The sequence below is a fragment of the Plecotus auritus genome (genome assembly GCF_963455305.1).
Source record: "Plecotus auritus genome assembly, chromosome: 2".
Classification (NCBI taxonomy): domain Eukaryota; kingdom Metazoa; phylum Chordata; class Mammalia; order Chiroptera; family Vespertilionidae; genus Plecotus; species Plecotus auritus.
The window spans coordinates 228,369,743-228,438,902 of NC_137771.1; the positions used below are offsets into that span (position 1 = coordinate 228,369,743).

The 69,160-nt window shown below is 62.7% G+C and overlaps 2 protein-coding genes across 2 annotated transcripts; both read right to left on the reverse strand.

The window, feature by feature from the left end:
• Positions 1-12,027: 12,027 nt before the first annotated feature.
• Positions 12,028-14,002, reverse strand: OLIG1 (oligodendrocyte transcription factor 1). The gene has a single exon (XM_080655068.1). It carries the CDS (start codon positions 13,894-13,896, stop codon positions 13,096-13,098), a length of 801 nt encoding a protein of 266 aa, XP_080511194.1. The 5' UTR covers positions 13,897-14,002; the 3' UTR covers positions 12,028-13,095.
• Positions 14,003-39,002: 25,000 nt separating this feature from the next.
• On the reverse strand, positions 39,003-42,018 carry OLIG2 (oligodendrocyte transcription factor 2). The gene is given in 3 exon segments (XM_080655973.1): positions 39,003-40,300; positions 40,302-41,164; positions 41,890-42,018. Coding segments are annotated over 2 exon segments (927 nt in total). The 5' UTR covers positions 41,099-41,164; positions 41,890-42,018; the 3' UTR covers positions 39,003-40,170.
• Positions 42,019-69,160: the final 27,142 nt, after the last annotated feature.

Below are 69,160 nucleotides of genomic sequence, written 5' to 3' on the forward strand. Positions count from 1 at the left end.
ACCAGGAGGTCAGGGTTCGATTCCGGGTCAGGGCACAGGCCCGGGTTGTGGGCTCCATCCCCAGTGTGGGGCGTGCGGGAGGCAGCCGACCCATGATTCTCTCTCATCGTTGATGTTTCTGCCTCTCTCTCTCTCCCTCTCCCTTCCTCTCTGAAATCAATAATTAAAAAAAAATAATAAAAATTATAGCATCTATGTGAGTACCTCTGAGCTCCTTCTTATGAACTAAATGCAACCGGGGGCTCAATACAGCGAGTGTTCAACCAAAACGTGCAGAATGGAAAACGGTTTAAGTGGCCAAAGAAACTCGGTCCCATTGTGCCGGGCGGCCGGGCCAGCTATATGGAAATGCGCGGCGGGCGCTCCTGCGGCCACTTTGAAGTTGCGTCTGAGTTTAATTCTGCTTTTGTGCGGAAATCAGGCCATTACGTCTAATCTCCCTTAATCGTAAGAAACGCCCTTTGTTGTATTCTATAGGGAACATATTCTGCCCGGACGTATACAGTGCGGCATTCACACTTTACCATTAATCCCCCACGGCTGGTAATTGCTTCAGCGCCGAGCCCCTGTCCGATTCACAAGGCGCTGATTGCAACCATTCTTCCCTATACATTAATGTGCTGTTTGGGGCTTGCTTCTTTGGCTCAGTGATCCCCATCACGCTGTCCACATTTTCTGGGCATGTGGGCGTATTGTGAGGCGCTAAATTAAATTCCGTGTTGAACCCCCTAAGCCCCAGAGTCGATCGGCCTCTGCAGTGTAGCCGATGGACAGCGTAGCCGATGGACTCACACTCCTGCAGTAGAACAGCAACAGCGGCTGAGCATTCTGCTTCCAGGCGAAGTGCGGGGCCTTCTCCCCGCTATCTTGCTATCTACACGTTCCTGAGTCACTCGCGTTATCGCCACGGTGTTGGTTCATTGACCCTCCGTTTGTCTGTCTCCTTATTTCTCTGGGAAAGATTGTCAGGCCCCAGGGAAGTACCGCTAATTGCTTCAAGCTTTGACATGATTTTCACCTTCTTCATTTTTTTCTCCCCAAAATGTTGTTGTAGACCAGGGGTCCTCAAACTTTTTATTTATTTATTTTTTATTTTTTTTTATTAAGGTATTATATGTGTACATATCTTACCATTGCCCCCCCCACCCAGGTCCTCAAACTTTTTAAACAGGGGGCCAGTTCACTGTCCCTCAGACTGTGGGAGGGCCGGACTATAGTTTTAAAAAAAACACTATGAACAAATTCCTATGCGCACTGCGGGCCCGGGACGCGTCGGCTGCTAAGCAGGACAGGCAGCGGCACCTGGCGGGCCGGATCCATGTCCTCGGCGGGCCGCATGTGGCCCGTGGGCCGTCGTTTGAGGACGCCTGTTAGACCATGCCTTGGGCCTCTCTCCTCTTCCCGCCTGTTCCGTGAATTGCGGGGCATAGCTCTCCCCTCCTCCCACCCCCCCGCCCCGGGGCCAAATCCGAGCAGAGCCGACAGCCCCCCTGCCTGTCCATTTCGCACCCAAGGGAACAGACACGGCTCATTTGAACGCGAGGCCGCCCTCCTGCCCTTCGACGGCGACAGTCGCTAGCTTTTCACGGTGCCGACTGAGGAGACTGCCATCATCACGGGGACTTTGTGGTCCCCAACGTCCGACGGGCGGCTTGCGTTGAGCTCACGCTAACCTCAGGCAGGGCCCGGAGTGCGCACAGGGGCTGCTGCAGGCGGAACCCTCCAGCGCCGGCACGCTGCCCGGCGTCCCGCCATCGCCCCCTCGCCCTCCTGGCAAACCCAGGGGCTGGTTCCCATTGGTTTCTGATTGTGAGAGCAACCATGTAAGAGTAACCTTGTTTTAGATATTGTGTAACTCTTATGTATATGATGACATTTTAAAGAATAACCTTAATTTACATATCATGTAACTATTATGCATATAATTACACTTTAAAGAGTAACCTTATTTTACATATCATGTAACTATTATGTATATAATTATATTTTAAAGAGTAACCTTATTTTAGACTAGAGGCCAGGTGCATGAAATTCGTGCACGGGTCTGTGTGTGGGGGTGTGTGTCCCTCAGTCCAGCCTGCACCCTCTCCAATCTGGGACATCCCTCTCACAATTCAGGACTGCTGGCTCCCAACCGCTTGCCTGCCTGCCTGCCTGATTGCACCTAACCGCTTCTGCCTGCCAGCCTGATCACCCCCTAACCACTCCCCTGCCAGTCTGATTGATGCCTAACTGCTCCCCTGCTGGCCTGATTGTCCCTAACTGCCCTCCCCTGCTGGCCTGGTCACCACTAACTGCCCTCTTCTGCTGGCCTGGTCTCCCCTAACTGCCCTCCCCTGCTGGCCTGGTCACCCCTACCTGCCCTCCCCTGCACGCTTGGTTGACCCCAACTGCCCTCCCCTACAGGCCTGAGTCCCCCCCCCCCCCCAACTGCCCTCCCCTGCCAGCCTGGTCCCTCCCAACTGCCCTTCCCTGCTGGCCACTTGTGGTGGCCATCTTGTGTCCACATGGGGGCGGCTATCTTGTGTGTTGGAGTGATGCTCAATTTGCATAATACCTCTTTATTATATAGGATATCATGTAACTATTATGTATGTAATTATATAAGCTGGTCTTTTTTCTAGATACACTTTTCCTCTGTAACTTATGGGTGAATAGGCTCATTATATACAAAAATACAGACATGTGACTTTGGGGAGGGCATTTCCAGAGGAGTTTATTATGCTACATGTTAACTAAGTGAGGCACCGAGAAACGCATGCTAGAGAGCTAATAAGAAGTTCTCTTCTTGGTTAAATAACTTTCCATGTGGAATAATTTCAGATTTACAGGAAAGCTGCACCTGTCCCCCCACCCGGTCCCCCTGCTGTTAGCATCTTACACAACCACAGTGCATTGTCACAACCGAGAAACACATGGAATTCTAAAACCCACAGTTAGGAGTTCCGTACCGACTCGTAACCTGCTTCATCTACCGTGTGACTAAGCAGTTTCCTGCGCCATTAAACATTTTGGTGGAATATCATTTGAATGTCATCATTTTAAAAATATATATTTTTATTGATTTCAGAGAGGAAGGGAGAGGGAGAGAGAGACAGAAACATCAATGGTGAGAGAGAATCATTGACCGGCTGCCTCCTGCACGCCCCACACTGGGGCCTGTGTTCTGACCAGGAATCCAACCGTGACCTCCTGGTTCCTAGGTCGACGCTCAGCCGCTGAGCCACGCAGCCGGGTCCTACTTGCTCCTGGGGCCCAATCTCCTCCTGAGGCCCGAGGAGCAGAAAGCACGTCGAATCGATGGTCTTTTCCTTTGACAAGTTTAATGAATGACAACGCTTTCTTTTCTGACTGGGCCCTGTGCACCGGTTTGAGGTGGCCATTTAACTAAAGAGTTTGAACCAAAGCAGCCTTCCTATTTAAAACATGAATATTAATGAGGCCTGCCTCCTCCTCCCTCTTTCCTTCAGTCTTTCCTTCCTTCCTTTCCACTGTAACACGTGTCCCGTCCAGGAACGTTCCGGATGGCGGGCTGGAATGCGCTGTGGGCACCACCCTGCGTTTAGGTGACCGAAGCCCCATGTTGAGGGACTGTCTCTGAGCAGGTTCCCCTGGCAGGTCCCCCCAGCAGGTCCCCCCAGCAGGTCCCCCAGGAGCAGGTCCCCCCAGCAGGTCCCCCCAGCAGGTCCCCCCAGCAGGTCCCCCCAGGAGCAGGTCCCCCAGGAGCAGGGCCCCCAGGAGCAGGTCCCCCAGGAGCAGGTCCCCCAGGAGCAGGTCCCCCCAGGAGCAGGTCCCCCCAGCAGGTCCCCCCAGCAGGTCCCCCCAGCAGGTCCCCCCAGGAGCAGGTCCCCCCAGCAGGCCCCCCAGCAGGTCCCCAGGAGCAGGTCCCCCAGGAGCAGGTCCCCCCAGCAGGTCCCCCCAGGAGCAGGTCCCCCAGGAGCAGGTCCCCCCAGGAACAGGTCCCCCAGGAGCAGGTCCCCCAGGAACAGGTCCCCCAGCAGGTCCCCCAGGAGCAGGTCCCCCAGGAGCAGGTCCCCCAGGAACAGGTCCCCCCAGGAACAGGTCCCCCCAGGAGCAGGTCCCCCAGGAGCAGGTCCCCCAGCAGGTCCCCCCAGGAGCAGGTCCCCCAGGAGCAGGTCCCCCAGGAACAGGTCCCCCAGCAGGTCCCCCAGGAGCAGGTCCCCCAGGAGCAGGTCCCCCAGGAACAGGTCCCCCCAGGAACAGGTCCCCCAGGAGCAGGTCCCCCCAGGAGCAGGTCCCCCCCAGCAAGCCCCCCAGCAGGTCCCCCAGGAGCAGGTCCCCCCAGGAGCAGGTCCCCCAGGAGCAGGTCCCCCCAGCAGGTCCCCCAGGAACAGGTCCCCCAGGAGCAGGTCCCCCCAGGAGCAGGTCCCCCAGGAGCAGGTCCCCCCAGCAGGTCCCCCAGGAACAGGTCCCCCCAGGAGCAGGTCCCCCCAGCAGGTCCCCCAGGAACAGGTCCCCCCAGCAGGTCCCCCAGGAGCAGGTCCCCCAGGAGCAGGTCCCCCAGGAGCAGGTCCCCCCAGCAGGTCCCCCAGGAACAGGTCCCCCCAGGAGCAGGTCCCCCCAGGAGCAGGTCCCCCAGGAGCAGGTCCCCCAGGAGCAGATCCCCCCAGGAGCAGGTCCCCCAGGAGCAGGTCCCCCAGGAGCAGGTCCCCCAGGAGCAGATCCCCCCAGGAGCAGGTCCCCCAGGAGCAGGTCCCCAGGAGCAGGTCCCCAGGAACAGGTCCCCCAGGAACAGGTCCCCAGGAGCAGGTCCCCCCAGGAGCAGGTCCCCCAGGAGCAGGTCCCCCAGGAGCAGGTCCCCCCAGCAGGTCCCCCAGGAGCAGGTCCCCCCAGCAGGTCCCCCAGGAGCAGGTCCCCCAGGAGCAGGTCCCCCAGGAGCAGGTCCCCCCAGCAGGTCCCCCAGGAGCAGGTCCCCCAGGAGCAGGTCCCCCAGGAGCAGGTCCCCCCAGCAGGTCCCCCAGGAGCAGGTCCCCCCAGCAGGTCCCCCAGGAGCAGGTCCCCCCAGGAGCAGATCCCCCAGGAGCAGGTCCCCCAGGAGCAGGTCCCCCAGCAGGTCCCCCAGGAACAGGTCCCCCCAGGAGCAGGTCCCCCCAGGAGCAGGTCCCCCAGGAGCAGGTCCCCCAGGAGCAGATCCCCCCAGGAGCAGGTCCCCCAGGAGCAGGTCCCCCAGGAGCAGGTCCCCCAGGAGCAGGTCCCCCCAGCAGGTCCCCAGGAGCAGGTCCCCCAGGAACAGGTCCCCCCAGGAGCAGGTCCCCCCAGGAGCAGGTCCCCCAGGAGCAGATCCCCCAGGAGCAGGTCCCCCCAGGAACAGGTCCCCAGGAGCAGGTCCCCCAGGAGCAGGTCCCCCAGGAGCAGGTCCCCCCAGGAGCAGGTCCCCCAGGAGCAGGTCCCCCAGGAGCAGGTCCCCCCAGGAGCAGGTCCCCCCAGCAGGTCCCCAGGAGCAGGTCCCCCAGGAACAGGTCCCCCCAGGAGCAGGTCCCCCCAGGAGCAGGTCCCCCAGGAGCAGATCCCCCAGGAGCAGGTCCCCCCAGGAACAGGTCCCCAGGAGCAGGTCCCCCAGGAACAGGTCCCCCAGGAGCAGGTCCCCCCAGGAGCAGGTCCCCCAGGAGCAGGTCCCCCAGGAGCAGGTCCCCCCAGGAACAGGTCCCCAGGAGCAGGTCCCCCAGGAGCAGGTCCCCCCAGGAGCAGGTCCCCCCAGCAGGTCCCCAGGAGCAGGTCCCCCAGGAGCAGGTTCCCCCAGGAACAGGTCCCCCAGGAACAGGTCCCCCAGGAGCAGGTCCCCCAGGAGCAGGTCCCCCCAGCAGGTCCCCCAGGAGCAGGTCCCCCAGGAGCAGGTCCCCCAGGAGCAGGTCCCCCCAGGAGCAGGTCCCCCCAGCAGGTCCCCCCAGCAGGTCCCCCCAGCAGGTCCCCAGGAGCAGGTTCCCCAGGAGCAGGTCCCCCAGCAGGTCCCCCAGGAGCAGGTCCCCCAGGAGCAGGTCCCCCCAGGAGCAGGTCCCCCCAGCAGGTCCCCCAGGAGCAGGTCCCCCAGGAGCAGGTCCCCCCAGGAGCAGGTCCCCCCAGCAGGTCCCCCCAGCAGGTCCCCCCAGCAGGTCCCCAGGAGCAGGTTCCCCAGGAGCAGGTCCCCCCAGGAACAGGTCCCCAGGAGCAGGTCCCCCAGGAGCAGGTCCCCCAGGAACAGGTCCCCCCAGGAATAGGTCCCCCAGGAGCAGGTCCCCCAGGAGCAGGTCCCCCAGGAACAGGTCCCCCCAGGAACAGGTCCCCCAGGAGCAGGTTCCCCCAGGAACAGGTCCCCCCAGGAACAGGTCCCCCCAGGAACAGGTCCCCCAGGAGCAGGTCCCCCAGGAGCAGGTTCCCCCAGGAACAGGTCCCCAGGAGCAGGTCCCCCCAGGAGCAGGTCCCCCCAGCAGGTCCCCCAGGAGCAGGTCCCCCAGGAGCAGGTCCCCCCAGGAGCAGGTCCCCCCAGCAGGTCCCCCCAGCAGGTCCCCCCAGCAGGTCCCCAGGAGCAGGTTCCCCAGGAGCAGGTCCCCCAGCAGGTCCCCCAGGAGCAGGTCCCCCCAGCAGGTCCCCAGGAGCAGGGCCCCCAGGGGTGTCTGTGGGGTGCCTTGGTGAGGAGCCACAGAGCCCCGCCTCCCCGGCCCACGGGCAGCGATGACTTAGCGGTGACCTCATTCGCCGCCTGTTGTTTACGCCTCACACCACCAGCCGCGGCTGTTGGAGCCGCCCTGAGCCCCCGGGAGAATGACACCCATCAGCCTGGCCTCGGGGTCTCTGAGGAGTCATTGTCCCTCAGTGGTCGGGGAGGGCTACCCCGGTGCCTCGCCACGGAGAGGCGCTCTGGCTGCGGGTCAGCGGGGTCGGGCTGGGCTCTGAGGCTCCGGGGAGCAGCCCTGGCCAGGCCCAGGGCGGGCAGCGCACGGGGCTTGGACCGGCAGGTCGCTCAGCCACGCGGCTCCCCCTCGGCACAGCCGGCGCCGCGGGCCCTGCCCGGAACCGTGGGGAGAGGCGATGGCTGACGCTGGCCTGGCCCTCTCACACGACCCCCCCCCCCCCCGGGCCCCACCCGTGCCCGTGCCCTGCCCACGCTGCTCTGTGGCGCCGGGAACCTGTGCGTCCACAGGCCACAGCACCCCGACGCTGCGCACCCACCAGCCCGTCAGGGTCCAAGGAGGGTCCCGGTGCAGCTGTCAGAGGACGAGACTGAGGTCCCGGGAGGCCCACCAGCCCGTCAGGGTCCAAGGAGGGTCCCGGTGTAGCTGTCAGAGGACGAGACTGAGGTCCCGGGAGGCCCAGCAGCCTGTCCAGGGTCGGGCAGCCAGGGAGCGAGTCACCGAGCGGGAGGCACAGCGGCAGGCCATGCCCAGCTGAGGCGCCAGGGAAGAGAAGGAGGGGAGGGGGCACTGCTGGGGTCCGAGGAGAGGAGAGCATGAGGGAGGGGGAGGACGAAGTGATTCTCTCGCTTCTCTGTCCTCCGTGGGTGGGCACAGGTCCCCTGCGAGCTACCACTCCGCCTCCTCCCACTGCGGGGGCTGCTCAGGTCAGGAGCTCACAGCTCTCCCCTGCTCGCTGGGCGTCTGTGACCTCAACACACAGGCCAGCCTCCACGCCTCGCCCTCGCCCTCGCCCTCGCCCTCACCCCCACCCCAACCCTCACCCCAACCCAACCCAACCCTCACCCCAAACCTAACCCAACCCTCACCCCAACCCCACCCTCACCCCAAACCCAACCTTCACCATCGCCCTCGCCCTTACCCTAACCCTAACCATATCCCTATGCCTAACCCTAATCCTAACCCTAACCCTATCCTTATCCCTAACCATAACCCTATCCCTATCCCTAACCATAACCCTATCCCTATTCCTAACCATAACCCTATCCCTATCCCTAACCCTATCCCTAACCATAACCCTCGCCCTCGCCCTCGCCCTTGCCCTCGTCCTCGCCCTCGCCCTCACCCCAACCCACACCCTTGCCCTCGTCCTAACCCTCACCCAAAACCCAACCCTCACCCACACCCTAACCCTAACCCTAACCCCAACCCTCGCCCTAACCCTCGCCCTAACCCTCGCCCTCGCCCTCACCCTCACCCTCGCCCTCGCCCTCGCCCTCGCCCTCGCCCGCACTGCCTGCCATGCGCTTGTGCTGTGCGGCAGGAAGGACAGGGACACCTGTCTGGGAGGTGCGGCCGAGAGGTCTGCCTCTGCCCCGGCCGCAGCCCTGACCCCCAGCACGTCCTTCCTCACCTCAGCCTCCGGGTCCCCCGCTGGGGAGAGCCGTGCACAGCGAGTGGACGGACGGTCTCAGGCCGCCACAGCCGCCTGGGGGTGCGGGCTTCGGCACCCTCTGAGGAGTCACCCACGGTCCTCGGAAGCTTCTGGGACACAAAGCCCTTTGCTCCCAGCGCTGGGGCCTGCGTGGAGACCCGCTGCCCCGTCTGTCCGCTGCCTGTCCCCTCGCCTCCTGAAACCCTCGTGGCACCCCTGTACCCGTCAGAGCATCTCCGGGAGGCTCAGCCTCGCCTCCTCGCCCCGGCTGCCACCTGTCAGCACCTGGGCCGCCCGGGGGTGGGGGGCCTGCGGGGCCGGATCAGGTGGCTGAAGTGCAGCCGGGCCACGTGGCAGGGGCTGCCTGTGTTGCCTGTTCTAGACGCCACACACAGGGGCAGCGGGAGGGCCGGGCAGAGGCCGGACAGGCCCGGGCTGAAGGTGTGCCCGCCTCCCGCCAGGGTTCCTGCTTCCAGGAGACGCCGGGCCCACCAGGACGGCGAGGAAGCAGCGGTCGCCTCCTCCAAGCAGGGCCCGGTCCCTGGCATGTCTGCCTCCGACACCCTGGGCGGCCTGAGCCTGTCCCCTGAGCGTCCGGGGCCTCAGGTGCCCCATTCAGCAGGAGGAGGGGGCCAGGTCCCGCCAGGTCTCCTGCCACTGGCATTCCGTGGGCTCAGATACCATCTGGCACGGGTGACCCTTGTCCCGGGCAGCGCCCACCTGCGTGCTGTGTCCTCGTGGTCATTGAGGAAGCAGAAACGCGCCCCCTTCGCTTGCCAGGCAGGGGGGTCCAGGACTCACCCGAGCAGCCAGCCGGGTCCAGGGCCGGTCCTGCTGGTCCTGTGCAGGCACCTCAACACTGGGGTGGGGGGCGGGGGGGGGGTACAGGGGCACTTTGCCTGCGGAGCAGCTGACCCCCGGTGAGCAGAGAGAATCCGCCTCATTGCTGGCCAGGCGTTGCAGCTTCTGCGCTGGCTCTGTTTCAAGGACAGAGTGGGTTTTGCTCGGGAAGGCCGCGGCAGCGTCACGCAGGTACCGGGCCAGTGCGTGGGTCTCCGGGAGGCTCAGATTTGGTAAGAGAAGCCGCACCGGCTTGCAAACAGCGTTCCCTGCATCTGACCTGACGTCTGCTCCGTACAAGCAGCTCTGTGTTTTAGGAAAACGTGACATTCCCCGACCCGTGGCCCGCTGAGCCTGCTCCAGCGAAGGCGGCGATCTTCTTTCTGAAGACCTACTGCGCGCAGAGGGAGGGGCACTGAGCCAGCAGCCGGCGCCTGGTCGCTGCCGTGCTGGGAAAAAGCATCGCGTTAACGGCTCTTCCTCCCGCCACCCGGTTCCCGGCCAGTTCACGAGCATCACTGAGTGTGGAAGGGAAGCCCCTCTTCCCTGGCTTCCTGCGGCCCCGGAGGCCGAGCTACAGGCTGACCTTTGAGTGCCGGCCCGCAGTGGGCCCAGCCGCCCTGCCTGCCTGGGGAGGGGAGCCGGCAGGACCTGGCGGCCCAGGGAGGCCCGGGCGTTAATGATCCGACCTTGGAGAAGGGAAATACGGTCTGCGCTCGCTCGGCGTGGAGCTGACTCCCTGCTGGGACACTTGCCTTCCACGTTGCGTGTCGCACAGGTTACAGTCTCGCCGCGGGTGTCGTCAGCTCCCTCGGAGAGACTGCAATAGGCCATCGCGGGCCAGGTGCGTCCCCGAGGCGCGCAGCTGTGTTTACCGACTGCTCACCCGGCCTCCCGCGGCAGACCCACGCGCCCCTCAGGGCCTGTGCTCCCTCGGCCCCGCTGCCTGGGCCGCCGGGGCAGGGACCTCGGGCGGCAGCAGCCACGTGTCTCTTCTCATCTCGACTCTCACCTCACGCCCTCGCTGCCTTCCCAGCCCTTCAACAGACCCCGCCGCTTAGACGCCATCCTCCTGCGAAAGCCTGCTCGCAGGTTCCCAGAGGCAGCCGCCTGCTCTAAGCGCTGTGCCCGCAGAACACACTGCGCTCAGCCAGAGCGTGAGAGGCCTGATGCTGCATTTTTGACACCACGTATGCATATGTATGTACACACACACACACACACACACACACGTAACTTAACTGTTTGATCCTGCAGGACTCCAGAATGCCCATGGCTGCTGTCTTTCGGGATGTAAATTCTCAGATATATTGTTTGTTTGTTTTTTTAGAGAGAGAGAGAGAGAGAGAGGAAGGAAGAGGGAGAGACAGAAACATTGAAGAGAGAGGAAGTCATCGATCGGCTGCCTCCTGCATGCCCCACACAGGGGATCAAGCCTGCAACCCGGGCCTGTGCCCTGACCGGGAATCGAACCCTGACCTCCTGGTTCCTAGGTCGATGCTCAACCCCTGAGCCACACCAGCCGGGCAGGATGTCAATTCCTCTAAGGAGCAGGTCTGCATCTTGCGTGGCGTGATGGCCAATGCGGGTAACTTGACTATCCTGATGACATTCAAAACGGCCCTGCTCATCCGTCCGTCACTCAGAACCTCCTGCAGTTCTGGAAATGACAGAACGATGTCCACAGCTAAGGGGGAAGCACACCGGGTTACCTTTCCCGGGAGGCCCGGCCCTGCCCTGCCCCCTTCATCAGCAGAGGGAGGAGGGGCCCCTCCCTTTTGCCTGCCCTTCCTGCCTCCATGGAGATGGCTTAGAGCAGGTGGCTGCCTTTGGAAACCTGCAAGCAGGCTTTCGCAGGAGGATCGCGTTTAAGGGATGGTTTGGGGATGCCGGAGGCCACCAGGGGCTGGGGCTGGGGTCCCAGGGGCTGGGGTTGGGGTCCCGGGGGAATTGTTTCTTTAACCCACTAGGAACACTGATTTCAGGGAGCCCCTGACTTGGCTTTGACTTAGTTGCTGATTTTCTGTTTTCTCTCTGACCCTGGTCGAGATGCCGGTCAGCGAGGATGGGCACGGGACACAGCAGGCCGCCATTGGAACGCACTTGTTAAAGGAGGGGGGGGCCTGGGGGCGGAGTCCAGCGGAACAGAGTCCCTCTGCCATGTGTCTGAGCCTGAAGCCACTTTCTTCTCTCCTGTCTTCTCCCGTCCCCGTCCCCCCCCCCCCCCAGGAAAAGGCCACTTAGCCGGGGTGGGGGGGCAGTCCCGCTCCCAGCCCCCCTCCCAGCCCCCCTCCCACGGGTTCCTGGAGCGAGTGCTCATTCCTGAATGCACCCAGGCCTCCGGGGCACCAACCGGGTAACAGGAAGCCCCTCATTGTCGGGTTTCCTTTCACTTCCTACAGATTAAAGGGGCGCTGCTCTCCCTCGACCACCGGCCTTGGGACAGGAGGGTTTCCTTGGTGACCACAGAGCGTTCACCCTGCAGGCCAGCGAGTGCCGTGCCAAATCCTCCTGCCCCACCAGCCAGACGCGGGCTTTCTCCACCTGCCGGGACAAGATGGTGTCCAAGGCCGGGATTTCCCGAGACAAGTCCCCCCTGACTTAAGGGACAGTGGGGCGGGGGGGGGGGGGGGGGGGGCGGCGGTCACAGCTGGTGCTAATGTTTCAGTTTCCACCAGGAAAAGAGAAAGGGTGCATTTCTGAGAAAGAGGGGAGATTGGTCATCACGTTTTATTTAACCCATTTTGTTCAGAAGAGGAAGTTGTAGTAAAAAAAAAGAGCCATGGGCCAAGGTGGCTCAGAGCCTCCCGGAGGAATGCCCCTCCCCCCTCCCTCCCTCCCCCTCACCTGCCCCTGTCTCCGCCCTGACTCCCCCGGTTCTGCGCCCACCAGGGCACCGGGCATTTTACTAACAGACAAACCAGACAACCACGGAGGCCTTCCCAGGGTTTATTGTGCGGCCTCCTCACCGCCAGGACCGTAGAGAACAGACAGCCAGGGAGACGCAGCTGCTCCGCTGGGCCACTCTCCCTAACGGGAGCTCAAAGCCCGCCGGACAGCGCCCGTCACCCTGTGGCTCCAAAGGCAAAGCGACCGGAAGGCCCGGAGGCGAAGGGCCGTCCCCTGTGGCCACCGCGGGCGAGCAGAGCTGAGCCGAGCCCAGCATCGGGGCGCAGGCCCCTCGGCCCCGCTTGGTGGGAGAGGAGCCGCGGAGCGCGGTGCTGGGGTCCAGGGAGCTGCGCGGAAGGAGGCGGCTTCGGTTGAAGATGCTCCACGCCGGCTGCCCTGCCTTTGGGGCAGGGCGACCACACGGGTGCCCGTTCCCACGGTCCTAGAAGGCCTCGGGGCTGAGAGCGAATCAGCCGCAGCATCGCAGCGCGGCACCTGGCTGTGTGACCTCAAAAACGGACCCGGACCGCCGATCGCAAGCGGACCCTCTTCCCAAACCCGCACCCCCGCGACCCTGGAGTTCCAGCGTCCCCAGGGCTGGGCGGGCTCGTGGTCTGCTGCGCCCCGACACTCTCACCGACTGCCCGGTCTTTCTCCGCCTCCCGAGGCCGCAGCCTCCTCGGACAGGGCCTGGCTGCTGGGAACAGGGTGCCCTGACCTCTGGGGGGAAGGGGGGCAGGTACAGACCCCTCCCCCGCCATTGAGCGCAGGTGGGGCCTCCGTGCGCGGCGGCCCTGGGAGCCGGCCTCCCGCTGCACCGGGAGAGCCCGCCCGAAAAGCCAGCTCGGGGCCAGCGTGAGAGGGAGGGAGCGCGAACTGCTGCCCAAAGCGGCTGGGGATGCACGGAGCCTCCACAGCGCCCACGCTTCGTCCAACAGCCGCTCGGGTCACTGTCATTTCGCGGGGCGGGGATCGCCCGGGAGTCCCCTCCTCTGGGCCAGGAGGTCCTAAAGCGGCTCGTGGATGGGCCCCGCGGTGCAGGGCGCAAGGCGCGGGGGCGCGCGGGAGCCGGGAGGGCGGCGCTCACTTGGAGAACTGCGCCTGCACGGCGGCCAGGCCCAGGCCGGCCGGGACCAGGTGCGGGAACTTGCAGATGGCGCAGGTGCAGAGGCCCGGGCCGCCCGCCCCGCCGCCCGCGCCGCCGCCGGGGAGCGCGAACTGGCCGCACGGAGGCTCCTCGAGCGCCAGCGACAGGTACTTGGCGGGGCGCAGCGCGTCGGGCGGCCCCAGGGCGCCGGGCGCCAGCAGCACGGGCCCGGGTGCGGCGAGCAGGGGCAGGCCGGCCAGCAGCAGGCGCGGCGCGGCGGGCCCGGCGCCCTCTCCCAGCGCGCGGCGCAGCTCCTGCAGCGAGCTGCCCAGCAGGAGGATGTAGTTGCGCGCCAGCAGCAGCGTGGCGATCTTGGAGAGCTTGCGGCCCGGCGCGCCCTGGCAGTGCGCCGCCGAGTAGGGCAGGATGACCTCGCGCAGCGCGTCCATGGCCAGGTTCAGGTCCTGCATGCGCTTCCGCTCACGGCTGTTGATCTTGCGCCTCAGCTGCTGTTGCTGCTCCTCTTTGGGGTCCGCCCGGGAGCCACCGTCCGCGTGCGCGCCCGGCCCCGCTCCCGAGCCCGGAGGGTCGGCGGGCACCTCGGCCTTCTCGCGCGCGGCCTTGGGGAGCAGGGGGGCCGTCGTGGAGGAGGAGGTCGCGGAGGAGGAGGAGGGATGCGGCCGGTAGCCCACCAGTTCGTACAGGGAGGCCCCGAGCGGCACGTCTCCCGGCCGCTGTGGCCGCAGCATGGTCGCGGGGGCCGCGTTCACGCGCGCCTGGGAGACCGCATAGTACATCTGGGGGCGGTCGGGGGCCGCCGAGGGCGCCCTTCAGGAACGCCCCGGGGTGGCCCTTGGGCAGCTGCCCCTCCCCGCGGACCTGCGCGCGGGGAGCCGACGGCGGGGCAGCGCCCGCGCGGACCCCTTTAAACGCGGCTTGGGAGCCTGCACCGCCGGCCACTGGACGCAGCCAATCGCCGCGCGAGGCCGGGCGCAGGCGCGCGCTCATTGGTCACCGGGCGTGGGGGCGTGGCTGGCACCCGGAGGCGGTGTTGTGGGCCGGGTCCCGGCCAGGCCGGAGGGAGGAGGAGGAGGCACCCTTTTGGGGTGAAGTGAGGTTGTTCGTGGGGCTCTGGTCGCACTGGTGAGGCTAAGACTCCTGTGCGCACCTCCTCTCCGCGTGGCCTGGACTTTTTGGGGTCGTTGTATCCATGCTTATTTACTTAAACTGGGGCCAAGTCCACGTAACGTGAAGAACACCGTCTTACCATTGGTAAGTATGTAGCTGGTGGAGTGAGTGCATTCACACTGTTGTGCACCCACCCTCAGACCCTTTTCATCTCGCAAAACCGAAACTGAACTCATTAAGCAGCAATTACCCTCCCTGCCCCCCCCCTCCACCCCCCATCCTTCTGTCTAGGGATTTGACCACCGGGTGCCTCTGTAGGTGGGGTCATAGCGTTGCTGCAGGGGCCGGCTGACTGCACTGGGGCGATGCCCTCAGTGTCCACCCACGCTGGAGCCCTCGCAGAGTTCCTCTCAAGGCTGAGTGACGCCCAGGCACGCTGCGCCCCGTTCTGTCTGTCACACGGGTGCATGGAGGACACGCGGGTTGCTTCTGCCTTTTGGCCACTGTGAACCATGCAGCCGTGAGCGCGGTGTGACATGTTTTTAAATACTACTTGATTGCCCGCCAGGTTTCAAAAAGTAACTGATGTTATTCCCGCCTGGTTTTGAGAACAAAACGTGTGGGCTCAGGGGCCAGCAGCGTCAGCGGGGTGACTGCCCACCCTCCCTCTCGCCGCCCTCCACTCCTGGGTCTTAGAGCCGAGGGGCTTTGGGGTTTGGGTTTCTTTCCTCCCCAAAGGGAGGTGTGTTCATCTCATCAGGGACTGGCTCTTGCTTAAGAAAAAGTCACACACAGATTGGCCTCTCGTCAGGAAAAAACACACACTCACACTCACACATATCCACACACACTCATACATACACATACTCACAAACTCACACACACACACACATACACACTCATACACACACACTCACACACACACTCATACTCACACACACTCACACATATCCACACACACTCATACATACACACACTCACAGACTCACACACACACTCACAGACTCACACACTTACACACACACTCATACTCACATACACACACTCACACACACACACTCATACTCACATACACACACTCACAGACTCACACACTCACACACACACTCATACTCACACACACTCACACATATCCACACACACTCATACATACACACACTCACAGACTCACAGACTCACACACACACACAGACTCACACACACACACTCACACACACACTTACACACACACTCATACTCACATACACACACTCACAGACTCACATGCACACACACTCATACTCACACACACAGACTCACACACACACATACACACATGCACACACACTCTCACACACACTCACACATACACACACCCATACTCACATACACACACTCAAATACACACACATACTCACACACGCACACATACACTCACACACTCACACATGCACACACTCTCACACACACTCACACATGCACACACTCATACTCACATACACACACTCACAGACTCACACACACACACTTACACACACACTCATACACACACACTCATACTCACACACACTCACACATATCCACACACACTCATACATACACACACTCACAGACTCACACACACACTCACAGACTCACACACACACACTTACACACACACTCATACTCACATACACACACACACTCATACTCACACACACAGACTCACACACTCACATACATACACACTCATACTCACTACACACACACTCACACACACACAAATGCACACTCACACTCACACACATACACACACTCCCATACACACACACATACACACTCATACTCACATACACACGCATACATACACACACACACACTCACACACACACCTACACACTCACACACTCACACACCTTTCTCTTCCCCAAATACAATAGCATTACGTGGTGACTATGGAAGCTCTTTATACCAACACTAGGGCACACAGCTACAGTGTGTCACCATGTCATGGCAAAATGGCACGGAGTGGGTGGCCTTTGGTATCTAAACCCCGGGCTCGGCTGTGTAGCCAGATCATCTCCACACACCTGCCAGCAGGGCCACTGCTTCCCCCGACCCCACCCCCCCCCCACCGAGGCCCAGCGTCTGCTCCCCCGAAGCCGGTGAGTCCCGGGGCCTGAGGTCGGGCCGAACCCCAGGAGCTCACAGCTCATCCCTTGGGATGTGCCAGCCCCCCACAGCGCTTTATTCATTTAAAAATATATTGTTACTGATGTCAGAGAGGAAGGGAGGGAGAGAGAGACATCAGTGATGACAGGGAATCATGGATCAGCCGCCTCCTGCACGCCCCACGCTGGGGATGGAGCCCACAACCTGGGCCTGGGCCCTGACGGGGAGTTGAACCCTGACCTCCTGGTTCCTAGGCCGATGCTCAGCCCCTGAGCCATGCAGCCGGGCCCACATGCGTTAATGCAGGAGTTTCCTGTGGGTTTCCTAGGGAGGGGAGGGTGCTGTCAGGGCCTCGGCCCCACCCTCGGGGGCCCGCAGGGCAGGGCGAGAGGAAGCGGCCTTGAGGGAGGAGAAGACCAAGGGAACAGCCTGCAGGCTGCAGGGCGGAGGTGGAACGCCACCCTCGCTATTTCGCCGTTGGTTACAGGTCTGCTTTCCGGCATTTTCTAGACACTCGGTTCTCCTGGGAGCCTGCCATTGGGCATTTTCGACCCCGCACGGGGTGGGGCTGAGCCCCGGGAGACCCCAGGGCTGACCGCGTGCCTCAGACAGGACTCCCTGCCGCTGGACCAGCTCCCTGGAAGCTGATGGGCCCTGGCAGGAGGCAGTGGGGACAGGGAGAGGGTGTTGGGAGGCCAGCCCTCACCCAGAGGGACTGATGGGCGGACGGTCCCAGCCATGTCCGGAGCCCACACCCAGGACCCCAGGCAAGGCTCCTGGCAATGCCCACTCTCACTCTGAGGGCCCCTCTGTCCCTAACTGAGGTGCCAGGTGGGGGCCCCCCAGCTTTCTCCCCTGCCTACACCCCAGGCCCCCACCTGCCCGCAGGAGAGGAGGGGTGAGGATGGAAGCTGAACCCAGACAGAGCGGCCAAAGGCAGCCAGGACCCACCCACACCAGCTGCTGCTCTTCCCCCCATTCCTCCTGCTGGGGTGTCCCTGAGGGTGCCCGTTAGCGCTGACCTCACTCATGTCCCTCTCGGGGAAGGAGAGCACCTCCCGTCCCGGCCAAGGACACAGGCACTGGGACACTCTGGCCGACCGGTGTGTGTGTGTGTGTGTGTGTGTGTGAGAGAGAGAGAGAGAGAGAGAGAGAGAGAGAGAGAGTGTGAGTGTGTGTGTGAATGTGTGTGTGTGAGAGAGTGTGTGTGGTGTGAGTGTGTGTGTGTGAGTGTGTGTGTGAGTGGGTGTGTGTGAGTGTGTGGTGTGTGTGTGTGAGAGAGAGAGAGACAGAGAGTGTGTGTGAGTGTGTGTGTGGGTGTGTGTGGTGTGAGTGTGTGTGTGAGTGAGTGTGTGTGTGAGTGAGTGTGTGTGTGTGTGTGTGAGTGTGTGTGTGTGAGTGTGTGGTGTGTGTGTGTGAGAGAGAGAGACAGAGAGTGTGTGTGAGTGTGTGTGTGGGTGTGTGTGGTGTGAGTGTGTGAGTGAGTGTGTGTGTGAGTGTGTGTGTGTGAGTATGTGTGTGAGTGTGTGTGAGTGTGTGTGTGTGAGTATGTGTGTGAGTGTGTGTGAGTGTGTGTGTGTGTGAGAGTGTGTTCCCGGTGCCCTCAGGGAGCCCAGAAGCTGCTATGGGCGCCGGCCCAGGCCCTGGCGCTTGTGGAAGCGGGTGACTTGGGTGGCCCGGAGCTCTGGCGGCGGCACAGGGTGGTGCTGGCACGGCCTGCGGGTCATCACAGCCCCTGGCAGGGCCCCTGGGCTGAGTCAGGGGAGGCAGGGCCGGCCGCTCACAGCCAGGACGCACTGGGAACAACTCGTGTCCAACGCCTTGTCTTTGCCTGAAGGGGCTCATGTGTGCGTGCTTGTGTGCGTGCACATGTGTGCGAATGTGTGTGCACTCATGCGTGTGTGAATGAATATGTGCACATGTGTGTACGTGTGTGAGTGTGCACGTGTGCGTGTGTGTGAATGTGTGTGTGCTTGTGAATGTGTGCGCGTGTGAATGTGTGAGTGAATCTGTGTACGTGTGTGAGTGTGCATGTGTGCACGCGTGTGTGAATGTGTGTATGCACACGTGTGTGAATGTGTGCGTGTGCGTGAATGTGTGTGTGTGTGCGCGCGTGTGTGGTAGTGTCCCCTTTCACCCGGGGAGGTGTGTCTCAGGCTTCCTTGTTCTCCTGGAGAAGCCTAGGGGGCCTCCCGAGCACCCCCCCTCCCCGCCCCCATCCCTACTTTGGGTCAAGAAGCTTGAACCTTTTTTAAGAAATATTTTTATTGATCTGAGAGAGGACAGGAGACGGGGAGAGAGACAAATATTAATGATGAGAGAGAATCACTGATCGGCTGCCTCCTGCAGTCCCCCCTCTGGGGATCGAGCCCACAACCCCGGCATGTGCCCTGACCAGGAATCGAACCGTGACCTCCTGGTTCATTGGTCGACACTCAACCACTGAGCCACTCCAGCCGGGTGAGGCATGTTTTTAAAACATATTATAGGGAAGTTTATTCTATTTTATTGTAAATAAATGCCATTTGGACCTGGCTTTCATCAAGTTTACTACTTAAGATTGTTTTTAAATCCAGATTTGTCCGGCGACTTGTTTTCATATGGAAAACAGTTAAAAGAAAAGTAGGGAAAGAAATTAGGGGAGAATTTTTCAGACTTAATAATAATAATAATAATAATAATAATAATGAAAGCTTGATTTGGCTATGGTGATGTAGCTCCGAACTCAGATGGAACTTTCTATTGCTTCTGAGCGAGCCAGGCACTGAAATTGCATGTGTCCTTAGAGTCCGAGAGCAGTGCATTTTAACCTCTCCCTGTACATCTGCAAAGGAATCTCCTTTAAGAGAAATTTCAAATAATCACCACGGAAGCAGGAGGAAGAGGAAGGGCCTGTTTTTGTTTTAAAGACAACTGGAGAGCGCTCCTGCCACATCTAAACGTAAAAGCACGTTGGCAGAACTGTAGGGACCCCCTCAGTACCTGTGGCCAGAATAACCACGAATTAAGGTACATCTATTAGGCCCTGGCTGGTAGCTCAGTGGTTAGCAGGGGTCCTCAAACTATGGCCCGCGGGCCACATGCGGCCCTCTGAGGACATGTATCCGGCCCGCTGGGTGCCGCTGCCTGTCCTGCTTAGCAGCCGACGCGTCCCGGGCCCGCAGTGCGCATAGGAATTTGTTCATCGTTTTTTTTTTTAAACTATAGTCCGGCCCTCCAACGGTCTGAGGGACAGGGAACGGGCCCCCTGTTTAAAAAGTTTGAGGACCCCTGGTTTGAGCATCGGCCCCAGCACCAAAGGGTCGAGGGTCCAATTCCTGGCCAAGGGCACAGACCTGGATTTCGGGTTTGACCCCCGGCCCCGGTGCGGGCACGTGTGGGAGGCAACCCGTCGATGTGTCGCTCTCACATGGATGTCTCTCTCTCTCTCCCCACCCCCCCTTCCACTCTCTCTCAATGGACAAAAGGCCGCTGGGTGAGGATTAACAAAAACACAGAACAACCAAAGACGAGTGTTAGCACACGGCCCGGCGTCTGAAGGGTTGGTCTGGGACAGAGCCGTGGGCGCTCCCCCTGAAGTCAGTCGCGGGAGCCAAGTGCTCCGAAGGCTGCCACTGCTGAGAGAAAAGGCACAATTTGCTTGGGAGGCTGTGGCTAGTTTGTAACACAATGGCCCATGTCATGGCTGGTTCTGTTGCCAAAATTTGGCAGTTTCCCCCGGCGTCCCGGGCGGCCTGAAAGGACGCGGCGGCTCTGGCGGGGCCCCTCCGCCCGCCCGCCCACCCCGCAGAGGCTCCGGAGGGCCCCCACAGCCCTTTCACAGACGGCCCCCCGGCGCTCAAAGGGGCGCGGGAACAAAGGTGGCTCTGAAGTCACTTCCCCGCCGGGGCGGCCATCCGGTGTCGCTCCTTCCCCATTGACCGGCAGGATGCGGCAGGAAGCCCGGGAAGAAAGAACAAGCGGCCCGTGTGCCCGCGCAGAATGGAGGGCCTGGCTTTCAGAGGGGAGTGAATGATGAATTACGGGGTCCTGAAAGGTGATAAAATTGGGGTCACCCAAGCGTGCGGGCCAAGTGCCTGAGGCACCTGCAGAGCAGAAGGTTCTGGAAGCCAGCTCAGCCGGGCAGACACCCTGCCGAGGCACAGAGGGGGCCGTTCAGAGGCTCACCTGCTGTTCCCTGCTGGCACCAGGCCCTGCCCTCCCGGTGCCAGCGCCAGCGCCGGGTCCATCTCCAGGTCAGACCACCCGCGGCGGAGGAAGGGAGCCGGCGCAGCTAAGGCGACGGGAGCTGGAGGCCTGCCTGCCTCTCCCAAGGCGCCTGACCTGGAACTATCACCGGTGGGTGGCGGGGACGACCCTGGTGGGACATGCAGCCCTCCCCCAGGCCCCTGGCTCCCGGCTCAGCCCTCCCTCGGGGCTGGGCTGGGGAATAAACCCAGCCTGTAGCCGTGGCTGTGCTCAGTTCAGCCTCAGTTTGCTCATCTGTGAGCTGGGAATGCCGGTGTTTGTCTCCGGGGCTGGGAAGGGTGGGAAGGAGCTATGTGTACGGCGCCTTCCCGGTGCCCAGGAACCGCTCAGTAAGCGACAGCGTTCACGCATCCTTCTAGGGCGCTACCACCTGCTGGCCCGGAGACCCTGCTTTACCGTTCCTATTATTTTCGTTTGTTCCTAACCCCTCACCCGAGGCTATCGTTCCGCTGATTTTTATTTTATTTATTTATTTATTTATTTATTTATTTATTTATTTATTTGTTTATTTATTTATTTATTTTAAACGTAACTGTTGAGAGCAGCTTTTGAGTTAGACATTCTTTTTTTAAAAAAATATATATTTTATTGATATTTTACAGAGAGGAGGGAGAGGGATAGAGAGCTAGAAACATCGATGAGAGAGAAACATCGATCAGCTGCCTCCTGCACACCTCCCACTGGGGATGTGCCCGCAACCAAGGTACGTGCCCTTGACCGGAATCGAACCCGGGACCCTTCCGTCTGCAGGCCGACGCTCTATCCACTGAGCCACACCGGTTTCGGCTTCCGCTGATTTTTAGAGAGTGGAAGGGAGAGGGAGAGACAGAGAAACATCCATGTGGGAGAGACCCCTGACCAGGGCCAGGGAGGAGCCTGCAGCCAAGGCGCGTGCCCTTGACCAGAACCGAACCCGGGACCTTCAGTCCGCAGGCCGACGCTCCGGCCGCTGAGCCGAGCTGGCGAGGGCTGCGTCCCGGTTTTCGTCCAGGAGAAGGCAGCGTCTCAGCTCCGTGCGCCGTGAGCACACGCCTCGGCCTCAGGAACGCGGGCCACCCGGCCGTTCTGTCCCCGCGCCCGCTGCGCACTGCGGTCCCGCCGTGCGACTCTGTCTCAGGAACTCCCCCCCGGACTCGTGGAACCAACGCCCAGAAACCACTTGCTAAGGAGGTCGTCTCCGTGGGACCCCAATATAACCCCAGACGCCATCCGAGCGCCCTGCCGTGCCGACCTGGAGGCGGGCCACCTGGCCCGTGTGACTCAGGGCGCGTTCCCTGTGCGGCCAGGTTCCGGCTCCCGGAAACGGGGGTGGAAACCGAGCCCATCACGGAGGCTCACGGTGACAACGGGCAAGCTGTTCCCCGTAAGGCGCCGAGCACGGTGCGTGGCCAGTCCGCTCTGGCCAGCCTCTGGCTGCTGTTGTGGGGTGGACTGTGTCCCCCACATTCACACTGAAGTCCTCCCTCGGTGCCTCAGGGTGGCCTGGTTCTGAAACAGGGGCACGCCGATGTGATTGGTCCAGGTGAGGGCGGGGTGGGCTCACATCCAATAGGACTGGCGTCCTTACCGAAAGGGGGGAGTTTGGACGCAGACTTGGACACGGGAGGATGCCGTGCCAGGATGAAGGTGGCGATCAGGGTGATGCGTCTAAAAGCCACGCGTGTCAGAGAGGGCCCCAGAGCGGCTGGGGGTCGGGGAGCTGGAGCAGAGGCTGCAGCCTCAGAGGGAACCAGCACCTTGAACTTGGACGTCCCGCCTCTAGAACTCTTTTTTAAAAAATACGTATATTTTTATTTTTAAAAAAATATATTTTATTGATTTTTTACAGAGAGGAAGGGAGAGGGATAGAGAGTCAGAAACATCGATGAGAGAGAAACATCGATCAGCTGCCTCCTGCACACCTCCTACTGGGGATGTGCCCGCCACCAAGGTACATGCCCTTGACCGGAATCGAACCTGGGACCCTTCAGTCTGCAGGCCGACGCTCTATCCACTGAGCCAAACCAGTTAGGGCAAAAATACGTATATTTTAAAATATATTTTTATTGATTTCAGAGAGGAAGGGAGAGGGAGAGAGAGATAGAAACATCCATGATGAGAGAGAGTCACTGATCGGCTGCCTCCTGCACGCCCCACACTGAGGATGGAGCCTACAACCTGGGCCTGTGCCCTGACCGGGAATCGAACCGTGACCTCCTGGTTCCTAGGTCGATGCTCAACCATGGAGCCACGCCGTGGGGCTCGCCTCACTCTCTGTGGCGCTAACCAGCACCTGCCAGGGCCTCGCACTGACTCGTCACTTCCTTACCCATCTGCTCCCTCCGCTCCCCGGGTGGCTCCAGGGCGGCAGGGGTCCCCCTCATCCAGCCCCTGGACCAGGCGGGCCCTGCGAGGGGCTCAGGAAATGCGCGCATGAGGACAGACCGACCCAGCTCACCGATGCTCTCTGGGCGGGGCCTGGGCGGAGGCCCGGACGTGGTGGGCTCCCTGCCACCTGGCACGTGCAACCCCCCTGAGGATGCGAGGCGCACGGGGCACACCTGCCCCGTATCCGGTTGCCTGGCAGGGAGGCGGGGGAGGAAGTCAGCGCAGCTGGGCCAGAGCCCAAAGCACCTGGTCTCCTTAAAGCGCAGAGTCCCCGCTGAGCCGAGGGGAGCCTGGGTGCTGGGCGGGGCCCGGGGGCCGGGTTCTGAGGACACGGGCTTTGCTTTACAGCAGGGGTGGGCAAACTTTTTGACTCGAGGGCCACAATGAGTTCTTAACCTGGACCGGAGGGCCGGAACAAAAGCATGGATGGAGTGTTTGTGTGAACGAATATAAATTCAAAGTAAACATCATTACATAAAAGGGTACGGTCTTTTTTTTTAATTTCAATAGTTTTATTCATTTCAAACATTTTAACAAGAAGAATGTAAACACTAATTATTATAATTTGAAACTTCACAAAATGGAGGAATCATAGCACAATAACATACCTTCTATTGAAGATGGCAAAGGCAAAATAAAATTGCCTAACAAAGGAAAGGTACAAAAGCCTTTCAAATTAAACTTAAATATAATAAAATAATTTAAAACTAAAACAAATAGAAAAGAACAAAATGTGTAAACAGTAAATTAAACATTTTCTTTAGTGCAACTTCCAAATTATGCCCGGGACGTAGATGTAGATGGCAATGTAGACTGGGTTGAAAGGTTTTTGGTGTTTAAAACATCAACTTCAGTGGGAACAGTGTTGTTGGTCTCCTTTTGAGCTAATGCTCTGATACTGTGCTCTCCAGGGGCGTGTCTCCCTACATCACCACGATCACGTGTCTCCGCATTCCCAGGGTGATGTCGGGGGACGCGTCCGCGGGCATTACAAGGAGCCTCTGGAAGATGGAGAGGTTGTTCCTTCTACTGAATGGGGATATAAATCCGCCCACTCAGAAGAAGGAGCTGCGGCCGTGTTTCCCGACGTTGCCATGTTAACACTGCTGAGGGGAAGGAGCGGAGGGGAGAGCAAGAGAACCCTCCGCTCTTTCGGCTTCGCAGGCCGGATAGAACAGCCGAACGGGCCGGATCTGGCCTGCGGGCCGTAGTTTGCCCACAGCTGCTTTAGGGTGTGGAAGAGGGAGTGGCTGTTGGGAGCCCAGGCCCCTCGGAGGAGGGCTGGGGGCTGGGGGGTGGGGGTTGGGGGTTGATAAGGAAGTAGGCAGAGCTGGGGAGGGGGAGGGGCAGGACCCATGAAGGCTGGGACGTGGCTGGGATGGGGAACCCAACCAGGAGGGAGAGATGATGAGCGGACGAGGGAGGGAGAGGGACGGGCTGGGCCCGTGGGGGACCGGCCACAGGCAGGCAGTGCCCCCTCTCTGCAGGCTGGCAGGTTCGTCTCCACGGGCTGTTTTCAAAGCGGTTCCTAGAAGGGTTGAGACACGGGCAGGCTGCCTTCTGCTCTGTCATTCGGGCGGAGCATGTTTTCAGAAATGTCCCAACTGAGGTTGCCCAACAGCTGTGTGCAAGCCGCCGCCTGGGGCCCGGGAGCAGGCGGACGCCCTGCGGGCGCGTGGCCACTCTCACCAGCACGAGGGCGTGCCCCCTGCGCGAGCACCCTGCCCTCAGTGCTTGCAAGCCGTTCTGCACGCTTACCTTGGCCTCGTGGGAGGCCGGTGGGGTCAGGACAGCTGCCCGTGTGGCAAGTGAGGAAACTGAGGCCCACAGAGCATGCGGGCCGGCCCAGTGTCCCTCGGTGCAGAGGCCAGCAGGCTGGGCTGGGAGGGATGGTTCTGTCTCTTTCACCCTGGGCGCTGGCCTCCATGCCCGTCCATCCCCGTCAATGCCTGTCCATCCCCGTCAATGCCTGTCCATCCCCGTCCATGCCCGTCCATCCCCGTCCATGCCCGTCCATCCCCGTCCATGCCCGTCCATCCCCGTCCATGCCCGTCGACGCCAAAGTGCACAGACGGAGCCCTCCCAGCACGTTGGATGGTGATCTGTTGGCCACCAGACCTCTCGCCGGGACGGGGTTGTCTAGCCTCCTGGCTGGCGGAGGCCAGAAAACCCTAGAATCTCCTGGGGGGGCTTCGCCTCCGTCAGCTCCCCCGATGGGAGGGGAAGGGGTGCAGCTGTGGCTGCCGCCCTTGCTTCCCACGGTACCGGGGGCGGGTCAGGGCCGATTTCACGCTCCTCCACCTCCTGTTACGGCCTCTCTCCCGGGCGCACGCAGCTGCGCGTCTCCAAACGCCGCGGAGACGGCATGCGTGGCTGTGAATAGCTCAGCAAGAGCAGCCGCACCCCGTGAGCTGAGCTTCTTCCCGCTGCTCCTGGGATGGCCCGCCGTCCTCACCGCGGCTTCCCAGGCCTCGCCCCGCCCTGAGCTGCTGTGCTGGAGGCTGTGGGCCACCCCAGCTTCCCGGGCCTGCCTGCCGCTCAGGCCCCGGGCCCTCCTGCAGCCCAGCCTCGGGGCCTCCGCCCCTGCAGGTCCGGGTCCCTGGCAGGCGGGCGCAGTTCCCACAGAGCCTCCCGCTCCTCACGCATCTGTAGGTTCTCCTCCAATGCCCTGGGACCCCAGTGCCTTCCCTGCCCCACACCACACAGGGACCAGCCCCTCCCCCGCCCCCTGCGCGCTGTGCATTCTTTCTGCTTCCAATTATAGGGGAAGTATTTTTTGTTCTGGGGCCTGGGACTGTGCCTGGGACATAAAAATCCCCAGTAAGTACTGAATGAATGAATGAACGAACCAATGAATGAATGAATGAATGAACAAATGAATGAATGAACAAATGAATGAATGAATGAATGAACAAATGAATGAATGAACAAATGAATGAATGAATGAATGAATGAACGAATGAATGAATGAGTGAATCCCAGCCACCGCGTCCCTTCTCCCCTCACACTGTTCCCTGCAGAAAGAGCCGTCTCTGCCACACGCCTTCCCACGGTTGAGTGTGCAACTTTGGGGGAAAGTAGCCACCCTCAGTGGAGGACCCCCACCTCCACCCCCACCCTCTTCTCCCATCTGCGGGGCTCCTGCGACCACGGCCTTTCCCTCCTGGGTCTGCTCAGCCCCAGGCAGGCGGACCGTGCTCCCTGCAGCAGCTCCATGCGCCCGGGATGCCAAGCGCCGGGTGCGGGGACTCGGCCTGCCCTCCCCCGCGGGACACGTGCAAGTCCCCGCGGGCCGGGCGCTAGGCAGCCCCAGCTTCTGGTCGGGGACTTCCCCCGCCTGTTATCAGCCTTGAGCAATTGCTTTCTCGCTCGGAGCTGCAGGCCGCTCGTCACTTCTGCATCCGGTGCACGGCGGCCTCGGAGTGCGCCCACGGCCAGGCCCCCAGCCCTCAGCAGCTTCAGGAAGAACGCAGGGGTGGTGTTAAGCGGCTAAGTGGGTTGGACCCCAATACTGAATTTGAAGCACCCCCCAACCCTTCCTGTGCCTCGCTCTCGTCTGCAGTTCTGAGTTAGGAAAAGGGTCTCCATGGGCCTGACCCCCCCCCCCCCCCACCGCACGGAGGGCGCTCCCCCCTCGTGCAGGGGCGGCCTCGGCGAGGTGGGCCCGGGTCAGATTCTCCCGCACAGAATCGAACGGAATCCCAGCCGCTGCAGCAACGCCTTCCGTCTGTCGGGGAGAGCCCAGGCTTCGGCCGCGGGCTGCGGTGCTGAGTCCTCTCGCTTCTCACTCCCCTTCTTTTTTTAAAAAAATATATTTTATTGATTTTTTACAGAGAGGAAGGGAGAGGGAGATGGAAACATCCATGATGAGAGAAAATCATCTATCGGCTGCCTCCTGCCCGCCCCCTACTGGGGATGTGCTCGCAACCAAAGTACATGCCCTTGACCGGAATCGAACCCGGGACCCTTCAGTCCGCAGGCCGACGCTCTATCCACTGAGCAACACCGGCTAGGGCTCACTCCCCTTCTTAACGTCTGCCTTCCGCCCTCAGCTCACCTCAGGGCCCAGCAGGCTGCTGGTGCTCCAGCCATTAGGCCCGCATTCCCTGTGGTCGGGAAGGAGTGACCGGGGCGGGGAGCTCAGTAGCCAGCTGCGCCAGCGTCCGTCCGTGCCCGGCTTCCCGAAGGCTCACTGCCGCCGCCGCCTTGGCCTATTAGCCGGGATCTGTGAAGCACGGGTCTGTGCCAGCCGCAGGGGTGCTGGGGAGTGCACCCCACGTCCCAGCCCATTCGCACTAGATAGGGCCACGGCTCTGTTCCAAAGGGGCGGCCACAGGTGCTGGTGGGGCAGGAGGAAAAGGACGGCAAAGAAGAGCCCCCCCCCCCCGCTGGGGGGCTGCGCCATGTCCAGGCGGCCTGGCTCACGGGCTCCCCAGGGCCCCCTCCCGGGTCGGCTGTGTGGCCTCCTCCTTTCTCAACCCCCGCTCCCCCAGGAGCTCGCTGCCCCCTGCTGCACCCCGGCTCCTCCTCCTGGGGTCCTGCTCCCTCCTTGCCTGGCACCTGTCAGCCTCTCGGCCGCCCCCCCCTCCTCCCACCGCGGCTGGACTTTCATTTCCGCACTTTTCCTTTGGGGGAGTGTTGGGCCCCTGGTGTTCCAGTCGCTGTAGGAACCACAGAGCAAGGCCCAGCCCTGAGGGGTCCCCTCCTGTCCCACGCTTTTGGGGCGAGGCTTACTAGGACAGGGCAGTCGGATCTGGGCAGGCAGGGGGGCTCTCTCTCCCGCTCTCCCTCTCTCTCCCCCTCTCCCTCTCTCTCCCCCTCTCCCTCTCTCTCCCCCTCTCCCTCTCTCTCCCCCTCTCCCTCTCTCTCCCCCTCTCCCTCTCTCTCCCCCTCTCCCTCTCTCTCCCCCTCTCCCTCTCTCTCCCCCTCTCCCTCTCTCTCCCCCTCTCCCTCTCTCTCCCCCTCTCTCTTCCCCTCTTTCCTTCTCTCTCCCCCTCTCCCGCTCTCCCTCCCCCTCTCCCTCTCTCTCCCCCTCTCTCCTTCTCTCCCCCTACCTCTCTCACCCTCCCTCTCCCCTCTCCCTCTCTCTCCCCCTCTCTCTCCCCCTCTTTCCCTCTCTCTCCCCCTCTCCCTTTCTCTCCCTCTCTCTCCTTCTCTCCTCCTCTCTCTCCCTCTCTCCCCCTATCTCTCTCACCCTCCCTCTCCCCGCTCCCTCTCTCTCCCCCCTCTCTCTCTCCCCTTCCCCTAGGGCAGGGGTCCTCGGACTTTTTAAACAGGGGGCCAGTTCCCTGTCCCTCAGACCGTGGGAGGGCCGGACTATAGTTTTAAAAAAAAACTATGAACAAATTCCTATGCGCCCTGCGGGCCCGGGACGCGTCGGCTGCTAAGCAGGACAGGCAGCGGCCCCGGCGGGCCGGATCAGTGTCCTTGGCGGGCCGCATGTGGCCCGCGGGCCGCAGTTTGAGGACGCCTGCGGCCTAGATGGTGAGGACTGAACGCTGGAACAGGCCCCAGGAGGGGCTTGGGGACAGGCTGGAGGGAACTGGGATTCACTGTCCCATCGAGAAAGGACAGTGCAGTCCTCACCGGGACCCAGCACGGGGCCTTGTGGGAGGCGGGTCTGCACCGGGTGACCCCGTTAGAACGAGGCCATTAGGAAGGGCCCTGGCGCAGTGACTGTGTCCGTATAAAAGGTGGGGGGGGGGGGGGCTCAGAGACGGACCCGTGCAGGGGAGGCCGTGTGAAGACACAGGGAGAAGCCCATGGGAGGGGCCTTGGGGGGAGGCCCCCCTCAGGCCTCCGAGGAGCCAGCCGGGCCCACCCCCGGTCTGGGACTTGTGGCCTCACTGTGTGAAGGGCGTCCTGTCGTTCAGTGTCCCGAGTCACGGATGCTGTGACGGGCAGGCCGCCAGCCACCGAGCCCCCCATGAGGGGAGTCGGGCTTGTTTTGGGGCGGGTGGAGGCCGCCGTCCCGGAGGCGGGGTGGCGTGGGCCTCTTGTTCCTGCCCCCCGTTTCCACTTCCTGCCTCTTGCACAGAGAAGTGAGACGGGGCTGAGGCTGCCCGGCCTGCACAGGCCCTGCCGCCCACGTGTCCAACAATGAGAAGGTGAAGGCGAGCGTGTAAGCCGCACTCAGCCGGCGGGGCTCAGGGGTGAGCGTCCACCTCTGAACCAGGAGGTCAGGGTTCGAGTCCCGGTCAGGGCACAGGCGCGGGTTGTGGGCTCCATCCTCAGGGTGGGGTGTTTCTCTCTCTCTCCATCTCCCTTTCTCTCTGAGATCAATAAAAATACTTAAAAAAAAAAAAGTAAGTTGCTTTTTAAATAAGCCGCGTCCGGTTTAGCGCAGAGTGGCTTGATGGGTGTGGGGCGGCCGGGCTGTGTCCTGTGCGGACCGCCTGCAAGCCGGCCTGGGTGTCCCTCCTGTAAGCCGGCCTGGGTGTCCCCCTGTAAGCCGGCCTGGGTGTCCCTCCTACAAGCCAGCCTGGGTGTCCCCCCTGTAAGCCGGCCTGGGTGTCCCTCCTGTAAGCCGGCCTGGGTGTCCCCCCTGTAAGCCGGCCTGGGTGTCCCCCCTGTAAGCCGGCCTGGGTGTCCCGCCTGTAAGCCGGCCTGGGTGTCCCTTCTGTAAGCTGGCCTGGGTGTCCCCCCTGTAAGCCGGCCTGGGTGTCCCTTCTGTAAGCCGGCCTGGGTGTCCCTCCTGTAAGCCGGCCTGGGTGTCCCTCCTGGGCCTGGGTGTCCCTCCTACAAGCCGGCCTGGGTGTCCCGCCTGTAAGCCGGCCTGGGTGTCCCCCCTGTAAGCTGGCCTGGGTGTCCCCCCTGTAAGCCGGCCTGGGTGTCCCTCCTGTAAGCCGGCCTGGGTGGTGTCCCTCCTGGGCCTGGGTGTCCCCCCTGTAAGCCGGCCTGGGTGTCCCCCCTGTAAGCCGGCCTGGGTGTCCCCCCTGTAAGCCGGCCTGGGTGTCCTGCCTGGGCCTGCGGCTCCCTGAACCACTGCTCTCCCTGCAGTGAGGACGGAGCTCCGCCCAGAAGGGCCAGGCCTCTGCCCGGGGGGAGGGGGGGGGGCGCGGGGGACGGGGAGCTAATCGCCTGCCAGGCAGGTGCCGCCAGCCGGATGGGAAGTTCATGGGCTGTTAATACACTGGAACCAATCGGCGAATGGGCTGCGGCTGCAGGTCCTGGGAGAGCTCGCACGTGTGCCCGCAGCAGCGTGACCTCGTGACCCCGGCCGCGTGGCCTGTCACGCTGAGAGCACTCGCCCCCCGGCCCGGGCTAACGGGCTCCACGTGCGGCCTCTGCCTGGGGCTGTCCAGCCGGGCGCACCCCGCGGGGCAGCGTGGAGCGGGGCGACAGGAGAGCGAATGTATTGGAAAGACGTTAGAATTCATCTAGGTCCGCGCCCGCACGGCCTTTTCTTAGGGACAGGACCCACGGCACAGGCTGCGTCCTCGCCATGTGGCCACCCCCCGCTGGGGGGGAGAGGCCGGGGCGCCGGTTGGTGTGGGGATAGGGGTGCCACTGGCTGCCCCGTGTTGTCCTGAGAGAGTGGGGGTCTCAGGGCTGGAGGCTGTGTTTGCTCAATCCGCAGAGGTGGTCGCAGCCGACTGCGCGGGGCCAGGCGGCCGGGGTTGGGGAGCGACCTGTCCCCACGTCGGCCTGCTCGCCCCTGCCTGGCGGGGCCGGGCGGGGATGACCTTTCTCTGTGGAACCCTCTGAGTGCATCGCCCCGAAGGGCCCCGTGTACGCCCCACGGGCTCCGTGGTGAAATGGCCGGTCATTCTTAACGGGGTGCGGCCTGGGTGAGGCCCTAAGACGCGGTTGGGGCCTGGCTGGGGCTCAGGTGGCTGGAGCGCCGTCCCACGCACCACCAGGTCGCCTGTTCGATTCTTGCCGGGGCTCGTGCCTGGGCTGTGGGCTCGACCCCTGAGCGGGAAGGGGGGTGGGTGCAGGAGGCAGCAATGGGTGGTTCGCTCCCTCTCTCCCTCTCCCTCCTCTCTCTGTACATCAACAGGAACCTTAAAAAGAAGTGACTGGGGGGAAACTCGGATGCGGGCCATGGAGCGGGGGACAGTAAGGAGCCCGTGGCCGGCACGTAGAGAACCGTGCGACCACCCCAAAGAGGGTCTCATCGCCAAGCACAGGGCTGGCTGGGGAATTGGGGGCCAGGCAATGAAAATGGGTCCCCCTGTGAAAGTCATCGGGGATCTCAAGATGGTCGCGGCAAAGCCTCCCCCGAGGCGCGGTCTTCCGAGCGCTGAGCGGACGGCGTGGCCACACGCCATGGAACCCCCTGCCAGGGCCCAGCTCTGTCCTCAGCGGGAGCGAGGGGGGGGGGCAGGGCGGGGAGAGGAGGAGGAGATGAGAGACTATGCCGAACCCTAACCTTTCCACAGCCGCAGCCAGGGAAGGTGCTCGCGGGGTGCAGAGTGAAGAGGGGACCCACGCGCGGTCTGCCGCCCCAGCAGTGAGTGGAAAGGGGGGCAGGACCCCCATGTGGGCAGCTGTGTTTCAGAGACATTTCTGTGTCTTTCTTTATTGAGGTGTAAGACTACCCCCCGCCCCGTCTCCCCAAAGCCTGCGCTGGTGGAGGCCCTGGCCCTGTTAGTCCCGCGTCCCCCCCCCCCCGCCAGCCCCTCCCTCCCCCCTCCCTTCCAGGCAGAATTCACCTGGTCCAGGCGCTCGGGACCCTCCTTGCAGACCCCGCGGTGCTGACGCATGCTGTGCCCCTCCCGGTGACAGTGACGGTGACGGTGTGCCCCCTCCCGGTGACGGTGACGGTGTGCTGTGCCCTCCTGGTGACGGTGACGGTGTGCTGTGCCCTCCCGGTGACGGCGTGCTGACAGGGCGTGCTGGGTGCCATGCCTGGGAAGCAGTGGCATTAGCAGGAGGGACACAGGGCACACACAGCTGGTGATGGGGGGTCAGGCCCTGCCCATCCTCCTGGGCACCGTGAAGCACGGACGTTGAAGACCAAGTGGCCTGGTCAGCAGGGCCCAGGGTTTGAACATTGACCCAGGAACCAGGAGGTCACAGTTCAATTCCCGGTCAGGGCACAGGCCCGAGTTGCAGGCTTGGTCCCCAGTGTGGGGTGTGCAGGAGGCAGCCGATCAGTGATTCTCTCTCATCGCTGATGTTTCTCTCTCTCTGTCCCTCTCCCTTCCTCTCTGACATCAATAAAAATATATTTTTTAAAAAGACCACGGGGCGGGGCTCGCCTGCTTGTCTGTTTCAGAGTCAGAACATCGGGGTTGATGGTCCTTGCTGGTCCTTCCTGTGGGGGTGCCCTTCGGCCTCTGTGTGGATCGGGCGGGATGGCTCTGAGTTGCTGCCCTCCTGGCTCTGATGGAGTCTCCGCTCCGGGGACATGGGTGGGAGAAGTGGGCGGGGTCGCCTGGCAGCCCAGGCTGGCTCCGTGGGCATGGACAGACAGATGGTCACTCCCAGGACACAGGAGCCTCGGGCTGGGGGCCTCACCCAACCTGTGGGAAGAGCAAAGGGGATGCTGACGGGGTCTTCTCCTCAGCGGGGCGACGGGAGCGGGTGTTGTGGAGTCCCGTCGTGGCCACTTAGCTACCTGTTCCCCAAGGAATTGTCTGCAGCCTCCCTTTGCGGTTGCCAGAAAGCCCGGCTTTGCTTTTTTTTTTTTTTTTTGTTTAGGGGACCAAGCTCTTTTCTCTCCTCCGTGATGCACGGAGATGTGGGGAAGGTTAGAAGACAAACACCTCAGAGGGAGAGGAAGCAAGATGAGAACTGCACGCAGGTCCTGGCGGAGAAGATGACAATGTGAGCCATGCCATGAGCCGAGCGCCGCAACAATGTAACGAGTGCCTGCAACAATGTAGCGAGTGCCCGCAACAATGTAACGAGTGCCTGCAACAATGTAGCAAAGTGCAGCACCAATGTAGCAAAGCTCTGCAACAATGTAGCGAAAATGCTGCGACAATGTGGCACGTGAATCCCTTTCCTGCCTTTCCCTCCAATGAAACTACGTTTCAATTCTGCATCTCGGTTCAAACCAGCGCACCAGCCCCCATAGTTGTTCCTTTGCTCTGGCCTGGTGCCCTGCATGTGCCCCCCTGGACAGCCAGCGTCTCCACAGAGAAGCGGTGTCTGGTAGCGGGCAGGGTGGGGAGCAGCCTGGCTCTGCGTCTTGACCCAGGCGGGCGCGGCCCGGCCATCTGGTGCGGCTGAGGGCATGAGCGCATCAGCACATGGCCCGCCAGCACGCCCGCCATTGTTCTCCCCGGGGTTAGCTCAGCGACCTCAACAAAGGGGGCAGCTTTGCATTCGGGATAAACACAGCCGCTGAGGGTTTTTTCTTCCCCGTAGGATATGTCAGGCGAAGGGTTACGCAGGCTGAGTTGAAAAGCCGTCCGACATGCTCTCATTCTGTCTGGGACTCTCTGACATGGCTGGTGTGGGAGCTGCTCGTTTGCCGGGAGAGAGAGTCCTTTCTCAGGTCTGCTTGCCGTTGGCACGAGGCATCCAAGGAAACACCTGTCTGTAGCTTCCCGCTCCGGAACCCACATAAGATCGGCCTCGGAGACCTGGCAGTTTTTCCAGGTCACTTTTGGGAAGGCAGACAGAGTTCAACAAGGCACTTTGGACAGGGTCAGGCTTTGCTCGTGTTTTCTGGTTTGGGAGTCCCCGTGCACGTTGTGGCTCTCCCACTCTAGTTACGAAGGGGCTCCGTGACCAAAAGCATCTGCATTCCTTCATCCATCCGTCCATCCATTCGTTCGTTCATTCATTCGTTCAGTGACCAGGATGAGCACTTGCTATGTGCTGGGTGCCGCCCCACATCCGTGATCGGGATGAACCAAGACCTCTGCCTTGGGACGCTGACATTCCAGAAGTAATAAACAGCGAAGGTAATAAACTGAACATGCGGTGTGGGGACGGAAAAGCAGAGCAGGGTCAGGTTCGAGAATGTAAAAGGAGGTGAAAGCATTATCCCAAATTCTGTTGTATTTTGTTCTTTAGACTCCACAGTGACATCTGTAATACTTCCGACAATAAAGATTTTAAAGAAAGAAATGAGCGGGACTGTGAGCGGGTGAGTGGATACCCACACACAATGGACTATTACTCAGCCTTTAACAGGAACGGAATGCGGACACGGTGCAGGGTGGCTGGGCCTCCCGCGCTGAGTGTGAAAAGCCCGGGACAGGCGGCTCCCATGTGTCTGATGGCCTTAATATGACGTATCCGGGATGGGTTAACCCGGCCGGAGGGCAGGGGTGTGGGGGTCGCTGCTGAGTGGGACAGGTTCTCCTTTGCAGCCATCATGTTTAGGGACTGAAGAGAGTGGGAGATGCGTGGTGCTGTGAACGCCATGGAACGGTTCCCTTTCGAATGGCTGGCATCACGTCACCTCAACAAACACACGAGAGAAGCGAAGGCTGGCGGTCCAGCAAACTGTTGGGATGACGACAAGCAGATCTGCGTGGGCCGGCCTGAGCCGGGTCCTGGGGGGGAGGGGTTCTGGGAAGGAGAGGCAGAGGAGCGAGCCCAGGACTTGGGGGGTGAGGGCCTCCGGCTCCCCGCCCCTGCCCTGCAGTATGCCAGTGCCTGGCGGCACCGAGTTCCTTCCTGCCCGCCCTGGCTAAGCTGCCAGTACCCAGTGTCCCCCTGAGCTGCACTGGCCTGAATGGCTTGGCGAGTTCAGAACCGGGGTGACGGGAGGCCCCAGCTCGAGTCCTCCTGTGCCTCCCGCTGCACCTCCACAGCAGGCAGAGCCGGCACCTTCCGGCTGACCCCCAGCTGCCTGGGCGTCTGAGGGGCCCAGACAGGGAGCGGCAGGCCTGGCGCCGAGAGGGACGCCCTTTGCCAAGAGGAGAGCGGGGCTGGGGGGGGGGGGGGGCCTGTGAGGCGGCCGCTTGAACGAAGCAGCGTTTCCTTCAGCGATTTCTCCTTGATCTCGGGTTCTCTATCGAGTGTGGGACCTTCCCCACTTGGCAACGCACAGACCCCTCCCCTGAGGCCACTGTGTGCCAGGCCCTGTGCCAGCCTCCCCCCCCCCCCCGGGGGTGATCCTCCAGCCCGGCTCCATTCCGCAGAAGGGGAAACTGAGGCTCAGAGCGCACCGCTGCGGAGACCCCTCCGGCCCCGCTCTGCACACGGGCAGCCGGGCGGGGCGGTGAGCGGCTGCGGCCTGACCACGCTGGCTCCCAGGCCCTGCTCAGCGGCCCCGAGGCTGTCAGACTGCGGCCTCGGCTTCCAGGGGACCCGGGTGCCCGCGCCTGGCGGATCCGTGACCCCGGACTCCCCGGACATGTTTGTCCCCACGCGAATGTGGCCGCTTCCGGGGGGTTTTCCATGGCTGCTTCTCAGGGACCCCCAACCCCTCCCACGGCCAGGGGACTCGGAGGCCTGCAGACCCTGGGACCCAAAGCTTACCCCGGAGGCGCTGCGGGCAGGGGGGACCCCGCGGACCACCGGTCCCAGGCCGGCCTCGGGGCAGCTCCACGCGCTCTGCCGGCAGCGCAGGACCCAGGGGACGGGCGCCAGGTCTGCTCCACTTCACCAGGCCAGCTCATCCCCAGAGCGCAGCCACGTGGAGACCACGGGCCCCAATAAAGACGGGTCTTCAAACGCAGCGAGCGTCTCTTTAAGTGGTTCTGGTCCGGCAGCCAATTCCAGGGGCTGCAAACTGGAAGTGGGGGGGGGGGGGCCCAGCCCCGCCCACCTTCGCCTGGCCCACCCGCAGCCCGACCTCAGGACCTCTGGTGTCTGTCTGAACCCCGAGGCTCAAAGACTTGAGGTTCCTGGCGAATTACTGCACCGGGTGTGGGCACAACCCAGCAGGGATGCGGCCCAAGGCACCAGCCTCAGTTCCTCACAGTGCCCCCCCCCCACCAGCTCGCCTGCCCTGCGCCTTCCTCCTCCATTGCCTGGCGCCCCAGGAGCTGCTAATTGCCAAAGCCTCCCTGCCATAACCCTAACCATAACCCTACCCCTACCCCTAATGCTAACCTAACCCTAACCATAACCCTAACCCTTCACCTAACCCTAACCTAACCCTAAACCTACCCCTAACCCTACCCCGAACCCTACCCCCTAACCCTAACCTAACCCTAACCCTACCCTAATCCTGACCCCGAACCCTACCCTAACACTAACCCTAACCCTACCCCCTAACCCTAACCCTAGCCCTAACCCTAACCCTAACCCTAACCCTAACCCTAGCCCTAGCCCTAACCCTAACCCTAACCCTAACCCTAACCCTAACCCTACCCTAATCCTGACCCCGAACCTTACCCTAACACTAACCCTAACCCTAACCCTAGCCCTAACCCTAACCCTAACCCTAACCCTAACCCTAACCCTAACCCGGGGCGTTGAGGACAGAAGTGATCCAGAGGCCAAGGGGGAGCAGGAGAAGCTCACAGGGTGGGGGGGGGGGGGCGCGCAGGGCGAGGGGGGTGGGGCCAGAGCCTGGGGCCTGCGGGGTGCAGGGGGACCTGGGTAGGGTGGGGCGACCTCATGGCTCCTGGGTTACAACCTTGCTGCCCCCACTTACTAGCTATGCCCCCAGCAAGTCACTCCTCCACCTGTGCCTCAGTTCCCTCACCTGTAAACGGTCCTCACAGGTTACCGTTACCGTGAGAACGGAATTAACAACCAGCCAGCTCCCAGCCTTCAGCACTCGGCTCGGCGCCTCCCGCCCTGAAGATCCTGAGCTCCCCAAGGCCCAGCCCCAGCTGCCGCCTGCTCCCAGCCCTGCATCCCTGTTCTCACTGCAGCGCCCCAGGGCCACGGTCCCGCCCCCAAAACCCAGCTTGTCGCTGAGATGTGGGGTCCCCGCTGCTGCAGCGCCCCAGGGCCACGGTCCCGCCCCCAAAACCAGGGCTCCTGTGACTCCGGCCCAGTGAGGGCGTGAAGGCCCAAGGGCAGAACCTGGGGCGAGATGTGCAGGAGGCTTGGCCTCTCCACCAGGGTCAGCAGAGCTGCAGGGGCGGGGAGGGGGGGCTTGGGGACAACCTCACAGACCGTGGGGGCTGGGGAAGCGCAGGAGGAACCCGCAGACCGGGGCCTGGGGCTGTTCCTCTACCTGCTCTTGGGTCCCGGTTCTCCGCGGAGGGTCGTCACCCCCCCCATGAAAGACCCTCCCGCCTCCAAGTAGCAGCACAGGACTTCCCTGGCGGCACCCCCACCCGCCGAGGGCCTGCGCCCTGCGCCCCCGCCCCCGCCCCCAGCCTTGGGCCACCCTCGGGGAGCCGCCTGCCAGGAGGCCCAGCGGACTGTGTGGCCTGCGCGTGCCTCTCCGGCATGCGGGGAGGGGCTCTCTCTGTGGCCCAGGTCCCTGCTGGGCGCTCCGCTTAGGGGGGTGCTTGGGGCGGGGGGCGGCGGGGGGGCTGGGAGCCTGGCTTGGAGGCTGGCCGCCGGGGGAGAGCTTGCTGGGAGGGTGGGGGAGGGCTTCTTCTTATTTTTTATTTTATTTTATTTTTTGCTTCTAACGAAGGCACCTCTACTCCCCCGCGCGCAGCCGGAGCCCCCACACGCGGAGCCCCGCGGGCGCAGGCGGCCTGGCCTCAGGTCTCAGCGTTTCCTCTCGGATGGATTCGGAATAAAACTGTAAGCTCTGCCCCCTCCCTCTTCGGGGACCCTTGGCGCCCTCAGCCCTCCTCCCCGCTCCCCGCTCTGGGCCTTCCCCGCGCTGGGTGAGCAGCGAGGCTGAGCGAGGCCCACAGCCCCGTCCCCGGCGCCCCTCCTCGGGGGCAGCGGTTCCCCTGTGGAGCCCGAAGCCCGGGCCCCCCAGCTGGGATGGAGCCCCCTCCTACAGGGGAGTCGGTGGGCCTGGCTCAGGGCCGGCTTCAAGAAGTGGGGTTCCAGCCAGCACGTCCTCCGTCCCCCGGCGTCCTGGTGTCCCCGGTGCAGGGAACTTCCGCCGGTGGCCCCCAAAGAGGCCCCAACGGGTAGCGAGGCCCCGGGCCCAGCGGCCCTGCGGGCGGGCGAGTCCACGGGCGAGTGCTCTCCGTCCTTAGCCAGACCCCCGGGTGCGCCCAGGGCTGATCCCCGGGTGCGCTGAGGGCGGGACCCCGGGTGAGCTGAGGGCGGGCCCCTGGGTGTGCTGAGGGCTGACCCCCGGGTGCGCTGAGGCCGGGACCCCAGGTGCGCTGAGGGCTGACCCCCGGGTGCGCTGAGGCCGGGACCCCAGGTGCGCTGAGGGCTGACCCCCGGGTGCGCTGAGGCCGGGACCCCAGGTGCGCTGAGGGCTGACCCCCAGGTGCGCTGAGGCCGGGACCCCCGGGTGCGCTGAGGCCGGGACCCCCGGGTAAGCTGAGGGCGGGCTCCCGGGGTGCGCTGAGGGCTGACCCCCGGGTGCGCTGAGGGCTGGCCCCCGGGTGCGCTGAGGGCTGGACCCCGGGTGCGCTGAGGCCGGGACCACGGGTGCGCTGAGGGCTGACCCCCGGGTGCGCTGAGGCCGGACCCCCGGGTGCGCCGAGGTTGTGGATGGCTGCGGGGCCGCGGCCCCAGAAGACGGAGGGGCGGGAAGAGGTTCTGAGAGTCGGGCTCACAGCCGGCCCAGCACCTGACACGTCGCAGGTCGAGGCCCGGCTGGGCGCGGGGGAGGGTCGCACACGTCGCGGGGCAGGGAGTGAGGGCGAGTGGCTGGCCCGCAGCTGAAGCGGGGCACGGCCTGGGCGGACGCAGGCTGGCGGCTGCCGGGGAGCAGAGCGGAGGCAGCTACAATCCTGGCCGCCGGGCCTGAGCGCCTGGAGCCGCCTCCCACCCCCAGGGCCCGGCCTCGCCCCCAAGGCCCCCAGTCTGCGCGCAGGAGCGAACATTTCCCTCTCCGCACGCTCAGTCCTCAGCCCTCGGCGCCGGGAAAGGACCGGAATGAGACTTCAGAAAATAAAACAACACGGGGTGGTGAGCCCCCTGAGAAAGGGAGAGAGGGGGGCGGCCAGAGCAACAGAACAGGCACACAGCCCCTCCTCAGTCCCCGGGGAACGCCCCCATCGACCCCCAGGGAGAGCCCCCCTCCCCCACCGGCCCCGCCCCCGCTGCTGGGAAACACCCCACTGACTCCCACTGGTATGTAAAATCTCAACACTTGATCATTTATTTCTTTTTTTTTTTTTTGCAACAAAACAGGTAATAAATATTATTTAGCACTTTTTTTCTTTTTACAAAAATAAAACAGATGATACACTCTGGGGGGGGGCAGCGATGGAGCAGGGATGTTACTGACAGACGCGGCCCGGGTTCGCGGGACGCAGAAAGCACGCGAGGGTTTGTCATCTGTGTTAAAAGTGGCAAAAGACACGGATACAGAGGAGGCCCGGCTCCGACGCGGGGGGCGGGCGGTCACGTGAGCATACAGTTTCACAGCACGCACTGACCTGGTCACTGAGATATTTACACATCAAGGAAGGAAAAGCAAACGCCAGAACCCCCAAACACCCCAAACCATATTCCCGGCAACAGCCTGTGAGTCCCGCCCAGCCCTCGGAACCAGGTCCGCCCCAGCGGGTGAGGGGCCTGACCTCTGGGTGCTCAGAGAGTGGGGTGGGCGGCGGACTTTGAAAATAACGAAGAAGCCACCGCGCCGCCCGCCCGAGCGGACAGTGAGGGCCCTTCCACCCGCCGGCCCTGCGCCGAGCGCCCGGGAAGCGCGTTGCTGCTGCTGCTGCTGGAAAAGGGGACGCGGGCGCGGGAGCCGCAGGGAGGACGCTCGCTTCTCTCAGGGCGTGGGGTGACCCGATCTGAAACCGCACGCGACCACGGCGCTTCTGGTACCCACCGCCAGCTTCCACCAACTCCGAGCCCGGGCCTCCCGGCCGCTCCGGGGCCCCTCCCCGGAGGCCTCACCCGCCCAGAAACGTGGGGAAGGAGAGGGAGTCCCCAACGCCTCCCTCCCCACCCCGCAAGTAACGAAGTGCAGCCAGAGCGAGGCCTGGTCCCCGGAAAACCCGTTCTGAGAATCCCCTCTTCGGGGGCAGAAGGGGTGTTTGGGGAGGTGTGCACACAGCAGTGCCCTCTTAGAGGGGTGTCCACCGGGCCGCGCTGACGCCGGAGAGGGCTGGGCCAGGTCCCGGGGCGCACGCCCCTCTCACTCCCCAAGTTCAGTGCGTCCCAGCGGGGCTGGCCTCGCACCCCTGACCCCAACCCAGCCACAGGCCCCAGCGCCGCCAGTCCTGGCTTCCCCGCGGCCTCCGCGCCCTCCCCTCCCCGCCGGTCAGAACGAGCCGACCCGCTGGCTACTTGGCGTCGGAGGTGAGGCGCTGCAGGCCGCCGGCGCCCATGGCCGCCACGTGGTGGTGCGGCGGCGGCACCTGGCACATGCTGCAGGGACAGGGCACGCCGCCCCAGTGCTGGAAGCCGCCGCCCCCCGCCGCCGCCGCCGCCCCCCAGCGGGGCCGCCGCCGCCGGAGACTTGAGCAGGCCGTGCGGGGGCCGGATGGAGCCGACCGACGACAGCCCGGAGCCGGGCAGGGAGGCGCTGGACACCGCGGCGGCGGCGGCAGCGGCGGCGGCGGCGGCGGCGGGCGGCAGGATGGGGTGGTGCACCGCGGGGTGGTGAGCGGCCGCGGGGTGCGCGGCGGCGGCGGGCAGGGGCGCGGAGTGCGCCAGGCCGCCGCAGGGGGACGGGTGGAAGCCGGCGTGGTGGCCGCCGTAGATCTCGCTCACCAGCCGCTTCATCTCCTCCAGCGAGTTGGTGAGCATGAGGATGTAGTTGCGCGCCAGCAGCAGCGTGGCGATCTTGGAGAGCTTGCGCACCGACGGGCCGTGCGCGTAGGGCATGACCTCGCGCAGCCCGTCCATGGCGATGTTGAGGTCGTGCATGCGCTTGCGCTCGCGGCTGTTGATCTTGAGGCGCAGCTGCTGCAGCTCGGGCTCCGTCAGCTGCTTCTTGTCCTTCTTCGTGGACGACGCGGCCGCCGCCGACGCGCTGGACGAGGACCTGAAGCCGCCGCCGCCCAGCTTGTCCCCCGGGTGCGCGCCCGCCGCGCCCAGGGCGCCGCGCAGCTCCGAGCTCAGCTCCGGCGGGCAGTCGCTCGGCGTGGACGAGGACACGGTGCCCCCGGTGAAGCCGCCGCCGCTGCCCTTGCCCCGGGCCGTCAGGAAAAGGTCATCCGGCTCGGGCGAAGACGGGCGGCTGGACACCAGGCTGGCGTCCGAGTCCATGGCCCCGGGACCGTGGCGGCTTTCGCAGGTCCTTCCTCCCCGGCTTCCCAGCGCCCCGCACGCCGCCTAGGAGGAGAGAGCCGGGAGCGAAGTGAGCTCAGCGAGAGAGAGAGAGCTGCGCCGCGCGGGGTCCAGGCTCGGGTGGCGGGTCGCCTGGTGTCCACCTCGCCACCCTAGGCCTTCCTTGGGGCGGGGGGGGGGGGCAGGTGCGCACACGTATTCTCTGCTTCCCTCCCCGCAACCTCCCCTCCGCGCTCAGCCACAGGTTGCTCCAGGCCAGGGAGCCGCGGGCGTCCCCGTGCGGGTGGCATCTAGAGGGCTCACACCTTCCGCCAGGCACGGGGAGCTGGCCTCCCGGGTTGCTATAAACAAGTGGCAAGTGAAGGTTTCCCTTTGGGAAGGGCCAAGTCTAAATAGATATGCATTTGGCTCCTCACACGCATCCACCTCATCTCCATCGACACCGCGGAGCCGACACGCGTGCATACACGCACCCAGTGCCCGCACCCAGTGCCCGCACCGAGCCTGGGTTCCGGCGCTGCGCCCGGGGCCGCGCGGAGCTCGCCGGTGACCAGGACTCGGGCAGAAGCAGCCCTGGCCGCCCGACTTCTCGTTTGCGGGCGAAGGATGCTGCGTGGGTGCGAGGTGGGTCAGAGCGAGGAGCCGCCGTGGAGAACTGACGGGCAGGGGCGGGCTCGGGGCCCCTCTACGGAGCTTCGTGGGGAGCAGCCCAGTGGAGGGGCATCCGCCCCGGGGGGGTAGCTGGGGCCGCGGAGGGCGGGGACACTTACTGTGGATGCAGTGAGAGGCGCTCGTTCCCAGACGCCGCCGTGGAGAGCCGGGCTCAGGCGCGGAGGGCGCGTGGGTCTGTAATGCGCACCCGCACCTTTCCGCGCTCGGCCGCTTCTTATAGCTCGGCGGCGGCGACCGCGGCGGTGGTGGCCCGAGCAGGGGCGGGGAACAATGCGCGGGTCCTGGAGGGGCCGCCGCGCCAATGAGCTGGGCCCGCGGCGGGTGGGGGGTGGTGGGGGGGGAGCCGGGGAGCTGACGTCATCCGGGCTAATTCCGCTCAATGAACTGGCGGCGCCCGGCGCCCGCCTCCTCCCCGCCTGCAGCCAATGGGCGCGCGCAACGGCGGTTCTCGGAGGAGCCGGAGGCGGGGTCGGAGGCGGGGCCGGGGGCGGGGCTGGGCGGGGCGTGTGAGAAGCGAGGCGGTGGGGCGGGCTCGCGGCGAAGTGCAGAGGACTGATCGCGATCGCGACCGCCGGAGAAAGGGAACTTTGTTACATTTGTTGAAAAATACGGTGGCCAGAGAGTCGCGCTGGGGGATGGGCTGGGCTGGGAGCTCCACAAACTAAGCTGGTACCCGATGCGGTGAGATGCGCGCTGGGGCTAGAGTTTCTCTCTCTCTCTCTCTCTCTCTCTCTCTCTCTCTCTCTCTCTCTCGGTTCTCCGCTGCCGGTCCCCACCCCATGGGTTTAGCACGCGGACATTTGGAACCCCCTGTAAGCGGCACCCGGGCACAAAGCACCCACTTTCTTGGCACTCTAAGAGCTCGCCAAGGAGGTGGACGGGAGCGCCCTCCGCTGGGGGCAGGGCCTGGCGAGACGCAAGGCGGGCAGGGAGGAGGGAGGGCGCCTCCCCCCAACGGTGTTTGCAAAGAAGTAACGACTCTCCCGTTAAGTTGAGGACGGTGCGGACCTCGGGACTAGCGCTTCCGCGGAGCGCCGGACCCAGAGTTAAGCACACAGCCTGCATCCATTAGCTCGCGCTCCCAGCATCCGCTCTGCGGGCCTCACCGCGACGCGGGGCGGGCAACGCCGGGCTGTCTGCAGGAAGAGGCGCCAGGCCTGGGCCAAGCTTCCGCACACCCAGGGCCGCGTTCCCACAGGCTTTAGCCGGCCCAGCCGGGTTCCGGACACGGACAGCTGTGACCGGGAGAAATGAAACCGGTCTTAGAGCCATCTACCCATTTTATAGATGGGAATGGAGGGACTGTGTCTGCCTGCGGCCAGTCTGCAGAAAAAGACTGCTAACCCTCTGCGGGGCGGCCCTGCCCGACTGCGGACGCCAGCGCGCTCCCCAGGCGCGGCCTCTCCCCTCTCCCCGCGCGGAATTTCTCTAGTCCACACATTCAAGCACAGGCGCTTGTTTCGGGGGCCCAGGACCCCGCGCCTCTGCCGTGCCCTCAGCACACGCCCAGCCCCGCTCAGGGAACGTTACAGTCGGGGGCCGGGAGGGGGGCTGTTTGGCAACGTTTCCTTTGCAGGAAGGCTTAGAAAACCAAGCAAACAACACACACCGTGAGCGATGTGCCTCCAAGTCAGCGAAGTTACAAAATACACAAACACGAAAAGTAGCCCACCGCGTTGCTCGCAGCCTCCCCGCCCCCTGTCCGCTAGGAAGCCCGGCGGGCTCCCCCCCCCCACCCGCCCTCTCCAGCCTTCTGGGGCGTCCTTCTCTAGCCGCGGTCCCCCAGCTGGCCCTGCAGGGTCCGTTAAGTATTTGATGCGCGGAGAACTGAAGCGCGGGGACATGTCCTCCAGCGGCTCAGGAGGGTGACGGCGAGCGCTCCACCAGGAGAATCCGCCACAGAGTCCCACGCGGACAGCAGGGCGGGGAGGGGGCTGGGCTGTGTGAGGGCCACCCCTCTGGGCCCCTGAGGCGGCTGGCAGTGAGGACACCGTGTGTGTATGTGGGGGGGGGAGGTGCGGGGTGCGCATCCGGGCGTGAGCCTGTGCGCGGCCTGTGTATCTAATGAGCGCAGGCGGGACACGCGCAGCCTGGCCCCCCCCCGCGCGCCCCCCGTTAGTCCCGAAGGGGCACGCGGCTCGGAGCCCCAGCTCCTTCTTTAGCCACTTGCCACTGGCCCCGGCGGGAGGGGAGGTCTGAGGCTCTGGGGCGCCTGCTGGGTCGGAAGCGGGGAGCAGGGGAGGGACCCGTCTTGGAACAGCGGGAGTTTAGGGCCCGGGCAGGCGCGACGCGAGGCGGCAGAGCTGGCTTACTCGCCAGGTTCCCGCGTGGACGCCCCTAAGACCAACCCAGGCCCAGCACCGGGCCGCCCGCCGAGGAGGCACTGGTGGCCTTTCGGGGCCCTCCCTCCCCACGCTGGGGCTCGGGTGGCAGCTCCGGGCTACCGGCCCCTGCTCCTGGCAGCCTCCCCACAGGCACCGGGAGGTGGGGCGGGCTGTGTGCCCGGGCTCCTTGGCGCAGGGGCAAGTGGGTCGCTGGGCACCCCGGAGCCCCCGCCCCCGCCAGGAATAATGGGGACGGGAGCCCGCCCATGGCGCTGGCCCCCTTGCGTCCTGGCGGCGCCCGGGCTCTCGTCCAGCTCTTGAGTCCAGCGCCTGGTGTGCACGTCCTGGGGGAGACCCCCCACGGGAGGGGCCCCCTCCCCGGCCCCTCCAGGCACCGCCTTCGCCACCCGCGCGGCCGGTAGCGGGATTCACTCGCCGAGGCCGATCGCAGGCGCCGAGTTCCGGGCCGGCTTCCTGGGCGCGGGCGCCTCGTCCAAACGGAAGGCGCGTCTCCCCGCCTTTGTGTTTCGCTCCCACAAAAGGCCGGGTGCGTGTCGCGGCCGCGTTCGCTCAGCCGCCAGGCGGCCCGGGAGGTGCCGGTGCCAAAGGCTGGCGGCCCGCGGGTCTCCAGGGCGCAGACCGCCCTCCGCTCCGCCCGGCCCTCCTTCCGGCCTCGCCGCCCTCTGCGCGGTCACAGCGTCCGCCCGGAGCGGGCTGTGCGGGGCGCCGGCTCCTGGCTCCGAGGGCCGAGGAGGAGAAGGCAGTTGGGCCGTCGCTCCCGGTCCGGACCCGCAGGAACGCAGAGCGGCCCTCGGAGGCCGAGCTCTGCGCACAGACCCATCTGTCCCCCCAGCCTCCCCCAGAGCCGCCCCTCACCGCGTGTCCGGGCCTGACACGTGGAAGGTGCCGGGCAGACACCTCTGAGCGCGCACACGCACACACACGCACACACACACACACATGTGCGGGCTGGCGTGCACGTGACTGTTCCATGGGGCACAGATTCTGTGGTCTCGGTGTCCACGGTCAGCCACGCGGTCTCTAAAGCGGCTGCTGGGTGCCCGGGAGCCTCAGCGAGTCCCGCAAACGGTGGCTGTGACCACGGAAAGGCCACCCGCCTGCGCTGGGCCGGCACTGAGCGCATCTGCCGACTTCACCTTCTTCCCTCTCTCCCACCTGGAGGGATGGCAGCGCACTCACCCAGAGGTGCGGACCTTTGGCCAGTCAGGGAGGGGCGGCAGGTCCAGGGAGGCAGCAGGTGGGGAGGGAGGCGGCAGGTGGGGAGGGAGGCAGGGGAGGGGGGCAGGGCTGGGAGGCAGGGCTGGGAGGCAGGGATGAGGGAGGCAGGGGTGAAGGACAGGGGGAAGGGAGGCAGAGGTGGGAGTGGGAGGCAGGGGAGGGAAGCAGGGGTGAGGGAGGCAGGGGTGGGGGTGAGGGAGGCAGGGGTGGGGGTGGGAGGCAGGGGTGGGGGTGGGAGGCAGGGGTGGGGGTGGGGGGCAGGGAAGCTAAAGAAAAACAAAAAAGCAGCCAAACAAAACCCCAAACGGATGGCCCCTCCCCCCTTCCCGCCAGTCGCCCTTGGAGTTAACCGGCACCTCAAGTTCACATGGTGCGAAGCTGGGATAGGATGGGGGGCTGGGATAGGATGGGGGGCTGGGATAGGATGGGGGGCTGGGATAAGATGGGGGCTGGGATAGGATGGGGGGCTGGGATAGGATGGGGGGCTGGGATAGGATGGGGGCTGGGATAGGATGGGGGGCTGGGATAGGATGGGGGGCTGGGATAGGATGGGGGCTGGGATAGGATGGGGGGCTGGGATAGGATGGGGGGCTGGGATAGGATGGGGGGGCTGGGATAGGATGGGGGCTGAGATAGGATGGGGGGCTGGGATAGGATGGGGGGCTGGAATAGGGTGGGGGGGCTGGGATAGGAGGGGGGCTGGAATGCACTTTCCTGGATCTCAGCTTACACCCGTTGCGGAGAGGCGCGTTGCTCCCCTTTTACAGGAGGAGACACTGAAGGTCCGAGGGGTTCACCCACAGCCCACTGGACCCCCAGTCCCAGGGCCGTGGTGGCGCCCCCCCAACTATGAACACGGGCGCTCCCCTCCCCTAAGTTAATCTGGGGGTGAGGGTGGTGAGCAGGTGGAGAGCACGGGGAGACCTCCTCAGTGGTGGGGGGGGGAGCCCCTGGGGCCTGGGGTGGTGAGGACCGGCGACAGGAACGGTGTCTCGGCTGCGACCTTCGGACCCAGTGAGGCAGCCCGGGCTCTGAAGAGCCTCTTCCAGCTCCAGGGGCCCACTCTGCGCCCCGTTTCTGGAGACAGCCGGCGCCTGCGCTTGGCGCTGCGGGAGGGGTTATCGCACCCCCAGGAGCTGCCTGCTCGCAGAGGAGACGTGCACCGGGGCGAGGTCTCCCCAGGACCTTCAGGATCAAGTCAGCGTTCTTTGCCGAGGCCTGGGGTTCGGGGCCTGCGCCCGCCAGCTCCTCCCCCGCTCCCTCCTGCGCCCCCTTTCTCCACGTGCTCTGCGCTTTGTGTGGTCTATCCTCGTCCAGTAGGAGGGTCGCGGGGTGGGGGTGTCACCGGGGGAGGCCCCTCCTCCGGGCGGGGAGTGCTGCGGGGTGGGGGCGCCCCAACTCGCTGCGTGCGCCTGGGGCCCGGAGCAGGCACAGGCCCAAGGGCTCGCTGTGTCCAGTGGGCAGAGTGTGGGCCTCAGAGGGAGGGTCCTGGGTTCAGCTCCCGCAGGGACATGAAGGGTCCCGGGTTCGACTCCTGCAGGGACATGAAAGGTTCTGGGTTCGACTCCCGCGCAGGGCACATGAAGGGTCCCGGGTTCGACTCCCGCAGGGCACATGCCCGGGTTGCGGGCTCCGCCCCGAGTGAGGCAGCGGATCCATGACTCTGTCTTCACTGGTGTCTCTCTCCCTCCCCCTCCTCTCTGAAACCAATAAAAACACACATTTACAAAAGAAGTTTCCACGGTCACAGGCCCTCACCACGCTTCAGAGGAGAGCCCCCCCTTAAACCCTTTCGGGCGGTGAGCGCGCTCCGTCCCGGCTGGGGGGCGGGAGACACCCCCTCCGAAGCCCAAGGGCCGCCTCCTCCCGGGGCTCCCTGCCGCTCCCCGCCCCTCACGCCGCAGACCCAGAGCGGCCCCGCTGATGCTCCGCCCCAGACTCAGGCCGCTGCCCACTGGCTTCAGTCTCCGGGCGCATCCCGCGGTCAAGGACGGTGGGGCCTCCCTCGTGGCAACCGGGCGCACAGGGAAGCGGGGACCCCTGCCTGTGGGCGCCGGCGGCCCCCCACCAGCGCTGCAAACTGGGGGGGCAGCTACTTCCCTGTGTGTGTGTGTGTGGGGGGGGTGTCTAGTGGAGGTTCCGGCCCTGCACGCCCCGCCCGCCGGATCCTGGGGCTGGACGCCCCCCCTCCCCCCACGCCCTCCCTCCCGCCTCTGTTAGTCTCTGCGCCTCCCTTCTCCTCCGGCCTCCTTCCTTCCAATACATGATCTGAATTTTACTGTGATTTCCCTGGTTATTGAAATGGCCTGGATCTAGCCCTCCGTCAGCCAGCGGTCAGCCTGTGGGAGGAACCCGAGGCCGAGGCCTGGGGTGGCGCCCTCCCCCCTCCCCCCACACCCCCAGTTCTGGGGCCCTCCCTAAGCTCTAAGAGACCCCACACTTCCTTTAAAATGATTCATTGATTTTGTTTTCCCGGATCATAGAAATAACCCAGGTCCTTGTTTTAAAAATTGGGACAACCCAGGGTGTTAGGCTGAAGGGAACTGGGAAATGCGGGGTGCATAGCCAGGGGAGCGATGAGCAGGACCTGTGATGGGCTGAGCTGTGTCCACCCACCATTCCCAGGATGGAGTCCCAGCCCCCGTCACCTCGGAATGTGACTGCACTGGACACAGGTCCTTAAGGAGGTCATTAGCCGGTGGGCGTGGCTCAGGGGTTGAGCATCTACCTGTGAACCCGGAGGTCACAGTGCCACTCCTGGTCAGGGCGCAGGCTCCATCCCCAGTGGGGGATGAGCAGGAGGCAGCTGGTCCACGATTCTCTCTCATCACTGATGTTTCTCTCTCTCTCTCCCTCCCTCTCTGATCCTCTCTCTGAAATTAATAACAACTTTTTTTAATTAAAAGGAGGTCATTCAGGGGGGCCTTAAATCTAATAGGACTGACGTCCTCACAAGAAGAAGAGATTAGGGCCCAGACACTCAGAGGGACGACCACCGAGGACATGGGGAGAAATGGCCGTCTACACGCCTGTACACATACATATACTAGTACATATACATACATACATACACACATATATACATATATATACACATGCAGGCTGGGATTCGGCCGCCTGGGGTGGCAGTCGGACTCTCACTTGTTAAACTTCCCCCCCCACCTGGAAGCTGCGGGGCCTCTCGCGTCTGTTTCACCTGTAACAGGTCATCTCGCCAGGTCATTGGAGGGTCAGACGAAGTGTGTAGGAAGCGCTTAGAACAGGCCTGGAACCCAGGACGAGCTCCCTGGATGGCAGCGCCAGTGCTCCTCACAGAGGAACATTCCGGAAGTGTCTGTGCGCCTCAGAATTGTTGCTGGGAAATAAAAGCAAAAGTAGCTTAATCGCGAGCAGCATGGCTCTCTTCCGGCCTCTGTTCACTGAAGCCATCAGCTCGAGGCTGTCCTGTCCCCATGCCATCCAACCTGGAGACGAACGTCTAACGGAGATGCCGGCCCTCTGGCTCCCGTGGGCTCCTTTGTCCGGTGACCCAGTGCCGCTCTGCCTTCAGGCTCCATCCGCTGCTGGCGTGCTCCCGTTCGAGGAATTAGTTCCTTCTTTGGAAAAAGGACATGCCTGTGCCAGCCCCGGAGTGTGACATGTTTGGGATTCCAGCAAATGTCTATATTTCCCAAATGGGGTTATCACCATTGTCCCACTTTTCTGTTCTTTTTTCATTTTTATATTTTACTAGAGGCCCGGTGCATGAAATTTGTGCACGGCGGGGGTGGGGGGGGTCCCTCAGCCCAGCTTGCACCCTCTCCAATCTGGGACCCCTCTCACAATCCAGGACTGCTGGCTCCCAACTGCTCGCCTGCCTGCCTGCCTGATTGCCCCTAACCGCTTCTGCCTGCCAGCCTGATCACCCCCTAACCACTCCCCTGCCAGCCTGATTGATGCCTAACTGCTCCCCTGCCAGCCTGATTGCCCCTAACTGCCCTCCCCTGCAGGCCTGGTCCCCCACAACTGCTCTCCCCTGCAAGCCTGGGTCCCCCCCAACTGCCCTTCCCTGCAGGCCTGGTCCCCCCCAACTGCCCTCCCCTGCAGTCCTGGTCCCCCCCAACTGCCCTCCCCTGCAGGCCTGGTCCCCCCTAACTGCTCTCCCCTGCAGGCCTGGGTCCCCCCCAACTGCCCTTCCCTGCAGGCCTGGTCCCCCCTAACTGCTCTCCCCTGCAGGCCTGGGTCCCCCCCAACTGCCCTCCCCTGCAGGCCTGGTCCCTCCCAACTGCCCTCCCCTGCTGGCCATCTTGTGGTGGCCATCTTGTGTCCACATGGGGGCAGGATCTTTGAACACATGGGGGCAGCCATCTTGTGTGTTGGAGTGATGGTCAATTTGCATATTACTCTTTTATTAGATAGGATTGTTAGAGAGAGAGAGAGAGGAAGAGAGAGGGAGAGAGAATCATTGATGCGAGAGCAAAACATCGAGCCCTGCTTCCTGCACGCCCCCTACTGGGGATCGAGCCTGCAACCCAGGCGTGTGCCCTGATGGGGAACCGAACCCGAAACCTTCAGTGCACAGAATGACGCCCAACCCACTGAGCCACGCTGGCCAGGGCGCCATCGCCCCACCTTTAAACTAAAGCATCCCATTTCCCGTGTAAGAAACTTGGTCAAGCCCGGCTGTGTGGCTCAGTGGTTGAGTATGGATCTCTGAGCCAGGAAGTTGGGGTTTGATTCCAAGGCAGGCAGGGGTTTCAGGCTCAATCCCTGTGGGGGGCTGGGGGGGGGGGGCGCCTGTGGGAGGCAGCCCATCAATGATTCTCTCACCATTGATGTTTCTATCTCTCTCTCCCTCTGCTTTCCTCTCTGAAACTAATAAAAATGTGTGTGTGTTTTTTTTAAAAAAGAAAGTTCTTCAAAATCCCTTACCAAGTGGAAGATGCAGCCACTCTCCTGCCTGACATTTTATTAAGAATTAAAAATAACAAAGGCAGCGGAGATACAGAGGGCGCTCATTGAGAAACCTAGTTTGCGAGGGAAGGGATTCGGGAGGGAGCGGGCAGGCGGCCCGTGGCCACGCCCCAGCAGGCCCTGCGTTCACAGAGCAACAGCTGAACTGAGTGTTCGGAGCGAGGACATCAGAGGCGGTGGCCCCCGAGACACCAGCTCTTCTATGCGGCGATGTCAGAGGTGGGGCAGCGACACCCTGGGCTCTCTGGGTGGCATTGCTAGGGCACCGGCCCCAGCAGATGGCCCCCCGCGCACCTCAGCCCCCGGAGGCAGGCCCACATGTCACGGTATAGTCTTCTCATTAGCAAACAGAAAGAAAGAAGGAAAAACAAGGCCGGGATGAGAAAGCCGAGAGATGAAAAGGAGACACAGACATTTACATATTCACACCGTCTCCCTCGCACTGCGGCTCCCTCCGCGGGAGTGTCACTGGCTGGCTCCTCTCCTTCTGTTTGTGTGTTTACTTGGGCTAAATAGATTATGGTAATCAGGCACATAAATGCATGCAACTGTTATTACGGCATTTTAATCACCGAGTTTTGCACTGGAAGCCTTCATTAGAATTCCCGTAATCTTACTTGTTAGTGTAACAAACAGTAATAAATGCCAAGGAGCCGGATTAAGGCAGAGGCATTGGGACTTTAAAGGGGAATATGGAAATGCTGGCGCATCGCAGCACTCCTTACGGAAATGTCACACAAGCGGTTCAGGACTCGAAATATCTTACTCATTATCGGGGTAGCAGCCCGGCACCCTGACGCTCGTAATTATGTCTTCCCACAGAGCACTACAGACGCGTGCCCTCCACAGTCCCCCGAGTCTTCCGACACCACTGGACGGCCTGCGACGCGTCCCGGCCAGAACCGGACATGGTTAGCCCTGGGGGCATGGGCAGCGAGACGATGTCACGTGTCTTAGGCTTCGCGGCCTGTGTGAGCACAGTGTGGCGATGGGGCAGGTTGGAAGGCAAACCTTCAGTTCCTTCTAAGAAGCGATGCCACAGCCACGGGACAAGCCCTCTTTTCTAAAACCGAGCGGCCTAGTGGACGGTCCCGAGCTCAGGGACACGACGGACCCGCGTCCTGGTTCTGCTCGAGCCCAGAATGGAGATGTGGCGACGTCGGTTCAGGGCGAAACGCCCTACTTCAGGTCTCCGTTGTGGCGCGATGCGTGGCCCCAGGCACTTAAGACAAGAACACGCCAGTCTGCGGCCTCGGGGGGTCTCTGCGGAGAGGCCGGGGCAGCCGGAGGCCCAGGAGGGTGCTGGGCTGGACGGCGCGGCCCAGGCCTCGGGGGGTCTCTGCGGAGAGGCCGGGCAGCCGGAGGCCCAGGAGGGTGCTGGGCTGGACGGCGCGGCCCAGGCCTCGGGGGTCTCTGTGGAGAGGCCGGGGCAGCCGGAGGCCCAGGAGGGTGCTGGGCTTCCTCACAGCGTGGCACCTCGGGTCCAATTCAAGAGGCAAACGCAGCAGCTGCCGACGCCCTGAGGCTCAGCCTCCGGGTCGCCCCGTCCCTGCCGCTGCATTCTGCGAGTGGATGTGGGTCACAGCCACTCAAGGTCCTGGGGGGCGGGGTTCATGGGGAGCTGGCTCTGGAGACTGGCTTCCATCCCACAGGGCAGAGCGACCCTGCCTGGCTCCCGTCACCCCGCCTTACGATGGGCTCCTCCTGTCTACATGTGGGCGTGAAAAGGGAGGACCGTCTCCGCCCGGAGGGCTCTCACCTGACCCCGTCCCCAAGGTCCAGCTGGCGGTCCCCTCGCAGGGACGCTGTCCCTCCTTCCTGGGCTCGCTGAGCTCGAGTCCCCACGGCCAGCCTCCACAGCGGGCGTGGCGTGTCCTCAAAGACTCGGGTCTTGTCTCCGACGAAATGAGCGAACTCAGCCTCCGTCCAGGCTCCAGCCACAGAGCCTGCTCCCCGCCCCGGCGGGACCCGCACCCGATGCCCAGGACAGGTAGCGTGCGGAGTCCTGGCCGCGCCACGCCCCCCCCCATCCCCACTCCTTCTCCTGGGGGCCTGGGGTCACCCTCCGCAGGGACCCGCTCTCCTGTCCCAGAGCCGCTCAGGCCGCTGCTGCTGGAGGAGGGGGGGTCTGCCCGGGCCGGTCCAGGGTGCACTCCCCTCCCCGCGGTCAGGGGCGCCATGTGGGCGGCTGGAAAGGAGCAGGTGGGAGCAGAGGCACTAGGGCCACTCAGGACCTTCCCGGGAGCCCTCCCTCCTCGCACACGCTGCCCCTCCTGAAACGTGCCGCACAGCCTCCCCAACATCCGAGCGCCTTTCCCACGGGGCTCCCGACCCGGCGCCCCGAACCCCCCAAGGAGCCGCAGCCCTTGGCAAACACCGCCCCGTCCCCCGCCGGTCCCCCACCCCCCCACCCCCCGCATGCTCTCCCCGCCGGGGCGGAGTCCGGTCCGTGCTTCCTGCGGGCGGGAGTGGACGTGACTGGGAGGCACGTGCTGTGGAGAGAGCAGGCCAGCGCTCCATGCCACAGCAAGAGCGAACCGAGGCGAATGAGGAGCCAGCGAGGGAGGGGGGCCCTTTGTCTGGGGTTTTAACTTTTCAGGGTCTCACCTGCTTCATATGGGGTCCCCCCGCCCCCCCAGCCAATCCATTATCCCCAGGCTAGACTGACAGGCATCTCCCCTAGGTCCCCCCGACTTCACTGCGCCTGCACCCAGCTCCCCTTGGTTGGACCCTGCCCCTGGGGAACGTGGCCTTGCAGCTTCCCGGGGAGCATGCGCACAGCGCTGGCCTCCCCGCCGCTCTCCTCCCTTATCGAGATGAACTGTCTGATTAGGACGATAACAAAGCGCTGGTGGATCCCATCCCAGACAGCTCCACAGAAGGCAAGGGATGAGGGCTGTGATGACCCCGGAAGTATTTGGGGGATGCACTGTGTGGGGCTCCCTTCCGGCAGCTTCCGTTCCGCACCTACGTACCTTCCAAGGGTGATGAGCAATTATTGATGGCAACAATAAAGCAGACACACTGTAACACTAACACTTCTTAGAATAATAATCGTATGTTACTTTTTATTTAAATCAGAAGCCTTCGCTAGAAACATTTAAGCAAGCAAGAAAAATCTAAAGAATAAACTACAAACCACCCACAACCCCACCATCAGAAGTCAGGAATATTAGGCAGAGTTAATACATTTGCTACTGAGACAAAGTCTTTGATTGGGATTGAGTGGAATCTACTGATCACTTTGGGGAAAATCTATGCCTTCACCAGCTCGCACCCCCTGATCTGCAAATGTGTGTATCTCTCCGCTGAGGACTCTTACTCTCTCAGCAAGGTTTTGTAGTTTCCGGTGTACAAGTCTTACACATCTTTTGTCAGATTTATCCCCAAACGTCTACTTTTTGGATGACCTTGTCGAAGATCTTCATATATATTGATTTCGGAGAGGAAGGGAGAGGGAGAGAGAGAGAGAGAAAAAAACAAAATCATCAGTGATGAGAGAGAATCACTTATCGACTGCCTCCTGCACGCCCCACACTGGGGATGGAGCCCGCCACCTGGGCCTGGGCCCTGACCGGAAATCGAACCTTGACCTCCTGGTTCCTAGGTCGACGCTCAACCCCGGAGCCACGCCGGGCGGGCAGAAAATTTTCTTATTTCAGTTTTCAATTATTGGTTGCTTGTGGCCAGCAATACAATCGGTTTGGGCAAACTGGCCTTGGGCTCTGCAGCCTTGCTGCCTCCACTTCCCAGGTCTTTTTGCAGATTTCTTGGGATTTCGAGTGCAGATGACCATGCCGTCTGTCAGGACGCGAGTTACTTTGTTCCAGGGTGTGTGCTCCTGGCTTCTTCTAGCCTTGCCACTCGGCCTGGCTTCCCAGGGTGCTGTGGAGCAGGGGCGGGTGGGGAGCAGCGCCCTGGCCCTCCTGGCCCTCAGGGGGAGGCACCTGCTCTCCTGCCACCAACCGTGATGCTGGCTGCGGGGGGGGGGGTGAGGGGTGCCAGGGCTTTGGCTTCCTTTGGTGCTTTTGGGAGAGAAAAGGGGGGGCTGGAATGCCAAGGAGCAGCACTGGGCGGGGCATAGCTCTGACGCCTCCTGTCCCCTTCCGTGGCCAGGTCCTCGGGGAGAAATAATCACACAGGAAGGGAAGGAAACAGTGCCAAACCCAAAATCAGCGCCATCTGCCCGGGAATCCCCAGCACCAGGCCTCCTGAGATTTGCATTTCACTCCAGCTTGGTATCCTTGGGGGCGGGGGGGCGGGGGGGGGGGAGAGGCAGCGTCCCTCCCAGCCCCCTCCTCCCCCACCCCCGCCCTCCGCCTCCTCTCTTCCCTCCCGGAGCGTCCTGGGTGGTGGTTGTGACGACTTGAATACCAAGAGTGAGGCTGAGCATATGTGAGCCTCTCCTAATCCTGCTAATCTCCCTTCAGAAACTTTCCTCCGAGCAGAGGCAACATCCAGATTGTGGCCGGGGAGCCCGCGAGCCGAGCCCGAGGAGCATTTTCATGACAAACGGGCTTTGTCCGAGGAGGGAGGCGGCTGAGGGAGCCGAGCCGGTGGCCTATTGCCTCCGTGATCGCCACCGGGGGCGGCTGAGGGCTGCACGCAGGACCGAATCCACGCGCTTCTGAGCCGGGAGCTGTGCCCGCCACGCTATGACTCAGCAGTCGGTTGTGACGGAAACACAGCCCCACTGCGGACGGAGCCTCCCCAGGCCTTCGAAGCTGATTAGAGAAACTGAATGGACGCTCCTTGCGATTTAAGCCTCGCCGCTCCCCCCCCGCCCCTGCCCCCGGCTGCCCCTGGCTCTCTCCTGACCCCTACGCACAGTGACCTCTCCGGAGAGCCACTCTGTCCCCCGGAGGCAGTTCCTCAAGCGGAGCAGATACCAGTGGGTCCTTGGATTTTCCCAATCTGGTCGGAGGTGACTCTGTAGATTCTATCGACCGAGTGGCTTCAAGGAGATTTGGCAGGTCCACCAAGAAAGAGAGGAGGACCTGGGGAAACTGAGGCAGCCAATCACACATGGCTCTCAGCTGAGGTCCAGGACGATGCTCCGAGCAAGGCAAGCTCATAGGAACCAGACTTGCCCGGCCGGGTGGCTCCGTGGCTGAGCACTGACCCATGACCCAGGAGGTCGCGGTTCAATTCCCGGTCAGGGCACAGGCCCGGGTTGCAGGCTCCATCCCCAATGTGGGGTGTGCAGGAGGCAGCCGATCCAGGATTCTCATTGATGTCTCTCTCTTTCTCCCTCTCCCTTCCTCTCTCTCTGAAAATCAATAAAAACCTTTTTAAAAAAGAATAGCCTTGTCAAGAGGCAGGCGGCCAGGACTGGGGAAGCCCTAGCCCCGTGGTCGGCAAACTCATTAGTCCACAGAGCCAAATATCCACAGCACAACGATGGAAATTTCTTTGGAGAGCCGAATTTTTTAAACGTAAACTTCTCCTAACGCCACTTCTTCAAAATAGACTCGCCCAGGCCGTGGTATTTTGTGGAAGAGCCACACTCAAGGGGCCAAAGAGCCGCATGTGGCTCGCGAGCCACAGTTTACCGACCACTGCCCTAGCCCCACAGAGCAGCCGGCCAGGGGTGCGGCTCCCACAGCTAGGGGTGCGGCTCCCACAGCGCTGGTTCTCCAGGCCCCGGGGGCAGAGGCGTGGCTGTTGCTGCCCTGCCCACAGGTCCCTGGAGCTGGGAGCTGACAGAGTGCTGCGGCTGTTCCCAGCATCTCCCTGACGGGGTTCTCGTCTGCCCTCGGTCAGATCTCTGCCTTCCGCTGGCCGGTGAGAATGGAGGCTGGCAGGGGAGTTAGGGCTGTGAGCTTCCTATCCGGGTGACTTTGCTAGACTGCTAAAAAAAACACACCGAAAATAAAAATAAAAAACATCATGCCCGGCCAGGGTGGCTCAGTGGTGGAGCGTCGACCTATGAACCGGGAGGTCAGGGTTCAATTCCAGACAAGGGCTCAATCCCAAGTGTGAGGCGTGCAGGAGGCAGCCGATCCATGATTCTCTCTCATCATGGATGTCTCTCTGTCTCTCTCTCCCTCTCCCTTCCTCTCTGAAATCAATACAAATATACACTGAGGGGCCAGATTATGATGATCTCTGAACGCATAATAATCTGGCCACTCAGTGTATATCCTACATAATAAAAGGCTAACATTTTACATAATAAAAGGCTAATATGCAAATGGTCCCCTCGACCAGGAGTTCGACCAGCAGGCAGGCGGGCCAACCGCCCATGTCCCCTCCCCCTGGCCAGGCTGGCCGGACCCCACCCATGCACGAATTCACGCATCGGGCCTCTAATATATATATATACACTGAGTGGCCAGATGATTATGCGTTCAGAGATCATCATCATCTGGCCACTCAGTGTATATCAAGAAAACAAACAAAACTAAGAAAACATCATATTCGTCCCATTTTCCTTGAAACAGGCTGCTCTTCCTGGTGGCTGTGGGTCCTGGGTTGTGCACATCCATGTGCATAGCCCCCCTGTCACATCCTCCTGAGTACAGATACACGATGGGCAGATGGTAGACCTCCTGTGTATAAAACTTCTGTCGAGAGCTCATGTGGAGAGATCACACCGCTTAACACAGACGGTAACGTGCGGCAGCGCCCCTTTGCTCCGTAAGCGGGGCGGCCTTTCTCGCGCAGATGCAGGACTTTCTCACGGCCGTGGCCCCGAGCTGACACCGTCCACAGCCTGGCTGTTCCTAACAGGGAGCGTGGGGGGGGGGGGGGGCCTAGCTAGCCTGGGCCTGCCCCTTCCCAGCTGTGCCGGGGGCTGCAGTCTACACGCCCCAGCTCTGCTCCCCGCAGGTGGCGGGAAGGGACGGGGCCATAGACACCTGCCCGGGAAGGGACGGGGCCATAGACACCTGCCCGGGAAGGGACGGGGCCATAGACACCTGCCCGGGAAGGGAACGGGGCCATAGACACCTGCCCGGGAAGGGACGGGGCCATAGACACCCTGCGCGGTGAGGTCTGAGGGACGTGGGAAGGTGCTCACCTGTCAGTCACACCTGGGAGCGAGTCAGGTGTGGCCACCGCAGGGGTTCAAAACCTGAAATCTGAGATGCAAACTCCTGAGCAAGGAACTTCTCTCTCTCTCTCTCTCTCTCTCTCCCTCTCTCCCTCTCTCTCTCTCTCTCTCCCTCTCTCTCTCTCTCCCTCTCTCCCCTCTCTCTCTCTATCCCTCTCTCTCTCTCTCTCTCTCTCATCTCCCTCTCTCCCTCTCTCCCTCTCTCTCTCTCTCTCTCTCTCTCTTTCTCTCTCTCTCTCTCTCTCTCTCTCTCTCCCTCCTCTCTCTCTCTCTCTCTCTCTCTCTCTCTCTCCCTCTCTCCCTCTCTCCCTCTCTCCCTCTCTCTCTTATTTATTTATTTGTTTTTGTTCATCCTCACCCAGGGATACCCTTCCATTGATTTTAGAGAGAGGGGAAGAGAGAGGAAAATGCAGAGAGAAACACCGATGTGAGAAAAACACATCGATGGGTTGCCTCCTGCATGTGCCCTGACCAGGGCCGGGGGCCGGGGAGGAGCCTGCACCTGAGGTCCGTGACCTGGACCTGAATCGAACCCGGGACCTTTTGGTCCACAGGCCGACGCTCTGTCCACTGGGCCACACCGGCCAGGGTGGACGTTTTCTCTCTCGGGACGTCTGGTGCAGGGGCCGTGCTCCCCAGCATTCGGGATGTGGCTCACGGCATGTGGGACACTCACACGGAGCGATGGACTGAATCTAGCCTGATGCTGCATGCTTAGCCCCCCCCCCCGCCCCCGGGAAACTGGAGATGAGCCAGCAAGATAGAAGGCCTCCCTCCGTGCAAATTACAAGAACAGAAGCGCACGCCGCTGGGTCATAGGGCGCCCTTCCCCACCCCGCCACGTCGCCACTGTAATAACAGCAACACTCGCCACGCGTGCTCACGCCGTCCCCGCCCTGCACACCACGGGCCTGTCCCCGCCCTGCACACCACGGGCCTGTCCCCGCCCTGCACACCACGGGCCTGTCCCCGCCCTGCACACCACGGGGACTGTCCCCGCCCTGCACACCATGGGCCTGTCTCACTTCACCCTCTCCACAGAGCTACGAGTGAGCGCCGTGCCCACGTCACAGGCGGGAATTGGGCCCCCCGTCCAGGCTCACCGCGCCCGAGTTCTGCCCCTCGGGGTTCTGACAGACAGGGTTATTGGGGTTCACAAGACCATGGAGGCGGCAAAGCAGAGGGAAGGCCACGTGCTCCCACAGGTGGTGTGACAGGAGGACAGAGAGGCTGTGCGGGGCAGGCCCGGACCTCCCAGCCCTCCTGGCCCAGGCCGTGTGGCTGAGGACAGTCCCCGAGGCGGAGGCCCCGCTGCACGGGCGTGGGCCCCCCGGGGCGCTCCCACGGCCTAGTCCACCGCCCCGAGCCGACGGCCCCAGCTCATCCAGCCGGTACCTTCTGTGTGGACCAAGGCTGTGCGACACGCCGCAGAAGGGCGCTGGCCAGTGTGGGGACCTGTCGCTTTAAAAGAGGGAAAAGGAATTGCTGGCTCTGCAGGTCCCAGCACAGGCGGTGACGGGCCGGTGACAGGTGCCCAACGGCCTCAGGTGACAGGCCGGTGAGAGGTGCCCGACGGCCTCAGGTGACGGGCCGGTGACAGGTGCCCGACGGCCTCAGGTGACGGGCCGGTGACAGGTGCCCGACGGCCTCAGGTGCCGGCTCCTGGCTGAGGGCAGCTTCCCTCGGTGTTTCTGCGTGAGACCCACGCTGCAGCCCTCACAGCAGGGACCAGACAGTCCTTCTCCGCACAGGTCACGCTCGGTCCCCCCTCGTTCTCAGCTACCAACGGTGGTTGGTGCCCCGGCCCCATCTCCCTGTCTCTCTCTGTCTCTCTGTCTGTCTCTCTGTCTCTGTCTCTTTGTCTCTGTTTCTTTCTCTGTCTGCCTCTCTCTTTCTGTCTTTGTCTATCTCTATCTCTCTCCGTCTCTGTGTCTCTCTTTCTCTCTCTCTCTCTATCTCTCTCTGTCTCTCTGTCTCTATCTCTCTCTGTCTCTCTGTCTCTATCTCTCTCTGTCTCTCTATCTCTATCTCTCTCTGTCTCTCTGTCTCTATCTCTTTCTGTCTCTCTATCTCTATCTCTCTCTGTCTCTCTATCTCTATCTCTCTCTGTCTCTCTGTCTCTATCTCTTTCTGTCTCTCTGTCTCTATCTCTCTCTGTCTCTCTATCTCTATCTCTCTCTGTCTCTCTGTCTCTATCTCTTTCTGTCTCTCTATCTCTATCTCTCTCTGTCTCTCTGTCTCTATCTCTTTCTGTCTCTCTGTCTCTATCTCTCTCTCTATCTCTATCTCTATCTCTGTCTCTCTGTCTCTATCTCTCTCTGTCTCTCTGTCTCTATCTCTCTCTGTCTCTCTGTCTCTATCTCTCTCTGTCTCTCTATCTCTATCTCTCTCTGTCTCTCTGTCTCTATCTCTATCTCTATCTCTCTCCGTCTCTGTCTCTCTCTCTCTATCTCTCTCTGTCTCTCTGTCTCTATCTCTCTCTGTCTCTCTATCTCTATCTCTCTCTGTCTCTCTGTCTCTATCTCTATCTCTATCTCTCTCTGTCTCTATCTCTCTCTGTCTCTCTGTCTCTATCTCTCTCTGTCTCTCTGTCTCTATCTCTATCTCTATCTCTCTCTGTCTCTATCTCTCTCTGTCTCTATCTCTATCTCTATCTCTCTCTGTCTCTATCTCTCTCTGTCTCTCTGTCTCTATCTCTGTCTCTCTGTCTCTCTCTATCTCTCTCTGTCTCTCTGTCTCTATCTCTCTCTGTCTCTGTCTCTATCTCTCTCTGTCTCTATCTCTCTCTGTCTCTGTCTCTATCTCTCCCTGTCTCTGTCTCTCTCTGTCTCTCTGTCTCTATCTCTATCTCTATCTCTTTCCGTCTCTGCCTCTCTCCTTTCTTTCCTCTCGATGGTGAGCCTGGCTGGAGGCTGGCAGAGGAAGCCCTGGAGAGGTGGTGTTAAGCCACAGGCCTGGGCTAAGGGGCTCAGCCACACTGCGAGGTGCCAGGGTCTCGCCCCCGGGCAGCCTCCGGATGCTCCAGCCCACGGCTCAGCACTGGCTCCAGTAGCGCGGGGAGCCCTCTCTCCAGCACCCTTCCCTGCGGGGGTCCCCCCGCCCAGTGGTCATTCCCTGAGGCTCCCAGGCCCCGAGGTGCTGTCTGTCTTGTTCCAACGGTAATTTACAAGGCGGGCTGCCCCCGCGGTCACCTCCCCTCCACTCAAGTAGGCGGACACAATGTCCCGTCTTGGTCTGCGCGAGAGGGCTTCTCCGAGGGCGCCCCCGACAGCCGGCCGGGGCGGGGGCCATTGTCCCGCCGGATGAGAGCCATCAGCGCGTGGAGGGTGCCATTTCCACAGCGCAAACATTTCCCGGCCATAATACCCTCTTCAGGGACCTCAAGTGGCCCGGCCTTGTCCCCGGGCGCAGCCCCGCCGTTTGTCACGGCCGCTGGCGTCTGCGGGAGGAGAGGGCAGAGCAAGGCGGGACCCCGGCATCCCCAGGGACCCACCCTGTGGCCCATTGTCCGTCCAGGAGACAAAGCACCCGCCTTTCTCCAGCGAGGCGCCCGGGCTCCTCATAAATCAGCGCAGCCTCGCCATTCAGCCGGGGCCCAGGAGCTCCGAGGGGGATCCCGGGGCCCCCACCGCATCGCCTTTGGGGGACAGGCAGGTTGGGGGAGATGGTGAGCCTCACGCCTGGTTGGGATCCCGCCCCCTCCCCCTCTCTTTGTGGCTTTTCTCTGTGCGGGGGCCCCGTGGAACAGAAGATGCGTTTGTCGGCCTGAATCGGGGGGGATTGTCTCCTCCCCAGACCATTCAGGCCGCCCCTCCCCTGTTGTAAAACACCGGCGGGACAGGGCCCCATTGTGCGGGGCCGTACCACCCAGATTTCACCTCGCCGGCCGCGGAGACCTCTTTTTGTTCCGCGTCAAAAGAGAGCATTTGCTCGGGGGAGGGCCGGGCCTCCCCATTCTTCCACCACACGGAGGCGAAAGGCGAGATTGATGGGCGCGTTCACCTAGGAACCGGGGTGCGTTTCCCGCGGCGAGGCCAGCGGCGGCATTGTCCGGGGCCATGTTCTTTGTTCATTATCTCTCACTCTCTCCCTTTATCCAGGAGACAAGTAGCAGGGCAGGGAGAAAGGAACAGGATATAGGGGTCAGGGGTCCCCTCGGGCCACCTAGGTGTTCCGCTGGAAAGCCTGGGCTGGGTAGGCCCGAGGGCGGGTGCTGTACAGCGTGGGGGTGTAGACGAGAGACGGGGAGCTGTCCAAAGAATCCCCGATTGGACGCTGTTATTTATGGTGCAAACTGCCCACCACTCACCCCTCGCTCCGGCCCCGGTCCCTTCCCTCTCTGCACCTCCCAAGGCCTTTATCTCCTCGACCCCTTGGCCCACCGCCCCCCCCCCACCCCCCCGCCCCCACACACATGTGCACACACTTTTTCCTTTTTCATGTTAAGCCCCAAGAAACTGTAAGGGGCATTTGGGGAAGGAGGGGGCCAAGGCGGGAGAGACTTAGAAGGTTGGTGCGAACAAGAACATGTTGTCAAGGAAATGGACCACGGGGAGGGAAGGCATGAGCCAGCTGCCGGACTTGGCCGCCTCGGACCCGGCGCTGGCGACAATGATCCCCGGTGGCAGGGCCCCAGCTCCAGCATAAAGGGGCTCAGCCTGAAAGGGGAGGAAATGGAACAAAGCATTTCCTTGGGTGCCCCTGGCAGAGAAGTAACATCAATTTCAGTTTGGGGGGGAGCCAAAGCGTCCCCCCGTTTCCCCACACGAGCAAAGGCACGTCCAGGACGCGCCAACAAAGTACCTTTGAAATGCAGCTGCATCTGCGAACACACAGCCTCTTTCCCCCAGAGAGACAACCCCGTCTTGACCAGAAGAAAGGAGAGAGAAGAAAAGCCCCCACTATTGAAGCCCAGCCGGGGGGCCGGGGGGGGGGGGCGCGGCGGGGGCGGGGTGCCGGGGGCTGCGGGCCCAGGGACAGGAAGTGCGTGCATCTTGGCAGACGCCAACCATGAGCTTGACCTGGCATAATGCGACCCTCTTTGCCTTCCCAGGAGGGGGTCTGCCGTGAATGGCCACACAGAACCCCCGGAGGCAGCCAGGAAGGAAGGCCGGGGGGCAGGCCCTGACGCCCAGGTCCCCAGCCCCGGCCTCAGAGCCCAGCCTTTGAGGACCCAGCAGCTGCCGCGCACCCGGAGGAGGGGCCTGGGGATGCCTGCACCGGGGTCCCCGCAGGGTGCAGCTGGAGATGGGATGCTGGGGGTGCCTCCTGCCCAGCCCTGGGACATGCGGGGTGGCGGGGGGCTCGCAAATCCAGCTTCTACAGAGAGGAAAGTGGCCGTGGAAGTGTGAGCCCAAATCAGGCGCAAACCGGAATATTTGTGCAGAATGAGAAAAGGAATCAGAGAGAGACACGTACAGAGATGCAGGGATGGGATCCAGGCACACAGCTACGTGCTCTCCAGACTGCTTCCCGCCCGACACCTTCCTTCTTCCATTTTTTGTCAGTCCTCACCCGAAGATATTTTCCATTGATTTTTAGAGAGAGTGGAAGGGAGGGGGGAGACAGAGAGAGAGAAACGTCAACGTGAGGGAGACCCATCCATCGGCTGCCTCCAGCACACGCCCTGACCAGGGCCGGGGATCGAGCCCGCAACCTGGGCCTGTGCCCTTGACCGGAATCGAACCTGGGACCCTTCAGTCTGCAGGCCGATGCTCTATCCACTGAGCCACACCGGCCAGGGCTCACCGGACACCTTTCCAACCTTGTTTCTCCTCCACCTCAGGTGCTAGGCCCCAGAGGCCGCGTGGATGCTGCAGCGTGACCTCTGACCCTGCCACCTCCTGTCACCGCGTCAGGGGACTCCACACGGTGGCAGCAGGGGCTTGGGAAGCCACGTCTATACCCGGGTGACAGGTGATGACTTCACAACAGAGACCCGACTACAAAGCACACAGGTGGCCCCACTAAACTAAATGGACCCCCCATTCAACCACCCCTGAGCCGCCCCCCCAGGCTCCGGCCACTCGAGCACCCACAGCCGCGGGGTGGGGGGAGTCTGAGCAGAGACTCCGTGGCCGATCCACTGTGGTGAGGGCCTCTGGCAGATGCAGGTTTCCCCAAAGCCTGTGAGCAAGGGGCGGGGCCTCCCCGAGCTTGGGAAGGGCCTGTGCAAAGAGGGGTCCCTTCTCAGCCTCCCCGGCAGGCAAGCGGCCTCCGCCCACATGGGCCTCCTGGTCAACCTCCATGTCTGCACAGCTGGGCCCTGATCGGCCGCACGGGCCCCTCCGCCACCTCCTCCTGGGAGCCTTCCCCGATCTCTGCAGAGAGAAACCCTGCACCTTGTTGGCACGCACGCCTGGTGCTTGCTGGGCCCCAGGAACCGGGGGCTCTGTCTCCCTCCCTTGTGAGCTCCCAGGGCAGCAGGCGAGGAAACAAGGGAACAAACGAGTGGCGGAGGTCAGACCCCGAGGGGAGTGACAGGCCAAGGAGGCGTGCGGGTGCGACCTAGCAGGGCCTCGGTGCACAGAGCCAGTTTTGGGGAGAGGACCGTCGGTAACCAACATGGTTTCAGGGGCGCTTTCCAAGGTCAAGGAGAGAAATTCCTCGCCCCCCAAGTGCCCAGTGGCCGCGTCCCCACTGACCCACGCTCACCACGGTGCCCGGGAACCCCTGGACGGGCGGAGTTAGGGTTTAACTGGCGTGTGATCTATGCCGGGGGGGGGGGGGGGGGGCTGGGATTGCAAGGAGTGAAGGGGTAACCGGGGCCAAGACGCTCCCGTGACCCACACAGCCCAGGGGAGCGGGCGCTCTGTGACGGAGACAAGGTCTCGGGGACTCAGTGACCTGGGCCAGTCCCAAGCTGGGAGGGGACTGGAGCTGGGATGTGCCCCGGGCCTGCCGGGCTCCTTCCGTCCAGCCCAGCCGGGAGCGGGGAGCACAGAGTGAGGGGGGCGGGAGAGCATCGCGCCCCAGGGGAGACACCTCCCTGGTGACTGCGGAGGGAGCGGTGACTCCTCTGGGGGTGACGGGAGTGTCTGGCCCCTTCAGCCGGCCCTCACCGGGGCAGCAGCGCGGGCTGGAATCCGGTCCATCTGGGCACGGCCCGGCCCGGTGCCCACGGTTTGGAGAAGAAGCTGTGGGAACCTAGGTTTGCCCGTCAAGGCGGCCACGCGCCTGGGCCTCCGTCCTCACCGTCCCTGGATTTTATTATTCAGGGTGATGAGGGCCGGGGGAGAGCGGGGCCGGACAAGCTTGGGGGCGGGGAGGGGAGAGAGAAAGAGAGAGGGGGGAGGGGGGCTGGGAAGGTGGGGACCTGGGCCGCGGGCTCTGAATGGGCGCTGACACTGAGGGACCCTCTCCTGGGAGCGAACGGGCTGTTGAGCGGCGCGGCCTCCCTCTCGGTCCCTCTCCAAGTGAAGGGCCGGCTCTCCAAAGACCGCGCCTCTCCCGGCCCACGCTCCTCGGCACTTGACCTTCCCACTCGTCCCCGAACCCTGCCTGGAGGCCCTGGAGACACGGCTCCCAGCGGGGCTGAGGAGCGCCCGGCCCAGCCTGTCCCCTTGGGCGTCCCCCACCACACGGGCGAGCAGACGGGGCACCTCGGAGCGCACGCTGACCCACCTGCCCTGCCCACCGGGTGCCAGGCGCCAAGGCCACTCCTGCCCTACGGCTCTGGGGGCCCAGCCCGCGCCCCTCCTCCGGGGCAGTGACCAGTGGCGGCAGGTGGCCGGATCGGAGCGACCCCCGGGCTTCCCAGCTCAGACCTGCCCGTGACCAGCTCGGTGCGGCCGAGTATGGAGTCTGCGTGGCCCGCGTCTCGTGCCTCCCAGTGGCAGGCACCCGGGTGCTCCTGATGGCGGGCGAGGACAGAGGGACGCTCGCCCCCTGAAGCCGACTGGCCTCCCCGCGAGCGATGGCCGTGCTTCCGCGACAGGAGACGTTTCCTCTGGACCCTCCATGTGCGCCACGTGCCCTGGGACCTGGCCGGCTGCCTCTGCGTCCTCCCGCTCCACAGGGGGTGCTCTCCCAGCCCCCGCGGCACAGAAACCCTAACCGTATATCTAAGGGACACTCTGCAGTGGCTGAGCGACCACCTATGCACCAGGAGGGTCAGGGTGGGACTCCGGGTCAGGGCACAGGCCCGGTTGCAGACTCGGTCCCCAGGAGGGGGGCGTGCAGGAGGCGGCCGATCCATGATTCTCTCTCATCGTTGCTGCTTCTCTCTCTCCCTCTCCCTGTCCCTTCCTCTCGGAAGTCCATAAAGACCTAAAAACAGAAGAGACACCCCCTGAGCTGAGCTGGCATCAGGGGTTCGCGACGCGGGGACGTGTCCTGTACCCTCGCCGTCTGCCAAGTGCAGCCCAGGACCCAGGTCTGCGTGCCCGGGACTCCCATGGAGCCGGGCCACGTGCAGAGCGTACCCCAGGGATGAGGGACTCCGGCCGGCCGGCCTGTCACCTCCAAGCCCTTGCTTTTCTCGCCTCCAGGCAAGGGAGCGGAGACACAGGACAGCGAGCGGCCCAGCCTGCGGCCGTGACACACAGGGCTGCTTCCTGCCCCTCAGGCGTCCCCTGTCCCCAAGCTCAGGGCTTGTGAGTATTCACAGTGGAAGCAAGTGTTCCGGCTCTGGGGTGCGGCGGATTCGGGTAGCCTGGGGACCCCGTCTCTGTTCTCGGGGTGCTGCTGAGAGAGCTCACAGGTCCTCAGCGCGCCGAGGCGCCGGCACTGCTGCCGAGAGTCCGGTTGGCTTGCTGTGTGGTTGGGTGTTTTCCTGTTTTCTTTCTCCCCCTTGCGCCCCAAGAGCCATCAAAGGCACGCTGAGATGTGCAGCGGCTTCTCATCGCACCCCCGGGGCAGGCCTGTCCCCTCCGGCCGCCGAGAGTGGAGAACAAACACACAGGGAGGCCGGCCAGCCGGGGACGCCGATATCTCATTCTCTGAAAAGTGGTACAATGTCTTTTGAGGGCGTTCGGCCATCCATGCAGGTCAAAGGTCATACCAATGCTTGTACTCGGTGACCCCGGCATCTCATTCTTTGGGATTTATTTCAAGGAAGTAATTTAAAAGGAGAAAGGGGGTGTGTGTTGATGTATTTATAGCAGCGTTATTTACGAGAGGGAGACGCGGAAGACAGCCCGCCAGCTTGGCCGTGGGCAGTGGTGAGCAGTGGATAAGACGCGGGGATGGAACGGAGCACGGCCTGCGTATTAAACGTGCCGGCAAAGCCGCTCAGGACCACGAAGAGAACACGAGGTCCTGCGCACAGCACTGTCAAAACGGTGCTGAAACAGTCCACGTGCACATGAAAACCCCAAGGGAACACGGAGAAATGCAAGCATGTGTGATCCAGGACGGCAGCCCGCGGCCAGCCCTGTCTCAACGGGAAGGGCCACCTTCTGCTCTGCCTTCTGTCTGCGCACCTCTCGCCGTGAAACGCTGGCTTTGCTTTGCGGGAGGGTTCCCGCGGCGTGGACGGCAGGCAGCCTCCTCCTCCTCCTCCTCCTCTTCCTCCTCCTCCTCCTCCTCCTCCTCCTCCTCCTCCTCCTTCTCCTCCTCCTCTCTCCTCCTCCTCCTCCTCCTCCTCCTCCTCCTCCTCTTCCACCTCCTTCTCCTCCTTCTCCTCCTCCTCCTCCTCCTCCTCCTCCTCTTCCTCCTCCTCTTCCTCCTCCACCTCCTCCTCCTCCTCCTCCACCTCTTCCTCCTCCTCCTCCTCCACCTCCTTCTCCTCCTTCTCCTCCACCTCTTCCTCCTCCTTCTCCTCCTCCTCCTTCTCCTCCTCCTCCTCCTCCTCCTTCTCCTCCTCCTCCTCCTCCTTCCTCCTCCTCCTCCTTCTCCTCCTCCTCCTTCTCCACCTCCTCCTCCTCCTCCTCCTTCTCCTTCCTCCTCCTCCTCCTTCTCCTCCTCCTCCTTCTCCTCCTCCTCCTTCTCCACCTCCTCCTCCTCCTCCTTCTCCTTCCTCCTCCTCCTTCTCCACCTCCTCCTCCTCCTTCTCCTCCTCCTCCTTCCTCCTCCTCCTTCTCCACCTCCTCCTCCTCCTCCTTCTCCTTCCTCCTTCCTCCTCCTCCTTCTCCACCTCCTCCTCCTCCTCCTCCTCCTCCTCCTCCTCCTTCTCCTCCTCCTTCCTCCTCTCCTCCTCCTCCTCCTCCTCCTCCTCCTCCTCCTCCTCCTCCTCCTCCGCCACCCCCGCCCCTCTGCTTATTGCCATCGCTACACCGGGCCAAGCAACGTGGGTGATTTAACTTAAATGATGATGTCCCTAAGGAGACTCCGGTCAGAATACGCGTGGAAATGGCTCACCTTGGCCTTGAACCCCTAACCCAGGGCGAGGAGGCAGAGCCGTCGAGCCGGCTCCTCCCGGCCGCACACCCTGGCACGGCCTGCTGCCCCGGGGCTCCTCTGTTCACGTCCCGGCCAAGCCTCCGTCCGCGGAGAGCAGGAGGGACCAGCTACTAAGTTCGAAAAGCACACAGAAAGCATCCAAATATTATTCTCCGCTCCTCCCGAGCGTGTGAATGGGGCATCTGTCTAGTCCGTGAGGGGGACGCCCACGGCTCTCAAAACTAGTATCTGAGGGTTCGGGGAGGACAGGCGCCGGCCTTGTGGGGCGGGAGGACACTGGGCGGCTTTATGCGGCAGACAATGCGGGGCTGTGGGGACAAAGGCGAGGCGGCCCACGTGGGTGATGCTGCCACTTGCCCCCGCACGGCCGGGCCAGCCTCACCCTTTGGGGTCTGTGCTCCGCGGGGCCCATCCATCACGCATCTGTTTGCCCCACCCCGGCCGACGCGACCCGGCCCACCAGCTGCTGTGGAGCGCGCGGGCGGGCGGCCGGTGGGGGTGCCCCGCAGTGGGGGGCGCAGATGTGCAGGGGATGGGGCGGGGCCAGAGGCACGTCTGCAGGACCAGGTTTGCGCCGATAGGTAGAGGGTCCCCTCCCCTTTGGTCCGTGGGGAGCGTTACAGGGACTCTCCGGGGAGCCCCGACTAGGACCTGGCCATTCAGCAGAACACGGCACAGCGGGTTTCGGGTCGGGACATTTCGGACACGCTCACACCTTCACAGGATGCCAACTTTTGTTTTAAAAGCAGTGCTTTGGCCCTAGCTGGTTTGGCTCAGTGGATAGAGCGTCGGCCTGCGGACTGAAGGGTCCCAGGTTCGATTCCGGTCAAGGGCATGTACCTTGTTTGCGGGCACATCCCCAGTGGGGGGTGTGCAGGAGGCAGCTGATCGATGTTTCTCTCTCATCGATGTTTCTAACTCTCTATCCCTCTCCCTTCCTCTCTGTAAAAAATCAATAAAATATATTTAAAAAAAATTAAAAGCAATGCTTTGAGGCAAAAGTATTTTTTTGAAGTGTGTACCTTTCCCTGCCTTTTCTGCCATTTAATTTTCAAAATGGAGGTTTAATTGACATAAAACGTTCTGTTGGTTTCAGGTGGACAACATCCTTCTGACCGGTATGGACCCAGGGGACCGCACAGTCAGTCTAGTTAACACCCGCCCCTGCTTAGTCACAAAGGATCACTTCTCCTGTGATGAGAATGTTTGAGATCGTCTTAGCGACTGTCAGAGACGCGACACCCATACGTGTCGCTAACCCCTATGTCACCAGGCCGCACGTCACCTCCCCGCACTTACGTCCCTTAGAACGGAACTCGTGTTCCTTTTGACCCGCTTCACCCATTTCTCCCATCCTCCCCTCTGGAAAGCCACTAATCTGTTCTCTGTATCTTTTTTTTTTTTAATATATTTTTATTGATATTTTACAGAGAGGAAGGGAGAGGGCTAGAGAGCTAG

What these genes read in the sequence shown, in the direction of transcription:
- OLIG1 (XM_080655068.1), bottom strand. Translation starts at nt 13,896, where the DNA reads ATGTACTATGCGGTCTCCCAGGCGCGCGTGAACGCGGCCCCCGCGACC.